This window comes from Perca flavescens, chromosome 7, assembly GCF_004354835.1.
Source record: "Perca flavescens isolate YP-PL-M2 chromosome 7, PFLA_1.0, whole genome shotgun sequence".
NCBI classification, from domain to species: Eukaryota; Metazoa; Chordata; class Actinopteri; order Perciformes; family Percidae; genus Perca; species Perca flavescens.
In genome coordinates, this window is record NC_041337.1 from 11,567,732 (window position 1) to 11,638,783 (window position 71,052).

Sequence of the window (71,052 nt, forward strand, 5' to 3'; positions counted from 1 at the left end):
TATATATATAGCTAAATAGCTAACAGCGACCATTTATCAGGATATATTAATTGAAGCAGACTTCAATTAATTAGTTGTTGTACTTTTGCACAGCACCAATAAACATTGGTAACCACATGATAGTCAGTGGTAATTAAATCTAAATATCTCATTTATGTTTGTATAATTCAAAGAGGTGCTTTAATGAACGTGACTCTTTTTTTATTTTATTTTTATAGCCGGGTTCATCTGCATTATGAAAATGAGAAAAAGGGGTGGCCTCTAGCTCACCCAGTAAGAGGGTTTGCCCCATGTTGGCTGAGTCCTGCAGCGCCGCAGGTTTGAATCCGACTTGCAGACTTTTGCTGCGTGTCAGCCCCCATCTGTCTCCCCATTTCCAGTCTATCCACTGTCGCTATATAATAAAGGGAAAAAGCCCCCCAAAAAATAATCTTGAAAATGAGGAACCACTCTTGTCCCTTGTGTCTGATCGTGAGCTTCTTGCTGTGGATTAGCATGCTCATTACAGCCCACGTCCATTCAGTTTTAAACCATTGTCGGAGTCTCATCAACCTTCATGTGAACCCAAGCGTCAAACACATGTAAACTGGTTCATGACACTGACATTAATTTGATTTGCCAATTATTTTTTGCAAATGAAAATTCTGCAGGGGAATCATTCTTTAAAGCTTGTGTTTGTGTGTGTGTGTGTGTGTGTGTGTGTGTGTGTGTGTGTGTGTGTGTGTGTGTGTGTGTGTGTGTGTGTGTGTGTGTGCGTGTGTTAAATCATTCCTATCTTTGATGTTGCAGTCATGAATGCTAAATATATTATGAGAAGTGATGATGTTCTCTTTAAGAGGGGTCAGAGTTGTAGATGCCATGCTTGGTATTGTCATAACATCTGTTTAACAGGGGAAAGTCCTTGTAAAAAAAGTGGTAAAAAATACAGTAGAGAGAACAAAAGAGAGACTCACTCTACACATCTACAGTATACAGTATACTGTTGTTTTCTGCTGTTGAGTTATGGCAACAGCACACAATAGATGATAGGACCATAGACTTATCAATAATGCATAAGATAGTAAGAGAAATGACAGGCACTCTGTTGGTAGGCTCTCTCCAGAAGCAAGCCATAAATTTGCAGGGCAATAATAATGACTCTTCTCAGGGAAATAAAGGCCACCCTCTGCTCCCCATAGTCATAAACCTGACTCACTCTTCCATTGGTTGGAAGAAAAATGCTTCGTCTCCCACCACACAGGAGTCATACACAGGAGGTACTTCAACCAGCCAACTTGATATGCAATCATCTCTCTTTACAAAGGAAAGAATACAATTTCAGTTTTTATATTAGCTATTTTCCTATTATTCCTGTGGAGGTGAGAAACAGTGAGCACAGTAATGGTGAAATGAAGTTCACATTAACAGCTCTGGAAAATTTTCCAAAAAAACTTCCAGTAAGTCTTTTACCATTTTCTAATCAGGTTCTGCAGCCTGCTTTGTAGTGGACTTTTCTATTTAACCATGTCGTTTTTTATTAATATTACAAATATAGGTAATTATTATTGTTATTCCTGTGCAAGAAAGCATTAAATTGTATTAACAGTAACATTAAGTCAGGATGTTTCTATTGTCTTTAGCAAAGTCAAATTAAAGAAATATCCCTAATTCACTTTCTTGTAGTAGATCGATACCACTCTCAGCTCTGTCTGGTAAATATAAAGCTTGAGCCAGGGGAGACTTAGCTTAGCTTAGCATAAAGACTGGAAGCAGGGGGAAACGGCCTGTCTAATTAACAACACATTGCATCATGTTTGTTTAATCTTTTTAATCATTTTTTGTTTAAACAAAAAAGTTTAAAAAGAACAAGTTGTGGTTTCAGACAGAGCTATGCTAGCTGTTTCCCCATTTCTAGTCTTTGTGCTACGCTTAGCTAACTGGAACCTCGCCATAGCTTCATATTTACCAGTGCTATCAATTTTCGTCTCATAACATTCACAAAATAAACTCGTTAACATCGTTACTGCATGACAGTCATCTTTTGTTGGCTAAACTTAACGGCAACGGCCGCTTAAACGACCGGGCCTTACAATGCTCTATCTGGCTCACAGCAACTTTTAATCGACCAAATTTAACTCTAACTGGCTGCTAAACTTCATGTGACCGGTTGTCACGTGGGCAGGCGCTCGCCATAGATCCATAGGCTACAATAAGGAATTGTTGTGCATTTGTTTTTTTACGATATCATACGAACCCGTTTGTGAGAATGCGTCGCAATTTTCTCTTCTAACTCTCGCTAAGAAAGCAAATAAGCAGTATGCAGGTTAATAAAAATAAAAAAGAAGGAAATGATTGTGCTATTTTGTGTCACTAAGACATTTTTTTATTTTTGCTATTTTATCGTTTTTTAAAACTAGTACTGTATTGAAGTCGTGACAACCAGTTATCAATTATAGAAAAGCTGACCTCTGCCTGTGAGGTTCCTCCAGCTGTTCAAGCCATATTCAGCCAGCAGTGGTCCAGAACAAGTACTCTACTGGGATGGAGAGCATCGAGGTGGAGCTCTCAACCCAAGTGAGCCGCCTTTAGAGTGCAAACAGCAGGTTTCAAGCCATTTGGGGTCCATTTGTTGTGCTGAGTGCTTTCCACAAAATGTTGCATGAGACACTCTGACCTTGTCACAGGGTTTAAACTGAGATTTCTGCTGAATCCCTTCAAGACTGCAAAAGAGAGCGGTGGAGATTTGACATGTCCCTCACTGATTTCATTCTGGTATGGATCTGTAACAGCCACCTGATTCGACAAAAAAAATGTTCTGTTCTTTTATGAATGTCAGATGTCGAAGGCCGGGCATCAACTTAAGCATAAGCACATACAACCCCTTTACAAGAATGATCTGGCGTGTGCATCCCTGACGTAGAACATACGGCTGTTGTTGCTAATGTAAACATCTGGAGGGCAAATGTGTTTTCATCTCAGGAGATGAATACAGGCATCACAGGAGGACTGGCAAGTTCAATTACATAAACATGTCATGTGATGTGATGAAGCCAACATGACTTCAATGCGCAATCTCAACCGTATGAGATGAGGATGACACGCCGAAGGCACTGACAATGATTGATTGTTTGACTTTAAGGAGAACAAGATTTCCCCCCTTTTCAAAATCAAGAAGCTGTAATCTCCCGGTTTAATGTTTTTATATCTAATTCTACATCTTAAAAGACACTCAAACGCACATCACACTTGCCATCTACATTTAATCTCAATTTTATTAACACAACCCTGCATGGGCCCTTAACCCAGAAAACCGCTGACAGTCAATGACATTTTTAAGGCAGGAGTGTGAGCCACCTATTGTATTTGTGTTTTTTCGTCACCTAGATGCCACGAGAGAGCGAGAGAGCAGGTTTTACAGATGCAAATCTAAGGAGGCACAGAGGCATTTACTGAAATGGAACGGTGAAGCCCAGACCCAGAAGGCAACAGCATCTGCTCTCTATGGAGACTGTCATCAGCAGTTTGGGCTAAAAGAATGGCTACTTATGTTGAAATGCTGGCTCTATATTTTCTGCCTGACACTGCAACACTGTAGCCCTCTTTCTTAATTTGAAAATGTTCATAATGTGCATGCAATTACATTTTTGTCCTAATGGTGGGATCAAATAGTGTAGCTCTCAGTAAATGTCAATACGACTCAGGAAATAATGGAGGAGCAAAGGCATTTCCAGTTTCAAATTATATGCTTGAAAAAAAAAATGAGGGAGAACTATGCATGCATTACATTGGCAAACTGTTAGCTTTTTATTCCGCTTCTTTTCACCTGAGTTTTCTCATATCAAACCTCAGGTGCAGAAAGGTTTGTGTCTGGGAAATTAATGAGTTGTTTGGCCTGAGAGATATATGCCTCTCTCTTATCCACGACAAAGATATAATGGAAAAGATTAATATCCTTAAAAGAATCTATTAAATGTTAAGATCAACTGATGTAAAGGTGAGACACTCAATTTCCATTAAACATGAGGAGCTCAGCGAATTGAAAAACATCCCGCTCAAGACTTCAGTTATTTTAATAGCAGCTTGGGCTGATTCTGCCCACTAAGACATTAATACTCTACTGAAAAAGATTCAAAGGCCAGATTCTCACACTGCCTTCTATAAAGATAATCTGATTTCTTACTTGACTGAACTTAAGAGTTGGCTCATGCAGATAAAGTAGACACCAACCGTTTCCATATTGACCTTTCCAGAAAGGAGCAGAGAATGCTTCAGAAAACAAAAACACTCAATGAAAATGCAAATGAATCACTTGAAAGGGATCCCTCACTGTTTCACTGTAAGTAATTTCCTGGCAGTGATTTATTGATCTCAGAGAAAAGATATTTGAGTTGTTAAACCAACAGCAAGATGATAGCTTCTTCTATTGTGGAATCTTTGAATCTGTTTTCACACCACTTGTCTTTTTTTAATGTCACAGCCTGCGTGAATAGAAGGTGCATGTGAGGATTTGTGTGAAATCATAGCAGGAATGCCTGTAGAAATATACAACTTTTATCTACAATAACTCCCCCCTCCTCCATTATTGTCCAAAAGGCATTGCGTGGTGATGCATGACGTGATATCTACAGTATGGCGTGTTCACGATGTCTAATAGAAATCGGCCTCCTGGGAATGGTGTTATTGCAATCAAGAGTAATATCATCTTAAAATGTCACATGTTTTTTAGGGCAGCTAAACCTTTAGTGATTCCTGTTATGACAAGAGTAGGCACAGCTAAGGGGGAAGCGAAATAGAAAACAGCTCCATAGTTTTTCCTGAGACATCTCCAGCTCTCCCACCCTGAGCAAAACATAACGATTTATTGACATTTTTACTCTGCTTAGCCACCCTTGGCAAAAAGTAACAACCAACACCTTATCTTGTGGGCATGCCATTTGGAAAAGAAATTTGACATGGAATCAGACAGGCGTTAAGAGTAGGCACATATTGCTGCCATTATTTGTAAAAAAAAAAACATGACTTTATGTTGCCTTTCTGCAGATGTAAGAAGAAGTATGATGCTTTGGAAATGTCCCTGACAATTTCATTACTGTAGGTATGTAACATTCAGGCCAAACGCCTGTGGGAGCTTATGGGCTGTATGCTTCCTGGCCACATCTGTACTGACCCTTTTAGATTTAGGAGACAACTCTTGTGAACATTCTTACAAAAAAAAAGTCAGGGTTACTTTTCAGAGAGCAGCCGTCAGAAGCTTTCAGGGAGGAGTCCATTGAATCAGCAGTGCATGAACCTTCTTCAGACAGAAACTGGTGTTGTGCAGGTCAGGAAAAAAGTCGGTTTGATTTGTCTGTTGCACTGTAAGAATGATAGATTTAGATTCAGGGACACTTGTGTTCTTTCAAAATTGGAATAATTTTAACAACAAAGTTTGGGTTTTGTTATGAGTAAAGTGATTGTGAGTCATTGAAACTAACATCTGTGAAAAGAATTATAAATTGATGACACGTTGTTAGATGTTAAAGGACCAGTGTGTAGGATTTAGGGGGCTCTACTAGCAGAAATGGAATATAATATTCATCATCACTATGTTTCTTCACCAGCCCAGGGTTGTGTCCGAAATTGCATACTCTGCACTACATACTTATTATATACACTACTTACTGCCTAGCTCTAGCCTAGCTTGATGTCCATAAACAATTAGATTTTCTTTATAGAGTTTAGCTAGATTGAACGACAAATGACGGACAGTATGTGTATATGTGATGACCCCACTTGTTCCTGGGGATTTGGCTAATTTCATGTTAGAGCCAGTAGTAAAACCTAAACTGTAATATAACTGAAAGAACACAAGGAACCGTATTGTTTATGTCAGTTTTTGCATCTCTGTTGTGTGTTGTTCATCAGAATTTAGTCTTCATTCTTTCATATAACATTAGTCTAAAAATGATGAATTCATATAAGTCATACAATTTCACCACTTTAATAAAAACAGATCTAGAAATGATATGCTTTCTATATTTGCTCCTTAAATAGCAGTTATTTTTTTAATTAATACAAAGCAAACTGAACAAAAAAAACAAGTATGTTGTTTTACTTTCTTATTTTCCAGTTGGGGCTGAAGGGCTCGACCACTGTTGAGCTGCTGCCTCATAGCAGCACAGTGTCTTATCACTAACCCATGGAAGCTAGAAGTCACCCTGCTGATCCAGATCTACCTACAGTATGGCTGACTACAGACTACAACCATCTGCTCCAGATCTACCTACTGTATGACTGGCTACAGACTACAACCATCTGATCCAGATCTACCTACTGTATGACTGACTACAGACTACAACCATCTGCTCCAGATCTACCTACGACTGGCTACAGACTACAACCATCTGCTCCAGATCTACCTACTGTATGACTGGCTACAGACTACAACCATCTGCTCCAGATCTACCTACAGTACGGCTGGCTACATACTACAACCATCTGCAACTTTTGTTTGTAGCGAACATCATCAACAGCTGCTCTTAAAGTCTCTTGGGGTCATATGGGACTCGGTTGTTCTCCACACACTATATTATGTTTCTATTTTGTTATATTAGTACAGACAACACTAAGTATCATTACGTAATCACAGTATATATTATTCTGGTGTACACTGTTGACTTGACTCACTAACTATTGATTATACGTCACATTAGCTTGCCACTACCTCATCACTTTGCCTTAATTGCTCTTGTATAGTTAATTTATCTTCTACTAGTTGTATATACCTCCTATTTAATTTAATTTAATTATTCTTAATGTGTGTTGCAATACCTGAATCATCCCTCTTGTGAACACTAGGCTTATCTTATCTATCTTTATTTTAGTTAATATCATAACCCTGCTCACAAACTCACCTGTACCTGGGTCATCTGTTTGCCAATATCAATGTTCCTGCTATAGTAAATCCTACAGGCAAAGTGTACTGCTTCACAGGAGCACCATACGCTTTTTAGTTTTTGTGTGAAATATTGTGCAGTTTGTTATGAATTACTCATTGTTTTGACAAGGTAAATCAAAGCCATTTACCAAGTGTCGGCTCTGGTAAATTTAATTGTACTATTTTTTTTTATAAATGTTGAAACATGAAAAACCAATTTGCCTTGATCAGGGTTTTAGTTTGTTGCAAATATGAACATGGTTTTAATAATCTCTATCTTATTGCTCTGAGAAACTACAATGATTTAAGAAATATCAGTGATATGTATCAACATGTATTCATTTATTGTATATGTGGGCAGACATTACTATTCATGTAAGCAGAGAACACAATAGTTTGTGCTCTCTTTATCACTTGGATTATGCAGGTGATGGTGCAGATCTCTGGCACCTTGAGGACAGACAGATCCAGCAACTCTCCACTGTTGTCTTTGTATAGTGTGCTCCTATTTAAGACAAATTCATAGACATGAACACATAATATAATAGGTGTACATAGCTTTCTTTAACATCATTACTATCTTACCTTACCTTCTCTGATTTTGGTTTTGTTGACACCACATTTTTTTTTACAATTACATTATTATCAGACTTGCCAACGTTCGTACGTTTGTGCCACTGCTGCCTGCCCTCTGCACACAGGTGAGTACAGGGGGAACCATTAGGATTTTGATTTGGGAGTAATGTTCTGACTGGAACAACACAGTAGTGTGGTTGTAAAACACACAGTTCAGCTGTGATGCAGCTCAACAGGGGTACTTCAGTCGCACATGGAAGAAGAGAAACTGAAACAAAATATTTGTTTTTTCTGTTCAGTTTGCTTTGTATTAATTAAAAAAATAACCACTATTTAAGGAGCAAATAAGAAAGCAGATCATTTCTAGATCTGTTTTTATTATAGTGGTGAAATTGTACTTAACGTTACAACTTTTTAAACAGACTTATATGAATTCATCTTTTTCAGACTAATGTTATATGAAGGAATGAAGACTAAATTCTGATGAACAACACACAACAGAGATGCAAAATCTGACATCCAGAAACAATCCAGTTTCTTGTGTACTTTCAGTTATATTACAGTTTAGGTTTTACTACTGGCTCTATGAAATAGAAATATATATATATATATATATATATATATATATATATATATATATATATATATATATATATATAGTTTTGAAAGATACACGTCTTCTGTAGGAACCAATGAGCTTGGGGCTGTGCTAACAGAGAGGGTAAGTTTCCCAATCCCAATAGATCACTAATTTAGGATGGAAATAATACCTACTGTATGACTGAATATAAGCTTTGGGAATTCTAGGATGATGTGGCCCACAACATGCATGATGTGAAAAAAATAAACAAGTAATGTTAAAAAAGCTTATTATTTTTGAACAAGCAGCAAAGAACCTCTTGACTGTGCTTCACTGGGTTCACTGGAGTGATTTAATTGTGCACAACATTATTACAGACCTTTACTATGTTTACCCAGGGATTTAGAGACCTTTTGTTAGCCATTTATAAAGGTTAACGGTTGTTGAAGTTTAGGGATGGGTTGGATTGATAATAAAAATCAATACTATCGATACTAAGTCTTGTCTTGAGTGTCAGCACTAGCTTTAATAGGATGGATGCCTCTGGATACACTCTTCTTTGATACATGCACTCTGCTTGAAAATGTTTTGAGGGGTAGATTATTAATGATAAATTTACCTCATAAATCATGACACACTTCTTTCCCAATAGTGAATTAGCCTCCCGCTTTAAATAATGAAAAGTATTGGTGTCAGTATCAATATCTGTTATTCTGGCCCTGGTGTTACTTCAGATCCAGATTTTGTGGTATAACCCACCCTATTCAACATATTTAAGTTTCACTTTTTGGACATTTCTTTTCTAAGTGTTCTGGATAATTGCCTGTGTGTTTCAGAGGAACAAAGATCAATTATAATATTGACTTAAGGGTTCTGTGTTTCGGATACACAACCTCCGGTGTACTCCAAGAATTCTACAAACTCCCTGTGAAACAAATGGCTTGTGTCAAAGCCCAGTGTCAAAATTGGAAAATCTCTATGAACAATTAATGACTGCCCCATCTTTGGAAACTATTGTTCTGCTCAGAACAACTCAGCAATTTATGATATTTGGCTTCTTCCTATATGTCCCAAATCCCCACTGCACAGAGTTGACTCTGCCAAAGCCTCAGACATTAATGCTGTGTTGTAGTATGCCGACATCTCAAGTAGTTTCATGCTGTTCCTCTCTCTCTCTGGGTATTCTTCACTCCTTCCTGAACTGGGAATGCACCCTGTCTTCATGAGCAAGCATCAAAATAAAATGTGTCTTTATGCTGTAGAGATGGTAGTGTGAGCTGCAGGCCTTGGGCATGTTCTGCATTCTAGTGATAAAAAAAATCCAGACACAATGCAAAAGTAGAGCTCACCATGTAGTGAAGGTGGTGAGGAATGGGGAGGATGGAGCTGTTTCCTACACATACAGATCGGTGCTGATTTACTCCAAATAACAGCACTCACCTCCCATTCTTTGCTATGATCACCATTAGGTCTACATCATATACTCAAGAACTCGCCCACAGTAGTTTAAGATTACCTCCAGCTGAATTGACATTCATCATCACTGTCTGCTTTCAATTTTCGTTTCTGCTCAGCTTGTTAAAATATATTCTTTCCAAAGTTTCTTTTTTGCACCTTCCTTTAACAAAACAATGGTAAGCTAAGGACGTCAGGGTTTATGTCTTTCTCTTCTCACATGCTCACATCGGGTAATATAATATCCTTTTCTTGTTAAGTTTCTTGGAATAACTTTAAAATCATTTAGAAAAGATTAAGAATGTACTTAGTTCTCTTTATGTAGGGCAGAGCAGAAACTGGCGACAAAAAAAAGGAAAAGAAATAAAAGGAAATGTTCCCTCAGGAGAAAAAGAAATCCATTCTAAATGTAAATAATTGTTAATCATGTGGTCACAGCAAAGTGAGTGGAGCCAGTTTCCCTGATTTGCATTTTTCAGAAGCATATGATCAGGTGGAGTCCCACTATGCCAATCTAATCCAGAGGCAGTCTGGCTTTAAGACATGTGATACAGTCTTTACAAACAGCCAGGCTGTACGGGAACATTTGTTTCTTAGTGCTCGCTGAAGGGGGGACTCAGAGAGAGCCGCTGCTCACAGGCTGCCTCTCACTGGAAGGATGCAGACGCTGAAAGAAGAGCTTCCACAACAGTTAATTAAGGAGCACTCTGCACGTGCCTATAAATGCGAAGGGGCAAATGAATTCAGTGTCAGTGGGAGCAGTTCCTCAAGGGGAAGCTGTGACATTTCAAAGGTGGAATTGAAAGAGCTGTAAATCTGTTTCCTGACGCCGGCTTGACGGTCATTTCTGAATCACTGGACTGTTGCTATCAAAGTGTGGAGCAGGGAGGCAGAGTCAGTGGAGTTCTCTCCGCGAGTAAAATTCAGTTATTGGATGGTATCAATATGAGCAGCATTATGGATGGATTTATGTCATTCTGTTGAGATATTTATACACTCTTTGTTGGATTGCTCAGGTAAGATTTTCTTCTTTCTACTCTAGGCAAAAAATAAATCATGTCATTGTCAGGAGGCTTTAGCTTTATTTACCATAACAATGTGTTTGTATTAAAGTGTGAAATTTGCACACATAATTGTATTTTATTGCACATTGTTGAGAAGAACAACATGCATTTTTCTTTCTTCTTATTCTATATGATTTAATATTGATTATATTGAGAATGGCAATTTTATTTAAGATGTTTATTCAGCTATTTTCTTCTAAGTTTTATTGCTACTTTGGATGCTTAAAAACCTAGTGAACATGTGAAAGGGCTGAAAAGTATTTCATTAAGTACAATCTGGAGAATGCACTTATTTTATGACGTTAATAGTACTAATTGATACAACACATCATTTTTCTTCCTAATGTTGATAAAAAAAGTTTTTAGGGACTTGAAAAAAATCATGTTCATAATATTCTGAATAATTGAATCCAAATGATCTCGTAATCTTATAAATATGCTATGATATTTAAAAAAAAAAGACAAAAAAAGGGTAAACAAGCTATTGCTTGTTGGCAGTTTGCTGCTGTGAATAAAACTGTTGTGAAGTGATTTCAAGGCTGAAATGTTTTGTATTTTCTCCTTCATAGATTTCCTTCATAGCCACCCTTCTGCTATGGCGAGGAGAATTGCTCGCTGTTGTTTTTTTCTTTTCTTTTTCTTATCCAAACAGCATGGTGAAACATTACAAGGCTTTTGATTCCTATTACTGCTGTGTCACTGTCACATTATTCTGACAGATACAGAAGAGCCTTGGCAGCCAGCTGCTTGCAAAATCTTATCTATCTTTAAATTTGATTTAGGTTTTGAGGCAGGAGCACAGCTCAGGAGTTGAAGGGAGTCAGCCTGTCAGGGGAAATCTCTGCTGCATGGAAAAAACTCCCCAGGGATCACTCCACATTTGCAGCATTGTGGCTCAGGGACAAGACAGGGCAAACTAGGAAGACGAAACAGTGAAGAAGTCATACTTATATAATCATGCTAATGATAAATTCCGATGACTAAAAGACTCCACTGAGGTGCATTAAGGGCAATTATAGACCGGAGTGCTTGTACAAAATCATGAAAAATTGAAAGAAATGTATTTGGTATTAATAATTGCAACATTTTTGCTCACAAATCTGGACGTGTGCGTGTGTGTGTGTGTGTGTGTGTGTGTGTGTGTGCTTGTTGCAGGGGGGGAGGCTTAAGGTCATAGGTTGAGAACATAATGTATTTTGTATTGACTCCACCTGTGCACCTGTCCTTAGCAGATGTGTCCTGTCATGTCCTGGCTGCTCTGCCTGTACCTCTGGGTCAGCGTGACTGCCATTCAGCTGTGTCAGGCCACTTTCTACGACACCATCCAACAGCATCATGGGACGAGGCCTGGACGAACCACCATCCACATGATTGGTGAGTCTCCAGAGCTTTTCCCTACACTATAGATTTCTTTAAAAAAAATAAAAATAATGAGAAGCAAATGTTTTCTGTTACTGTTGTTACTCTAGCATCCCGGGTGTGGTTGCTCATGTGTTTAATTAGATTGTCACATGCTTGGACAAAATAACTTGTTTGCTCTGGGTTTATATTTCCATCTGGATTTCATGAAGTCGGAACATTCATTGATATATTATCGGTTAACCTTGGACTAACAACCAATTATTTAGCAAGCACATTGTACAGTGACTGTTTAACGTTAACATTCGGCCTTGATAGCATGAATATGTCTGCACTGAAGATCACAAAGATATGAATGCCTTTGCACTTTCCGTCTTGAGCTATTATAGTTGATATTCATGCTACACTGCTCCTTCTCAATTTGATCTGTGCGACAGCGGTCGCTGTGAAATTGCACTGAATAGAATATGACCGAATCATTGCGGTCAAACTTTTGTTTTCATCAGGCGGATGCGTGCCATGGTTATGGTAAATAATTATGATCTCAGGATTCAACAGAGGAGAGGAAGCCGAATGCTGTCAGAACTTCAAAGGGAGAAGTAGCTGCATGAGCGTGCAGGTCCTTGGTGTCTGTTATTTCCTCTATGCACCAGTGCACCTCAAGCATATCAGCAAGGGGTCCTTTCAATACTCTCAATATTGTGAGTCAGAAGATTTCCTGTTCCTACACATTCATTTCATTACTCACATCTGCACATGTGTATTGGAGGAGAACCATTTTTTCAAAAAGAGAAAAATACACTCGCAAAATAAGATATCTTCTAGAAAGTGGTCTCATGTCACCAAAAGGGAAATGGAATTAATATTTCAAATGCGCATTCAGGTAGCTGTTTGGAGAAAACGAGTTGAAAGCGAACAATTCAAATCCTTCAGGACCCTCTGCCACTAAAAGTGTAAATACCCTGTCATTCCATTTACCATAGTATGGCTAGTCCTCACTCCTGGATAAATGAGATGCCAGTTTTATGAGAGGAGGATGGGAAGCCTGTCTGGATTGATTCTGACACTGGGACATTTGTTCTGTGCTATGTGTTGTGTGCCTGTTGGATTGGTGGGACGATTGGGGTTGACGGGTCATGAATTGGTGGCAAGAAGGCCATTGGTTGCAGACCATTGGGCCAATCATCAAAGGCAGCGAAATGCCACAAGTTCACGGTGACTGGTATTACCAGCGGAAATCGAGATTACAGAGGCCGAGAGATCAGTTGTGTCCTTGCCAATAGAAATTTAAATCTATTGGGGGGATGTTGTTTAGAAAACCAAGTCAATCACAAGTGACTTTGGGAACAGCTAAATTGTGACCTGATGTTCAGACCCTGTCAACACACACAAACTCTAGATAAATTACTAGTTGTGAATAAAACCACCTGTTGCGTGAAAAGGCATCAAGACAGGAAGATTACAGATTTATCAGCATTCTATTGTTCACTCCAAACATGTTCTCAGTGATAATTTCTTCTCACAGCTTATAAGGAAATGTTGCACTCGTGCAACAAGATATTGACAGCCTTGTTGCAAAGAATGTGTGTCCAGAAGTCCATTAGATGGATGACCCTTGAGTAGGTGCCTGTGTGTGCTCAGTGATTCGGACAAGGAAGCCATCTTTCCACCCTACAGCTCTACTTACAGATTGCTGCCTGCCACTCTCTTAGATATGCTTACGGCGGTTTTCTGCCTTCCTGGTACAGGCAGTGTTGCTATCTGCGGTATGATTCATCAGGTGCTGTATTTATTTGGTGCAAAGAGCGTGAACTGAGCACAAAAGAGAACAGATTGTGTTTGTCATGCATCTGTAAAGTGGCGGGCAGAGATGCTGCTTTTGGGGTCATGCGTTTCTCGACCCCTGAACATGTCCAGAGGAAACTGCAGAAGGAGAATGTTCCTCGTCTAAAACGTTGGATTGCTAGACAAAAAAATACACATTTCTTTCAGGAGTAACATCTCAGCTCTTGTATGATATTAGGTAAAGACTGAAATATGTGCTCCCTGCAGAGAGAACAAAGGTGCGTTGAATATGTTGAGCAGCAGTCAATTTCCTGTGGAGAAAATCATGCCATTGATCGTGCAGGTGATAGATAGAGAGTAGGACAAAGAGCAGATAGCGGCTGCCTGGGGTCAACCTGTTCATCACTGAAAGGTCATCAATTCTTAACATTGTGCGGATAATCTCTTACCTGGTGGTTGCTGTAAAAATGTGTAGCTGCGAGTGAACGATCATATTCAGCGATAAGATATTCAGAGCATGCAGAAGTAACTCACTTGTAAGTATCCACTGTATAATACAATGTATTCAGACTTAAGCCATAAATACTTTACTCGGAGTGATAGCCATTCCTCTGTCTTCCTCATGATAGTCCTCTATAGCAGCTATAGTTACCCTCCCTCCTCAGTGCTGTCAGTCCCTCTTAAAGATGTACCTTTTCAACAACATGTTATTTCAATGTTAAGCAACTTCAATATCAGCTATCTTCCAGAATATGGAGTGTTCCTATAGTTCCATTACTTTACAGAGTGAAAATACCATTTAAATCCCTCATGTCTCCCTTTCAGGAGCTTTAATGAGGAGTAGAGGATCAGAGCTTTTTTTTTTTTTTTTCAGTGCACTCCAACAAAAGAAACCACTCGCTGGCAAAGCTCACAATGAAACAAACATGAAAAATGGATTTTCGGCTGTCACAAACAAAGGTTGTATCCGCTATGCACTGTTTTAGACACTGACAATTTAATAGCCTTATATAATGCATCCTGGAGGCACATTATTTTGACATACATCTTCCTTCACCCCTCCCCGAGACCTCCTCTCAACCATGCTCTCACTATCTCACACTGTCATTGCTGCTCCACCGCAGTGCCAACAGGAAGTGGCGTGCAGCCTCAGCCCGAGGCCTCTTCACATCTGGAGCTCAGCGAACCCACATTGTTTTGATGTTGTTACAAACGCCACTGTGACGCCAAAGGGGCCCCTGACCACCCTGTAAAAACACCAGAAACTTCCCCTGACCACCCTGTAAAAACACCAGAAACTTCCTTTATAGCCTTCAAAGTTGAAAGGCAAAGATTGCCGGTGTTACTTTGCATATATGCATTATATCATATATTTTTACTAGAAGTTAACTATTTGTGTCATTTCATTCATGAAAGAAAAATATATTCTTAAGGAAATGAATCTAAGGACAATCAGTGCCCTAATTATTACTGTATGCTCACAGCTACAAATAGGTTTTACATATTTCAGTATTTCTCATTTATTCCCTTATCCAGGCTATGAATTATTCATAAGAGAGAGCTCCATAAGCTTGTGGATATTTGTTTAAACAGCATGTTTAATTGAAGTCTTTGAGCCAATTCTGTGCAGGGGCTATGGTTTGTGGTCACAACGCTTATATGCAAAATTCATTTCTGTGGCCCACAGCTTAATTAATTAGCCAGCTTTCTCTCTTAAGACTACACCAGCTGTTTCTTGCCTTAGCCAGAATCCCCAAGCATTAATAAAAGGGGTGTTAAGAGAAGAAAAAGTTCACAGCTCAATCTGTTTTGCAGTGTTGAGGTCACAGTTGTGTTTGGTACAGTGGAAAAAATAACATTTCTTTCCATTTTACATACAATAGTGTTGTGTTTTTCCAAATATTCCTACATATGTTGGGCCCATTACATATTTAACACAAACCAAAAAAATGTAGCTTGTAAATATTGCTCAGATATAAAATATTATAACAAGAATATGAGTCTTATGCGATGCTCTGTGCTTTGAGCTACATGCATCAGCAACATGTTGCAGCATTAGTTCAGTTGCAGCAAAATCCACAAATGCCAACCTCATGGTGGCGCTAGAGGAAAATTCAGGGGATCACCAAAGTATTTAGGCTTCATCGTCGAAACACAATGACTGTCTTTACAAAATAGCATGACAATCCATCCAATAGTTGTTGGACATTTCAGATATTTCAGTCTGGACCAAAGTGGTGGACCGACCAACCGACATGCGACATTGCTAACCATACAGCCTTGCTGCTAGCACGGCTACAAATAAGAATTTCCAACTATTTCAACATTCTGACCCAAGATAATTGTCAAAAACAAATAGTTTGAGAAACAGCCGGGACGTAAGGTCTCAAAGGAGATGAGGTGTGCTTTTAAAAGTTAAAACATGTCAACATTAAACAGCATCAGCTGGGCTAGTCAACCACTGACACACTTCCAAATTCTTGTGGATGGGATTCAGACTTTTGAGTAAATGTTCTGCAATTTGTAAGATGTAAACTGTAAGTAGGGTGTATTATTATAATAAGCTTGCAATTATTCGGATCACATAGAGGATTGAGTGAACAAAAACACTGTGTGTACTAAACCAAATGTCCTATTCTAAACAGCTAATGGGGAATATACTGTTACAACCCAAATTAAGAAGTGCATTTTTGTTAGAGCACTGCTACCATAAATTACAGCCCCTGGCCAAAAGAAATAATCATGACTGCACATAAAGGAGACTTGTAAGAGATGGTGGCTTTTTAATAACTGCAAAACACATATTGCCTCAGAATGGTATTATTAGTTGATCGTTTCAAACCACTTTGCTCTGTTGGATAAAAGAAGCAGAGCATCCTCTTGGGGTCATTAGAAAGATTTTAAGACCCTTGTTTTGTTTAGTGGTTAGCAGCAGTTTTCTAAATATGTTGTTGTGACAGCTGACATAGCTGAAGGATAGTTGACTCTTAAACCCTGAGTCCTGAAAAAAGCGTTCAGCTTGCTTTAATCCAGAAATAGTCCAAAGCAAAGCTTAGCTATTACATATACTGTTATTTTTGTTGTGTGCAAACGGCACAAAAAAAAAGAAGCTTTTGCTCATATTGAACAATGTTCTGGTAAGTAATTGAGCCTGCAGAACATTTAGAACTATCTGTAGCTGAAAGTAAATGAGTGGCTTCTTAACAGAGTTCATGTATTACATTCATTTTTCACATTGATAAATGTGTAATGATGATGATGTTAGGTGTAATTAGTGTAAATGTTTCATTACTGCGAATTGTGCCTCTGCATTAGACCAGCGGAAGGTTTAGAAACCTTTGAATGAGGGGAGAGGGGGTGTGGGGGGTACCTTTTACCTAAACCACCTCCTGCAGGACATGCTTTGTAGTCATTTTGCGTCACTTTGGGGTCTTTCGGGGCCTCTGTTTAGTCTTTTTTCTTCTCTCTTTAGTAGTTTTGTGTCTCTTTTTAGTTATTTCACATCTCTTTGTCTTTGTTGTGCTTTTCTTTTTTAGGGTTGTTTCATGTCTCTTTGGAGCGAGTTTGAGTGACTTTTCAATAAGAAATGTTAACAGTCACTTCATACTGAGGTTCTGGTCCAGGGGCCCTGAGCCTGTACCCCGTAGGCCCGTACAGTAATACATCCATTATACAAAAGCTTTGTTTATGCTTGCGCAATACACCATGGCAGGGGCTTCCACAGATGGAGTTATGAGTGCACACAGGCTTTCATGTTCGACGTGTTCTCTATTGCAGTATTCTGCAAACGCCAGGGGGCGTAAAACAAACAAACAAACAAAAAAAAATTTGTGCTGAAGCAAGAAGTCATTGTGTGTTACTTGAAGAACGTTCTGTCATGAAACAGTGATAGGAAAGTGAAAATCTCAAATCCAAAGCACTTAATAGCACCATACCTGGAATGTTTTCAGTCTTGGGTTACCCTAATTGCAGTCACACCCTTACACCCCCTGAGTTACAGGATAACAGTCTACAGTAGATGTTGTGCCCGACACAATGACACAATGTCAAATTTCTCTATTAATACCATAAACAAACAATCCAACCTCTTTCATTTTTTGTTCCCATGCCATAGAATCAAAACAAGCCCTGACAATGGAAAGGATCCAACCATCACCACACTTCACAGTAATTGCTGATGGCTGTGGTTGCACAAGCCTCTGCGGGTTCATGTGTGAGCTCTGCTCCTCTTTAATTCAACATTTTCCGCATGAAACAAAAACTACTGTTAAACTAATGATAGATTGTCCCCACTGTTTGTTAATATTATATCAGGGAGTTCAGACCTTCTTGTCTTTTGTGTACTGAGGATTGTTGAGGACTGAGGACAGCAAATACGCTCCCTGCCAAGGCGAAATGCTACCCTGCTGCCTACTTTTCCTGTTAACCCACATTATATGGAGAGATGGAACAAGTTTGTCACAGCGTGTTTTTGTCCCTCTCTGGCTTTTTTCATTGTGGAGGATTTTCAAGGTGTGGCAGTCCTCCGGCTCTCCCTGCTCTTTAGACGACGAACAGGGTTTTTGTCACTTCAGTGTTGGCCATTCGTGGTAAGATTAAGATGTGATTTTGAAGATTTGGTGACCCACTTGTGAGACACATTGTTTATTTAAATCTAGTTAAAACTGGGTCTGTAAATTCTGAGCAATTTCATGTGACTGATACCCTACTAACCCCAAATGGCATCAGTGTGAAGACAAACTATGTCTATTAATTCATCCCCTGTATTTGGAGCGGTGAAAATGGGACTTTATTTCCTCATTTCTGATTTACTCAATGAAATAAATACTTTTTGCAGAATGGGAATGATGCTTGAGAGATCATTTCATATGGCATTGCCTTTGTGATTGCACTAGGCAATTTTAAATGCTTGGCAGGAATATGAAATTCACTTTCACTACTTATACCTCATTAAACTGAAAAGAAGCATCTCAACTTACTAATTGTTTTCAAGGGGGAGGGGTGGTATGCGAAATAAGCAAAGTAATTAATATTGCAGACTGCAGATTTTAATTTTTTTCCTGTTCTAATATCTCCTTGGTGTGTCATAAGTCTTCTGGCATATTTACACCACAGATCCAATTACCTTTCCTGGAAAGACTGGAGCATGCATGTGTGAAAATGGGGGACAAAAGTGGGAAAATATATTTCATCAAATATGAAGAACATGATGGAAGGATTGACAAATACTTTCTGCCTCTCTAGATGAAATGAAATTACAATAAAAAAGCCTGATACCATTTAGAGGTTCCTATTATGATCCAATACTGTCTCGTGTAATTGAACACTATTTAATAAGGCAGTCAGTATAACCATATCTACCATTTAAACATGTTGTATAGGTGCCGAGTATATCACACCATACACCTACAAATGTTCTATACCTTTCTTAACTGCAGTAAAATGTGATTAAATTCTTGATTATGTGACATAATCTGCTCTGTTGCATCATACTGAATAAGTAAACAACCCTTGCCGCCAATTTCTTCCCATTATCAGCTTGCAGATGTTCCGTAGTCATCACCGTCGACCCCTCAGAGTACATCATACAGCACTAAAGGTCATTTGGCCTTTGCAGTATGTATTAATACGCGGCTTACATGTTGCAGGCACATTGGCACCCTGTGTAGATCGTCTGGCTGGCAGTGAGAAGGCCAGCAGTCACATCAGAGGCTAGCAGCTGTTCTCTAAAAACTCCCTGACTCGGCTCTGTCTCGGTTTCCTTTTCTTTCTTCTGAATGCAAGTCTTTCATCAGAGCAGGAGATCTAAAGAAATATGCTAGAAAAGGACCAGAACGAAAGACGGGAACAGCTCGACATTTACAAATGAATGACATCTCACTGACAGAAGACAAAAAAAGAAGAAGAGAAGAGAAAAACCTCAGAAGTGAATGTGTGTTAGGAGAGGATAGCGTAAACAGAGCGCCTTTGTTTCTATGTGTTTAATGGACATGAAAGCTGCTGTGTGATTGCGGTTGTACAGTATATCGCTGTCATGCTCAACAAGCCACACATCTCCACTATAAAAACTAAAGAGCCACGGGCGTTTTTCTTGTGCGGATCCAACTCGCTGCTCCCCCCGCGACCCGACACCGGATAAGCGGACGAAGATGGATGGATGGATGGATGGATCCAACTCGTTGAGAGTCTGAATAGTATTTAGGCATCCTGGGCTTGTTTTGTGTGTGACAACAGAGACGGCAGCCTTCGTGGCTCACATGCAAATGCGAAACCCGTTCCCTGTTCCATGCAGTTTTCATGGATCTTAAAACAACACCAGCTCTGCTCTGTTCTGTAAGTAGTCATTCTGCATTTCAATAAAGTATCACCCATCTTTGGCCCACTGCACAGGACCAATCTTACAGCCCCCTTGTGTGACACAATGTCAAAACTGTCAGCCATATTTCAAGACTTTTATGCTTTTATATGTCATGGACAGTGATTTTTTTTAAAGAATTGGTAGTTTTGTAAATTGATGCCTCTCTCCAGCAAGCACATGCACTTTCTCCTACAAACACACAATCACACCTTTGTTGAGTAAAACAAAAACTGTTTACAACAACTTTACTTCCTGAAGCTTTTGCCCAAATGCTGTTAATTCTCAAAAACGTTTTGAATTCTCAAGTTTACTCTAGCGTTGTGTTATCGTTTACACCAACACACAAGTCCTCTGCATTTTCTTCAGCTGGAAACAAATTTGCCTCGCAGTTTATCAAGCAATATGTCACTCACTTTCACACCACCATTTATGTCTAGAATAATAGCAGTACTACGGGGACTTTAGATGTTTTCACAGGAGGCAGGGAAGAAACAAGTCACTCAATTTGACACCATGCAGTCACATGTTTTGTGCCTCTCACTGTCTCCAATTTGCATTAATTTGACATTCTCTAATCTGGCAGTCCCATTTCCTGTCAGCAACAGAACTGCTATAGCCTGCTGGCTTGGATGTCTGCGGAGAGCATGCACAGAGAAAGTGGAGCCTATTATGGGTCACCTTGGATGCATTTCCCATTAAAAGGTGACAGGCATGCTGCTCTAAAACACGGACTGCTGTGGTTTGGAAGTCAGGGCCTGCTGTTGCTTGTTAATGAATTTTAGATATAAAATAATCACCTCAGGTTTTAAGGAATCTGAGTTTGCAGGGACGTACATGTGACGTGGACTCTGAGCCTTTAGGGAGCTACTGGTATTCAGATGTCACATAGTTATCAGTTATATTTCCACGTGGCACTTAAATGTGTGTGAGCATGCACACTCAGCACAGGGTGTACAAATAGTGCCACTGGCTGCCAATCACCGGAATCCAAAGCCCCAGAGAGACGGGTTACCTGCTAAATTGAGTCCCTTAGGCTTTCCATTTGGTTTTTATATTGAGTGTAACGATAACTTACCTCGCTGCTATTCTTTCAGTCATAGGCTATATTCGTTGAATTCACATATTTCACTTGATTATTAGATTTTACCCAAATGATGGATGTTCAGAATCCCTCTATAAATTGCGTAGAGTATTGTTTTCTGTACACACCGGTGTCAAATGCCTGGAACACATGGCAGAGGAGTGTTGCCATTCAGACGGTATACTTGCTTAGCGTCTCCAGAGACAACCCCACAGTCTGGGCTCATTACAGTAGACAGCGAGTCATTGCATACTTATTGCACACTGACATTTCTATTGAGATAGACTGACCACTTTTGCCTGCACAATGGCTGTTACATCACATTTGAAGAAGCATTTACAGGTCCCACATGAACTGTGCTCACATTCATTAGGCAGGCAGAACCGCAGATCCGTAGGAATTCAGAATTGGCGCTACGTGTTCATGTCATGCATGATTTGACAGCATTTGCCGTCATCCAAGCTTGCTGTCCATAACTCGTTGGATTCTGATGCAGCGTTGTTGGCTTCCAGCGTGACTCATTGTGCCAGAGACCATCGACTCGACAGCACTCGCTCCCCACCCAGCAGCTGAGACACTGCTGATGCCAGGTGTTGTCATTTGTGTAGATAATAGCATTACAGTTAAGTGCTCTGACAAATTTCCATTTGGTAGACTTGAACAAAGCAAATCCCTCTGTGAGAAGTTGTGCAGCATGCCAGAGGGTTTGTTAAGTTACAGCCATTTTACTCTCACTAGTCAATTTATTTTACAGTAACTGCCAACACACTGTAACATCTTGATTTGCAGAGATAAAACAAGCCACGTTGTGTTAGGCAAAGAATAGAGTAGAATAGAATAGAGTAGAAGAACCACCCAAACTGCAAAATAGGGTCCAGATGAGTCCAGCATTAATCCTAATTGAGCTTTTTTCCATATTTCTTTTGTTGTGATATTAAAGTTTGGGCTCAAATATAATAAACTTCACATCATTATACAAGAGACAAAATAATGTACACATTTTTGGATAACACAAGTAGACATACAACCCATGTTCCAATACAACAAGGCAATCAATCCTTTGATTTGAAGCTGATAATGTTGACTGATTCTGTTTTAACTTTGGAAAAGCTCCAGAGTTGGTACAGTAAGACAGGACAGTCGGACAGCTTGCTATAGTGTCACATGATGAGAACATTAGACAGTGATCCTCCAAAATATTTTGAAAGAAATCTCTGCACTGCACTCTGCAATGTGTGACAGTTGGTTGGTAGAAAGTGCAATCTTAAAAACAATGAGAAGAACTCCCGCACACTGTCTGGCTTAGCAGAAATATTTATTTGACTACAAGTTTGTCCAACCTTCATCGGGTATGTGGGTAGTTCTTTTTTTTTTTCAAAGTCATCAGACATGCCTGTTATTGAGGTAAGCTATTCATTCTTGGCCTTGGATTTTTTGTAATATTATATTTTTAAGGCTGAGTCCTCCTTCTAATTCTGCATTTACAATTCAAATGAATGTTTTTCTACAGGTTAAATATACAGCAGGGATGTAGTTATGAAATCAAGCTCACCAATACGCCCGTTTAGTAGCTGGAGTTCTAGAACTTTTAATCATATCGCATTATCTTTATCAGCAGATGAAGCGCCTGGCCAGCTGAATTGCACTCGTAGATGCTAAAATAAATGTAAAAATGATATGACCTAAAGCCTACATGGAAGAGAAGTCTTTAAAGTGCTTTGGACGTCCAGTGATGGAAGACATATAATGCACGTCACTGCACTTTGATTTCAGCAAATACTTGAAACAAATTGATTTGCACTGAAAGTAAAATTAAGGGGGCAAGTACTCAAATATAGACTAAAATGACTAGATAAGAAGCATAATTTTGCAGGGAACAAATGCAACATAATTTTAAAAGGTAATCATAAATTTGCTATTAAATATCTTAATTAACTAGTAAGTAGAGCTTTTAAATGAATGTAGTGGAGTACAAAATATAATATTTTCCTCTGAAATGTTGTGGAGTAAAAGCATCAAGTATCATGAAATGGAAAGTCTCAAGTAAAGTACCTCAAATTGTACTCAAGTTCTTGAATAAATATACTCGGTTCCATTCCACCACCAACATTAATATATGAATTGTAAATGCAGACTTGGAAGGAGCCCACCGCCTTAAGTAAAAGTAGAAGTATCACAAACAGACCTTGCGGTGAGATTGTCTCCAAGGCAAAGACGTACGTAAGAACGTATCTCAATAGCAGGCCTGTCTAATGATGTTCTCATCATTCAACACTATAGCAAGCTATCAGACTCTCCTGTCTTACTGTACCAACTCTGGAGCTTTTCCAAAGATAGAAAAACAGAATCATAGCGATAGTTTCACATCAAAGGATTGGTTGTCTTGTTAAAGGTCCCATGACATTGTGCTCTTTGGATGCTTTTATATAGGCCTTAGTGGTCCCCTAATACTGTATCTGAAGTCTCTTTCCCGAAATTCAGCATTGGTGCAGAATTACAGCCACTAGAATCAGTCCCACAATGAGCTTTCCTTACTGTACGTACACACCGCCGCCGACTTGAGCTTCTAAAGTTACCAGAAGTCATTCATTTTCACTGGAAGCTGGCTTCTCTCAGCTGCAAGGAGCGGAAAATCTGTTGGCGTTGCGTTTTGGACGTTTTGAGCGACCAGAGCGTCAATCCGAAAGTTGAAAGTATGTCAACTTTATGGTAATGAGCTATGACGCGGTTCAGCAGCAAGCAGCGGCAAACGCCAGCAACCAATCGGAATATAGACGTCCTTCGCGCTGGCTGATTCCGGAGAAAACATACGATGTAAACTTTCATTCCTACCAAAACATTAGTTCCGTGAAAATGGAGAAAAAGCTCATAATCGCCGTTGCTGGGTTCCCTATCATTTATGATATGACGTTGTTTGCGTATAGGGACCAGTTAACGTTACCTGCCGGTCACCTCGTCTCTAAACAGTCCGCTCGCAGTGAATTCCTGCACGGATCAACAGCTGGCGGCTGCTCGCTCTGCCTGCATTCTGCTGCAGTTCAGCGGCTAACAAGCGAGCTAACTGTTATCAGACACCGCTGCGACTGACAAACAATACAAATTCTGTCATTATATATGTAATTTATAAAAGGTTTCTAGTGTCAATGTATTGGCCGTGCAGTGGCTGCTTGTGTTTTTTCTTCAATCGTGTGTTGAACATGATCGAAGAATGCTGCCACGTCAGAGCGGCCAAAGCGTCAAAAAGCTCTCCCGTACTTTTTGACAAGTGTCCTTGACAGGGTGGCCAGAGTTTACACCTATCGCCATTTCTAGCCACTGGGGGACCATAGGCAGGCTGGGGGAACTCATATTAATGTTAAAAAAACTCATAAAGTGAAATTTTCATGCCATGGGACCTTGAAATAGGACCATGGGTTGTATGTCTACTTGTATTTCCCAAAAATGTGCATTTTATTTTGTCACTTGTATAATAACGTAAAGTATAACTTTTAAGCCTTAACTTTAATATCATACCAAAAAAAAATATGAAAAAAAAGCTCAATAAAGATTTATTATGGACTCATTTTGACCCAGTGTTTCAGTCTGTCTGGGTTTTCCATTCTATTTTATGCCTCTTACTAAGCGTTACCAGCTGGAGGTGTGGAGATTGAAATAAGCATTTAGGAGGCAGTGGTGGATCTAATGAAATATGCTATCAAATTGCATTATGGTAGGTGTAGGATCCAGTGTTTTGGGAGTTTGACCCATATTGGGGACAGTTTTTTTTTTATTTAAAACTAAATTATAGAAAACAAAATGAAAAAACAATGATGTAGTTTAGCATGTGCTTTTGTATATCTTGAATGAACATGAAATTGCAGAAAAGCGCTTTCCAAAGTACATGCAATTTAATTTGGCTAATTATTAAGAAGATTTTAATTCTTAAAAATGAAGATAAACATAAATAAACATTCTAACTCCATACTAATACTCCATACTTCTTTTTTATTCAGATGACGTTTTGGCCCTCAGGCCTTCTTCAAGATCAACAATCGATCAATCTTGAAGATGGCCTGAGGGCCAAAACATCATCTGAATGAAAGAGAAATGCAAATGGAGACAGAATTTGTGACACTTTTTTCCTACTTTCAAGTCTACCTTCAGTGATCAGCACCTCGCTACAACTCTGGTATGCGTTTAGTCCGACAAGCCAGACCCACATCAAGATGTTGGGTCTGGGAACTCACCATTGGCAGGCCTCAATCCGAGGGGCGGGATAAACGGTTGTCTTTCAAATTCCCTCTGCACGCAATAGGATAGTGCTACAACCAGGCAGAGCAACCAAGAAGGAAGAGAAGCTAGTAGGCAGATTAAACTTTAAACTGTCGGCAAAACTCTGAACACATCTTCCTTTTGTAAGAATGACTTCAGTGTCTTTCTTTGTTCTTTGTTAGCTTAACTCCAAGTCTTCCAGAAGACCGCTGTTCCCAGCAGCAGCAGCCATAAGCCCGCCCACCGACTCTATACACGATGTGATTGGCCTGACCAGAGTTTGGTTTTTCCAGCTCGCAAGTCAACGGAGAGTGCCTAGACCCCCCTGGCTGCAAATTAAATTTGCTGCCGCTAGGGGGCGTCTATATTTCTAGGCTAGTGTGCGTTACTTTGCTGTATTAATAATTTATAAAAATTGGACAAGACATCTGTAAGTGTATAATCCAAGAGGCCCATGGTCAGAGAACTTTAATTTCTTAGTCTTGGAAAAAAGTGACTAAGTCAAAACGAGTGCAGACAAGACCGAGAACGGAACATTTTCATTTCATTTATGTATTTACTTACAAGGACAACGCACATTAATCAATATTAATTGTCATAATTCATCATAGCCATTTTTATAAATATGCAGAGCAGCAATAAGCAATGAGACTTTGATTGACATAAAATACAACAATCATGATGGAGATCTTGATCACATATTAAAGATGCAGTACAAGTTAGTAAAATGGGGATATGGCATGATAGACATAAGCCATGCAGCACAGAGTTGTAAGACACAACTTTAGAAAGGCCAAATTGTTAAAGTACTAGTGACCATGGACTTGAAGACTAAATTCAGTGTGGGGGAGGAATTTTTTTCTCCAAAGCCAGAACAGACAAGCAAAAGAAGTCTCAGCAGAGGAAATAAATCAACATAAAACCAACACCAGGAACAAATCATCCCAGAAACCACGACAGAACCTTCCCCTCATACAGCACTAAGTTATGACTTTTTCAGCTCTTTCAGGCCGGAAAATGAGCTGTGCCCTGTTGGGAACAGATTGTAAGTGCTCACCTTGTTTCCTGACAGTCCCTCTTGTTTCTCGGCTCAGAGTAATAAAGAGGCAAGAGCACAGAGCATGGAAATAAAAAAAAAAGGTTAGGTCCAGTTGAGACCCTCTGCTTCTGTGACTTCTGACCCCACGAATGATCATTTTGTTTGACCCTGTTCCCTGTCAATCAAAATGCTGCTGGAGAGACAACACAATCACACACACACACACACACACACACACACACACACACACACACACACACACACACACACACACACACACACACACACACTGAAGCTGTCATTTGGGAGACTGACTTTGTCACTGATTATGGGGGGAAATGGAAATACAGAAAACAATTATACCCTTGCATGGCTCCAGATGAGAGCTTTCATCTCCAGCCATGTTATTCTCCATCTCCCTCTGAAACATTTATAATGCAAAGACGGGGTCTTGGAGCATGCAGCGTGTTGTACTTGCAGGCTGAAACCATGAGTGAACTTGAAACGTTGCATTGCTTTTGTTTAAAAAAAAAAGACACCCAGTACACCTGCGAGCTAGCAATACCACACTGATTTGCATTTTTATTTGATTTTAATGTTTTCTTCGGAGGTGATGATTTCCAAATATAGGAGGATCTCGATTCTTTGCTAGCAACAAGAAATGCCAGTTAATTCTGTTGCGTAGTGTGTTTTTAATAGATCAAAGAGAAAATCTAGGGCTGTCTTACGCAATTAAGGAGATGCATTAAGAAGAACAAACCCCTGTGGGCTGTTGTTTCCAAATGATGCCCCACTGCTTCCACTGGTACATCAAGATTAACATTGTGCAGACATGCCCTTTTGTTGAGTGCATCAGGCAGCAGGCAACATTCTCCCAGTCCACATACAAGATCTGGATATTTTTCAGTTAGACCAAAGGCTGTTGATGTTTTCTGAAACACAGTGCCAGAGGTCATGATAACCCTAAGAAACTCAAGAGTCTTGGCAAGAAGCGGGGAAAAGACATGCTTTCTTAATTTGTTTCCTTCTCTTGTATTGAAATTTGGCTATTCATTTTGTTACTTAAAACCGTTTTATCCAATCAACACCTTGACACTAGTGCACATATCCACTCCTGAGTAACACTGAATCCCAAATGAACTGCCACTAAGTTTATCATGATCGGATTCTGACTAGTACTCTTGAAGTTTTATGGACATACCAGAAGATTATTTTTTTTTGTTTTTTATAACGCAATGTGGTGGAACCAATCTGATCTCACAGAATTCCGTGAAATGAACACGGCCTCTTAAGTTAAGGAAAAGGTCGTGGTGGGACAATGGGACGGTTGGGTTTAGGAAAACATCAATGGATGGGTGAGTTTAGGAAAACAACACCGGGACACGGGACAACAATGCAATGGTTGAGTTTAGTAAAAGAGGAAAGCAGTTCAGGAAATGTAATACGCGGGACACGATCCCCGGTCTCCTGGGTGTAAGTCCTGTGTTTGACCCATCCACCACCCCAACCAACCTCCTTACGCGGATTTTCGGGCTTTCATACTACTCTCTACCGTAGTCGCTCTTAATGCTACATCATCTTCTCATTGACTTTACATTGGTATTGTTTTCCGTGGTGGCCACACAGAATTTTCACACATTCCGTGCCACCACCACGTAATGCGCTGTTAACAGTTTGTGCTCATTTCACGGAATTCTGTGAGACCAGGCTGGGTAGAACTAAGAGAATAAAGTGTGAGATGAGCCCACTGATCTACTTCTCTCCAACAGGTCAGGTAGGGCCCTCTTGGTCAATCCCCACAGGAGCTCACATGATGGTTCAATTATATCCAAAAACTGACACGCCACTCTGTCTCTCTCTCTTTTAATTTAAGCTACTTTATGGCTTAGTTTTGCTGTTTTAAAATTGTGGGCGGAACACATTTTCTATGTAAAGCAACAATCTCCACAATGGCAAGCATTTTTTCCCCCGCAAATCCAAAAATGATGCGTCCACACTATTGTAATCCTAAATGTTGAGATTTGGGATTACAAAATTAATAACACTTCATTTTAGCCCCCATTTAGCATTTATAAGCATTAAATAAACACTGAATATATACATATACTTCTTTTTTTTTTAATAGCGTACAAGATGACATCTTGTACTCTATTGTATTCTTGTACTCATTCAGCTCACCTATAGAGCATGTGCCCATATATAGAGCTTTACTCCTCGACGCAGCGGCCACGGGTTTGACTCCGATCTGCAGTCCTTCGCTGCATGTCATTCCCCCTCTCTCTCCCCTTTCATGTCTTCATCTGTCCCATAAAAATAAAGACCTAAAAAATGTCTTGTTTTATCAGATCAACAACCACCACATGGTAACACTTTACATTAACATCCCTTATTAAGCATTAAAAAGCAGTATATAAACATTTATTAACTGTTTTACAATGCATCGTATTGTAGTTGTACGCAAGTGTTCATTTATGTACAGTATTTGTCAACAATTATAACTTCTCCCACTTATGTGCCCATGTTATTTGTTGGCAAAGACATTGATATATTGTGCATAGACCAATTTTTTTGTATTGCTTAAAGATACTAAATTAGAAGGGGGTTAAAGTAAAGTGTTACTCAAATTCCAAATATATTTAATTTAGAGTTATAAAACACAGAAAACCCCCAAATCCTCACATTTAAGAAGCTGGAAAAAGAAAATATTTGGTATTATTAAACAATTGAAATGATTGAGTATCAATTGCTGCAGATTCATTTTCAACTCATCAATTAATCAACCACTTCTTTTAGTTTACATATATTATATAGGATTACAACTATGTTATATTGTGTCAAGCAGTAATTATCCATTTATATATCAGCAATTGATGCTTCATGGTATACAAGCTATAAAAGGAGGCGTTATAGTAATTGCCATAAAAGAAATAGTCTAACAGCAATGTTATAGTGTTTTATTAATGTGTATATGCTGCTTCTAAATGCTTATAGGGAATGTTGAAGAAAGGGCTAATAATGTCACCACTTGGCTTTTTTATATTGACTGAAATATGATTGACTGAGCTGCAGTGATTCGATGCTGTGCACTGTTCTAACTTCTCCTAAGATTCTGCATTCCTGCTTCTAAGAAACTGCTCAGCATCAGGAGGACCTCACAAACCCAAATATTTAAATGTAGTAAAGTGATACTGTATACAGTACAGGCTAAAAGTTTGGACACACCTTCTCATTCAATGTGTTTCTTTATTTTCATGACTATTTACATTGTAGATTCTCACTGAAGGCATCAAAACTATGAATGAACACATATGGAATTATGTACTTAAGAAAAAAGTGTGAAATAACTGAAAACATGTCTTATATTTTAGATTCTTCAAAGTAGCCACCCTTTGCTTTTTTTGATAACTCTGTAAACCCTTGGTGTTCTCTCAATGAGCTTCATGAGGTAGTCACCTGAAATGGTTTTCACTTCACAGGTGTGCCTTGTCAGGGTTAATTAGTGGAATATTTTCCCTTATTAATAAAAAAGCAAAGGGTGGCTACTTTGAAGAATCTAAAATATAAGACATGTTTTCAGTTATTTCATACTTTTTTGTTAAGTACATAATTCCATAAGTGTTCATTCATAGTTTTGATGCCTTCAGTGAGAATCTACAATGTAAATAGTCATGAAAATAAAAAGGAAACGCATTGAATGAGAAGGTGTGTCCAAACTTTTGGCCTGTACTGTATGCAAATCTAGCCATGTTCATGTGTTCATGTGAACAGTTCACAAACCCACAGTTCATTGTCAAACATTACTTCAAATCACTTTTGCAAAATACTAGCTACTTTTCCCCCTCTCTCTGCTCGTCCTCTCTACAACATCCTTGATCTTTTGTCATACTGACGGGTGTAATTGTCAGATGGTCCTTTGCTGCACAACTCTTATGTAGAGAATCTGAGTGCTGCTGGAGGGTCGGTGGGGGGGCAGCGGTTGAGGTGGGTCGAGTCCATTCGGTCCAGTCCTCTTAGCCTTCAGGGTAAAGCCAGAGGCTTGGTGATAATTGCACGGTGGAGCCAGTGTTCATATTCATGATAAGCCTGAAGCTGGCCTCTCCTGCGAATAGAGTATTTTTCTCTGCCTGCTCTCACCCATCTCTTCATCAACATTCAACAAGCTGCAGGGGTCTCGTTTGCTCAAAGATTGTAAAGCACAATTAATCTTGCTTACGGGAAAACGTGTAATGTTTTACAGTTATTTTTCCGCAATAAATAAACCTATGAATATAAAGAGTTCCTGACATTGCAGGAGATACTGAAAATGGCAGTAAGATATTTTAAAAAAGTATTCAAAATTATAAGCAGAAACATGGATATGATAGTCAAAGTTGGAAGATGTATTCAGATATTTGAAAAACTTACACTTAAATGTCTTTCATTGAAAATATAAGTAAAAGTAAAGGAGAAAATCTAATTCTTTGGACGTTTCTATGCCTTTTTTTAAATATTGGAAAATATGAAGAGGTATTTAAATTAAACTAGAGAAATTTAGAGGGGAAATCTGAAACAGGACAAGGGGCCACAACCACTGCTTTATAATGAAGGGGTTTCAAGCCAAAAAAGTTGGAAACAACTAGTTTGATCTTTAACAATGCATTTTAAAAAGGTTATCGTATGTTATTTCTTAATCTCAAAAGTAATTATTAACAGTAACAGTTGCCGGATTCATTTAATGTAGGCCTGCAAGTAGTCTATATCCGTGATGTTCCACTTCCAGGATTGCTCCATTGCCGCCCGAAATTCCGCCGGATGTCTCTACTTTCGGCCGGTTGTCCGTCACCTTTTGCTTTCTTTGTGTTGGAATTTTATTGGATTTATGAGGACTATGGTTGGCTGCTCCTCAGATCTCTGCAGGGTAAATCAAGACAGCTAGCTAAACTATCTGTCCAATCTGAGTTTTCTGTTGCACGACACCCAAAATGCTGGGTGGACTAGCCAGAACCTCCTCCCCAGAGCTGTGGAGGAAGGTCTGGCAAAGCGAGACTAGTCTGCAATTAACAATTACTCTGTCAGTTATTTTTTCAATTAATTGTTTGGTTTAGAAAATATCTCAAAAACCAATATGACATCTTCAAATGTGTCTTTTCTGTCCGACCAGCAGTCCAATCATATAGAACAGAAGAAAGCAGAAAATCCTCGCGATTGCAATTAATTTTCTCGCAATTAATATAGATTGTTGTCTTGTTTTTTTCTTTTTCTTTTTATCATCAGAGGGGGGCACATGTGAAGTAGTTGCTGCTCACCGATGCTGTAATAAGAATCGGATTGAGGAGCGGTCACAGACGGTCAAGTGTTCTTGTCTGCCGGGGAAGGTGGCTGGAACCACCAGAAACAGACCTTCATGTGTCGACGGTGAGTATTTTAGCAGCTAAAGAAAAAATGATTAGGTTTTACTAAAACGCTGTCTAAAGGTTGCATGAGGGGGTTTTGAATGCAAGCTACATTCATACATTTTTATTTTTAGATTTTTAGATATAATTCAACTAAACACGCACGGTATTACACAAAACAAAACTCTTGACAGATAAAACTGCTATATGTTTTGAAAAGATACAGAGATTTGTTCCTAATGAAAGCCTAAGTCACTCATGCAATGCCTTGTCCCAGATAAGATTAACATTAACTGGGATAATGTCACATCCAAATTCTGTTGCTGTCAGACGGCAGAAGGTATCTGCAGGAGTAAGCTTTACGCCAACAGTCAAACAGCTGAATGTAGCACACCTCAGGGAAGAGAAAAAAAATAAAGACTAGCAAAATGCAAAGAGATGCAGAGGAGAGAGGATCTTGATTACATATGTAGGTACCTTGTAGATATTTCAGGATGGTTTTAGACATGCTTTGACAAATGTCTGCTACACAGACTCTATCCCTTGCAAGAAATGGATTGGCGCTCAGGTCTGACACAACTAAAACACATAATGGCTTGAAGAAAACCTCTCACCTGCAGCTTTTATCTTAAATCCTTTTGCAAATATTACTGAAATCTCTGAGCAAACTGAGGGAATATGAGGTTGCTCAATGTCAGCTCTGACAGATTTCTTTCCTCTGTCACACATTACAAACCATTTACTGTCTACTTACCCTGTATTTAAGGCAATTTTCTCTCCTGACGGCATGCAATAAAGTCACGTCAAGTCACAGTCACACCTACCGATCCACTCACGCAATAAAAAGCCTCAGTTCCACCCACAGCATTCATGTATAACCATCTAATAAAGAAACTGTATTGTAATAGCCAACAGTTTTGCACTGTAAAAGGATATCTGAAGCATATACATGCGACACATACAGCCAACTTACTTACTGCCTCCTTTGACATGACACATTTGATGATAAGGATTAGACACCCCAGCCTAATTGCCATTTATCTGCAAAGTGCGTGGCTGTGCTATCTGGTTTTGCACTCTGTTAGGGTGAAAGGCACCTGCATCACCATTTCTCTTGTCTTTGTTGCCTGTAGCATCCATAGTAATTGGGAAGTGGTGGTGTGAGATGGAGCCTTGCCTGGAGGGGGAGGAATGCAAGACGCTCCCTGACAACTCAGGCTGGATGTGTTACGCCGGCAACAAGATCAAAACCACAAGGGTAAGATAACCTCTCTTGACCGCGGGAAAGAAGACATTTTAGCAGAAGAGTGGGAGAGAAATGTACAGCGCACTGACACTCGCTGTGGCATCAACAAAACAGCCTCGTTATCAGGATTTAATTCCACTGCAAATTGACTTGTTAACAGCACGGTCTAACCCCTCCATTTCCTTCTTCTTTTTCTTGACAGAACACTCAGCCATACACAACATCTACATATTAACACTTTGCTCAAAGGATGCAAGGAACGCCGCTGGTGGAAAAGGTTAATCTGCAGGTTAGCCTCATTTATACTGGGACACCGCCGTATGCTAATTAATTTCTCTCAACTGTCATATTTGCTAAGCTTTGTCAGCACAGGAGGAAACACTCCATTCATATCCGTTTCTGTGATGTTCACATCTTAAATATGTCTTTCCTTCTCGTTTCAGACTGTCACAGGACCAATTATCACAAAGACAATGAACCTATTGTTGCTTTATGAAATGTGAACACTTCTCAGATTAAAGTGTAAAAACATGTAGAATACATAAACCACATCCTGCTCAAGGCTACTGAAAATACTGACACTTCAAGAAGCCCGCGGGGAACTTCATCATAACCTTGTAATGAATATATTTTCCATCTTTTCTTTCCGACTTTGAGATGGAACGTGAATGTCTGTGCATTTGGATTAATCTGGAGAGCGTCTGACGTCCTTGCTGATACATCGTGAGACAAATGTTCAATACAAAGCGCCAAAAAGGAGAGAAATACAACAAAGGACATGGGATGAGCAAGTACAGTAGTTGACAGCCCTCAGGTTTTTTTTTGTTTTTGTTTTTTAATATTGCAAGAAGAAAAGAAATATTGTACATACATTGTTTGTCCTTCCTTGTGTACATGGACTTTATCTATGGTGGTGGTGAAAAATGATCATTCGAGTCCCTGAATGCAGTCTTGATCTTCCCTCTTGTTACCCTTAAAACCCAACACAGCCAAAGTTTGATAATGTAATGTAAAGATAAAACAGATGCATTGTGAGGGAGATGTTTTTACAAAATACAGCTTATGTGTCTCAATACTGTACATTTTACCATTTTGTTTGTTTGGTACTTGGGAGCCTATGATCACCTCTTCAATGGCTTTACCTGTCAAACTTGGTAACGTGTCAGCTACCCTGAAACCGATTGATTCACCAAAAATGTGATACCGGTAGGTTGTTTTCAATACTTGAAATGCCTTATTTGTGTCAAATCATTCAAATGATGATATTGTACAGATGAAGCCATCTATTGATATGTGCTGAAATTTCATTAAAGTCATTCTTCCTGTAACTAATGTCAGCGCATCCTTGCCACTGAACCTCACAGGTATCAGTTACAAGCACTCAAAGTAATCTGAATACACCTGCTGCTGAAGTAGCCAAACCACTGCTTTCAAACCGGAGAGTCTGACGTTCTGGGAAATAACTTTTCCCAAAGAGAGCTACACAACTGTCCTGTTAATACCATGCATCCTGGTACTCATATTTTATAATGCTGCCCAGAGAGGGGATAAAAATTAGCTTTTAGCTACTGTATATCTCTGTATAATGCATCACATTTCAAAAATTGAACTTCACGTTTATTATACGTGGTCCCTGTTAAATAAACTTAAAAATTAAAAAATAATCGGTCAGACTATAGAGAGCGTTCTTTTCCCCAACAGTACGTCATGTACAGTAGTTAAGATAAGGATAAAATAATATACAATATCGTTGTTTATTAAATATTTCTATTTTTGGAATTACTTGACAAATGTTTCCCAGAATCAGGCTGGTAAATTTCCACAGGTCATGTGGTTTTTCTATGTTCACAAAGTTATTGCGATTGTAGTTTAATCACGTAGGTTGCAATTTCTAATCGCATGCTGTGTAGTGGATAATATGACTACAGTTTTATATTCAATAGACAGAAAATAGAGTGGTATCAATCTTCTCATCTAACTATCGGCAAGAAAGCGAATAAGCGTAAAATGTCAAACCATTCCTTTAATTATAATCATCTCAACTGAAAACATCTCTAACTCCCCCTTCAGACTTGCATCTTTAAGCCAGACACCCCGGTTATCAACTCGACTTACTCTTGCTCTTTGTACACACAGGTATATATATATATAATCTAACAACGATTACACACATAGATGAATGGGTAACAGGACTCACTTCTGTATTTACAACACTTTGATGCAGTATCACAGCGGGATGCCGGCCATTGCTTTCACAGCCTCTGCCCCTCTGGAAATATTTCAGGAGGAACTCTGGGTGACTGCTTGTGCTGTGTGTCATCCATCTTCTGGAAAAATGAAAGTTTTTCCTGGACCTTGCACATTATTTTCCACTATCCACTTACACTCAGCTATAATTGTCCATTCAAATGCACCACTTATCCCATCCAAGAGACAATATAAATGCTTGATTTTTGTTTGCTTTTAAACTTAGAAAAATAAATGTGCCTCAGCACCTGACCAATGATCTGCCAACATCAATGTTTGGAATAAGAATAGAGAGCCTCTGTTTCACTCCCCTTTTGCACAGTTTATTTATTTTTTTTGCATTTTAGAAGTTTCTTTTATCAGTTTTTCTGATATGATGTGATACAGGGTATCTACAGTACCATTGTACCTGTGAGTGACATTTAATCATCTTGCCATTTTTAGATAAAACAGTGATTATTTTGGTGTCGTTCATGACAGCTTCCATGAGTCTCTCAAAACCCTGGTTCTATATTTGGAACTGTGATTCAGTTAGACAGCATTACCTGTGCAAACCGTTGGGGGAAAGTCAAAAGGTTATTTTTTTTTAACCAGGTTATCCAGAAGCCGGCTGCATCTTCAAACGCATGGCCCTGATCTCACAGATGTACGCTTCCTTCCCGGAGAGATAAAATGGTCACCCGTGGCAAAATTATTGTTTTAATCCAATATCTTCACAGACTGTGTTGTTGTGCTCTTTGATAGAACATGTTTATGTTAAAGGTGCTCTAAGCGATGCTGGGTGACAGCACTTCTTGTTGACATTCAAAGTATTTTCAAACAAAACAAGGTTAGCTCGCCCCTCCCTCCTCCTCATCCCGTCCCCTCTCCCTCCCTTCCATGCTTCCGCGCACTAACCCCCACAACCCCCACCCCCAAATCCGTCTTGTCGGTTATTGGCTGCAACGCTGGAAGACTGTTATGTTGTGTGGTGCAGGTTGGCACAGTTTATTTTTGTAGCCTAAAAAACGTGTGACATCGCTTAGAGCACCTTTAAGTCAATCGCACAGGCCGGTGATGGCAGTCTATGGAAATATAGGATTTAAACGTTGGTCTTACCCCAAGGCAAACGCCACATACATACTAAATGAAGTTAATGGCTTACACAATACAGTAAAGTGAGGTATTTAAATTAGCTGGATACATGGTTAAACGTAATTTGCTCTTACCAGTGTATTGCCGTGTATAGCCTACTTCGTCCATAGCAATCCTCTCCAGTTTCATTCAAACAAATCAGTCCCCGAAAGAACCAGGCAGGCCTGCCACGATCCAAATTTTCTTCAAAACTTGCCATTTCAGCGTGTACTTTGCTAGCTCAAAGTTTGTTGTTGTTTTCCAAAGACAATTGAGTTTGAGAACAGCAACAAACAGAGCGGAAGGTGAGGGACAGTCAGGCATTTATCCTGGAAATGTACTTCTGCTGATCCAGACTAGTATGTGAGCGATGTATTAAAAAGGAGAATTCCGGTTGATTTCAACACATAGCTCTGTTGTTTTTAAATTTTGAGTGCTGTCAGTAGCGAGAAAAACAATTGGTGTTGCCTACACCGCGTTATGCTCCTGCTAGCGTTAGCACCCAGGAGGGGGTGAAACCGGGCAAGTTTTAAACGTGCTTTTAGCCTCTTAACATGTTCAAAATGTCATTACTAGTGCCTACCCATGTGAAGTGATTCCTTCCAAGTGAACACAGTGAATCTGACTGCAGTAGATGTGAAAGAAATGCATAAAAGTTGTGCTAATTCAGCTCTGTTTAGTTCCGGTGTTGAGATGGCAAGATGAGTGCTTAGGGACCGTCTAAAAACTACAACACCAAAAAGAGATAAGAAATATTTTCAAAAATAGGCATATGCTTATTTTTTTAAAGTAAGTACTGTAATACAACTAAGAGACAAGTTATAATTGAGGTAAGTTTGGAGACACTACCTTATTTAATTAAATTAATAAATATTTTTGTGTCTCTTTTCGGAGTTGTACTTTGTAGACGGTCCCCTAAGCACTCGTCTTGCCGTCTCAACACCGGAACTAAACAGAACAAGCATAACTTTTATGCATTTCTTTCACATTTACTGCAGTCAGATTCACTGGGTTCACTCGTAAGGAATCACTTCACATGGGTAGGCACTTGTAATAACATTTTGAACAGGTTAAGAGGCTAAAAGCACATTTAAAACTTGCCCGGTTTCAATCTCCTGGGTGCTAACGCTAGCAGGAGGATAACACAGTGTAGGCAACACCGATTGTTTTCGTTTTTCTCGCTGCTGACAGCACTCCAAAACAGAGCTACGTGTTGAAATCGACCGGAATTCTCCTTTAGGAAAAGAAAAGAAAACCCAAAACCAACAAAATTTCAGATTTTCTAGAAAGACTTATGGAAGAAACCTAATGTGCAAAAATACAGTACAAAACAAGTGGCTTTCAATGAAAACGCCCCCTATTCATTACCATACAGATTGTGAATTTGACTCAATTAGAAACTTTAATAATGAGGACAATGGACTGTAACTCCAGGTGTGGTTGGATTAGCGATCAAAAGTGAATTAATAGGCATCTGAATAGCATGTATTCGGTGTTTCCCTGTTGTGTTTTTGCCTTTGCCCAATGTTGTCTGTTGGCACCAAATGTGCTGTGGATGGTGCAGTATAAACACAGATGCCAAATTACAGCACACTGTCCTTCATCAATTGTACTGAAATTACAGCATTTGTCCGAGGCAGCAGTGACATGGCGAAACATTAAAAATAAAATGCTGTTTAGTCTGTGCTTTATTTGCTTCAGGCTATTACAATTCAAATGATAGCCTTTGAAATAATGTTCCCTGTCCAACAAGGGATTGCTAAATGGGCATAATATGTGCAAGATGGCAGCAAGCAGCATCTCTATTTCTGTCAGTCTCCGGCCCGGCTCTCTGGGCTGCCGCTGTAGGCTCTGATGTCTCACATCAAGCTGCAGAACAGTGAGAAATAAGACACAAGTGATGGTGATGTGCCCTGACTTCTTTTTATGATGCACCAGGGACATCCTGGGAATTGAGGCTCCCGTGGGTTTTTTCTGAAGACACTTTTCATTCAAAACACTCCGACAGTCTAGTCATCCTCCGTTCTCTGCACTTGGAAGTCACTGCTCTGTTTCCATGAATATCAAGGTGCAACTTAAAGCAACAGGATATGATGATAAGGTGTTAAATGTGAAATTACTACTATCGAGACAAAATCCCCACACACCGATAATGATCTGCTCGAGAGAAGATCAATGCTGAAATTGCTTTTTTATTAGTAGTGTATACAATGAACTGGATGACTGTTGTGAACATAAGATCTGCACTGAATACACGTACAAGAAACTGCAAGGCACAAAGCATTTAAAAAAGGTAAAAGCCATTAACTCTTCTCTGCAGTTGTTTTCTGTGGCATCAAGCAGTTGCCAAGATTAGTCAGTCTAATCACATTCTGTAACAGAGAACTGTCTCCACTGCCCCTGCAGGATTCTCAGATTTTAAAGTCAAGGTAACACAGACCAAACTGGATTCTAATTAAAGTTGACATCAGGTGCCTCATGCTCCTTCTCCCCCTCCTCTTCAGGCTTTCATCTAAATGTTTCATGCAGAGAACACCAGGCCTTTCATGCCGTTAGCTCCTCACAAAGGAATAACAACTTGATCACACAAAGCAAACATAGACAGATTTACATTGACATCGGCACAGTGTCTGTTGCACCGACTTATATCAAGTGATGTCAGATCGATGCTGGGGCACTCGGCTGACATTTGTGTTTTTTGCAGGGACATTTTTAACAGATATTCATGCTGAATATGTGAGAGAGTAAATTAAATCAAATGGCTCAAAATGGTTTTCTAATGCATTCACACTGCACCATGAAGACACAATACAACAAAATGTTAATCCTGGTGTGTTAATTCCAATAGGGTGTGACCCGCTGTGAACCCAAAGTGATTGTGTGAAAATAAATGTGACAAGTGGTGTCGGCCATACGATGTGGGCTGGAAGGATGGCATTGTGGAATAGGATCAGTTTAAGCAACTCAGTGTCACTGTGGGTAAGAGCATCAGCTTGATGCCTGAACAGAAACACAAAATTGAATCCTTCTCTGAAATTGCAGACAATGCAGGTAGGCTAAATAATTGCCGAATAGAAAAATGAATACTTGGAAGGTAATTTTCTTCTTCTTATAAGTAGGAAGAGGGTTTATCTCTGTGTGAGAAAAACTGCCTTGAATTAAAGATGAGCACCCCCCTGCCTTTTGTCAAGCTATTGTGAACAAAACAGCATACAGTACAGAATAACTACAGGGATGCAAAAATAGGTTTGGAATAAAAGTTCAGCTTTGTGGAGAAGCTGAACAGACTTACCATGACATGGAACTGCCTCCAGCCTGAGTAAGAGGGCTGTGTGCGGTTATTATTGGCATATTGAAATTGCAGACTGAAAATCTTGTCTCTGAAAAACCTAAAAATAATTTGAAGTTGCGCTGCTAATGAATAGTAACAACTTTACCCAGACTGGTAGTTTGGTTTCTAATGTATCAGCCTTGAAAATAAAAAAGGTAGATAAGGATACCATTGTTTTTCTCACCATAAAACTCTGATATTTGAATTTGTTTGTTTGTTTCATGGCAGACAATGACCTAATGTGAGCGTCATCTTTTGAGGCGAAGGACGTGAAATGAGCAGTGACCGTCTTGTGTCCAATCCTTCTCCCCGACTGGGGTGTCTTGCTGTGGGTTATTTTCTTCCTCACCACTCTGGCCTCACCCTTACACTTGACTTTAATGGAGACTGACAGTAAATCACAATTACCCATACAAGACACTTTAGAAATGGTTTAAGAAATTAGGCTGCCTTAATCTGAAGGTTGAACACATGGCCCACAACACACTGCACAGAATTCTGAGGACACATCATAGGAAAGTTCAGAGGACACGCATTTACACCTTTTGTCCTTTGTCCCTAAAATATAGGAAACATTCTGCAAAAGGGAAGAGTGAGTTTTCCACGCGAAAGAAAACATGTTGTTCATCAAAATGACGGCTTATAAAGTATGCTATTGTATCAATTACTGCACACACACTTGCACAGAAATTATAGCTTATATTTTCTATTTACACCTAAAAGAAACACCAGACAAATTTTGAAGCGGCAGACGTACTTTAGCAGGTCAGGGATGTGTTACAATGTCTACAGAGTTAACCTGGGATGCATGCAATGAAAGTACTTAGTTTTTCACATCACAATAAACTAATACACCAGGGGTCTCATTTTTAAAACTATGTGTAGGATCCTTAATAAAAGTGTACCAGAAGCCAAAAATAGCGTACGCCAAAAATAATTCAGATTTATAAAACCGTTCGTACGCACATCTGTAAGCAGTGTTCCCTTTATAAATCAGCGATTACCCACAAGTGTGCGTACGTGAATCAGTGTCTTATCCCGCCCTCTACACGTCCATTTTTATCCATAAAAAGTCAATGCAAAGCACCTCATGAATGCTGATCAGTATGTTAATGACCCTGGCAGTTGTTCTTTACGCTGAATCATGACGACTGGCGGGCGGGGAAAAGGCAAAAAAACTTCTCAAATCCTCGGGAATTGAAATAATAATTTTGGCCTGTTCTCGCACAGTGTATGGAAACCTGATATATAGACTACCTATACAGTATTAATAATACCGTCCACAACGGCAGGCATTATGGCACTCGGGGACAGCTTCGATATACCAGACCTAGATTTAACAAGCCTTAGTGATAAAGGTGAAGATTATATATAATATTTATATAAAAAAAAAAACACGTTTCTGTCTGACATTTCCCGTTAGAAACAGCCGGTGGCCCCCAGAGTGGCGAGGACCTGTATTTGGGATGGACCGGGATGGACTGGGATGGCACGGTTTTCGCGCGTTGCCCTCTCTAATGGACCCAATTCAGTACATAGATCCAAGAGCACAGCTTTAGGGAATCTAAATCAGCATATTAGCCAGTCATCGTTATGGTCCCTGAAGTTTCTTTCTCTCCTGATTCTTCCATTGGCGTAGTCCTCCTGCAGGGCCAGCAGTGCCATCATGCAGCGTTACGCACGGGGGTCATGCAGTATTTACATGTTACAACAATTTGTGATTGTTAACACCTTGCCACAATCACAGCATCAACTAGTGGTATTCCCCACACAGAGATACAATTTAAAGACAAAAGTGTAATAGGAAAACACACTTGTCTTCATGCAGGTTTTGTCACGAACAGTATTAAAGTTTGGACCGATAACGATATTTAGTTTTTTACACTGTGTTCTGCCGTTATCTAATGCTAGGGTATTTGATGCTATCCTGTATTCCATGCCGTCGGGCCATCTCCTTCTCCTGCGCTCCGTAGCAGAAAATGGGACGGTGAGACAGCGCCGATTATATCGGATTTTACAAGGTGTTGCAAACACAGATACTGAAAATGTTATATAATGTGAATATGAATAGAAATGTAGTACTATTTCTATGGAAAGAGTATGGAAAGGGTACTAGAATATCATAATCATGTAAAGTTGTAAAAAAAAAAACGTTATGTGAGTTAAAATGTATTTAAGGCAACAAAAACACATTTTATGATATATATATATATATATATATATATATAGCACAAAACACACGCACGCGCGCGCACACACACACACACACACACACACACACACACACACACACACACACACACACACAGTTACCAGGCAAAGCTCTAATCTGTACAATGAGTAACATCAATGAATGAATTTGTTATTGTACTCACCTGTCTGAACAGCTTTATGTGTGTCTAACACCAAGATGTCTTTCACAAAGTGCTCCAGCCAGGTTCAACTTCTCTGCTTGTTCATCCTCAAAGCATCATATAGCCAGTCCACTAAAACCACTGTGTCCCAGTGTAACCAGTCCACTCAGACTCTGTACCGCTGCACACCCTAAAGTTTCAAACATTTTGAGCTGAATAAGGCTCTGCAGTGCAGTCACATCAGGGATTAACAACCACAAACAGCACACCTCACTGAAGCTAGAAATCACCTGGAGGATCCGCCATGAGCATTTTAGCATGTTGCATGCTAGGTGGGTGTGGCTAAATGCTAAAATGCACACAACCTGTTGGTGATGCAAAATAATGGGTGTGTTTGATTTGTGTCACTTATCATGCATGGAATCACTGCTTAATTAAGGTAGATGAAACCTTTTTAGCTATAACAAGATATCATATTGTCAACCATAACCTACAATGTACATTACTTAAATTAAAAGTACTGAACAAAGACAAAAAAAAGTACAAGTAGGCCTACACACGTGTTTTACTCTGAGAGTAAATGTAATTTGTTACGTCTACCACTGATGAAGGTAGCTAATCGAAAACTCTAAAGTAAAGTAAAGTAAAGGGTACATCCATCTGAATATTTTTTTATAATAACATATTTTATTGATGCTTCCCTGTCCTAACATTTTGACATTTTTAGGAAACACGATTTGCTTTCTTGCTGAGTTAGATAAGAAGAATGATACCATATGGAAGAATGAAGCTAGAGTTAGTTGATGGCTATCTTAGCTTAGCATAAAAACTGGAAACAGGCAGATACAGCTAGCCTGGCTCTGTCCAACACAATCTGCCTACCAGCATCCCTAAAGCTCAGTAAATATGTTATATTGTAATTGTTAAATTTGCTTAATCCACTGTTCTGATCTACATTTGCAAAAACCTTGCTCTTCACAAGCCTCACAGTTTCACCTCCTGCCTGCCATTACATTTTTTTAAAAACAAAATTAGAATGACTTCTTTCCTCAAGATATCACCAGTTTTATTTACATAGAAACCAGATAAACCTTTTTATCACTTGGGTGAGGAAAGTAATTACAATGTGAGATCCGTTACACTTTTTTCACCCTATTTCAGAAATAAAATAAAAAACGTTTACACAATACATGTATAAAATCAACATATATATAGAATGATTATCAATGCAGTTTTGCTAATGTCTCTCTCCTCCCTGCAGGGCTACATAACACTGTGTTATTAGTGTAACATGCAACCATGAGGTATGAATGCATATGAATACATCCACGCAGCTGATGACATGTCCAATTCATGTTTGTTCATTAAAGTGTAATTCTTCAGCTCTCTGTTAGATAGTATCTATTCATAATGACAAACCAAATAGATTAAACCTCTCTAAGCCCTGACCAGTCTACTTTCAGTCTATTGCTCTGAGTTGCCTATGTAGTTGCCTGCAGTAAAAGCATTACACACACACACACACACACACACACACACACACACACACACATATATATATATATATATATACAAAGAGACCAGGAGAATTGTGTATACATCTTCATTACAAGCGTCAACTCCATATGGAGGAAAAAGTTGTTAAAGAGGAAAAGAACAGCGTTTCCATTATGTTTTTTATGTGCCCCAGGACAGTTTATTTTCTATTAGTGAACATGAACTACTGTCCCCAATAGACAGTCACAAGAGAGGGAAGGTTCTCTACCACATATCACCTGCAAACTGATATAAAAAAAGCTGGCAGAAATGTATTATTTGTGACTCAGGTTTGAAATAGGAGACTCAAATATATAGAATTGTTCAGACCTTTGTAAATAACATCTCTAAATTGAGGTTATTCTATCTCATTTTGTGGATGAAATGGAAAGAATTGTAAACTTATTTAATTTTGTTTTGTGTCTGTTGTTGTCTGTAAAGCATTTTTCCTGTGTGCAGCATGCATGTCCACATTAAGAGTATCCCATGTAACTCTTACCTTGATTACCTTATTTTGGCTGCTTTAATTTAGAATTTTGGAAATAATTTTTGTTTTTAAAGCCATGTACTGTATTATGACAGGTGCTCAGAGCGTATCGACTCAATTTCTCCAGACTAACAGAGATAAAGCTCTTTTGACTGGCTATAGGGTTATTTTAAGGATAAAAGGTAAGCAAGCGGCGTGGAAAGATTTCTTAAACTTTTTGTAAGAACCTGCATGAGTGTGTATGAATCACAGAGTTTATCTAAGACACATCTGAAAGTCACCTAATGAATGTCACACCTGCTCCTTTGAAAGTGAATCAGAAAGAGAAAGATGTGGGTGCTGCTGGTATTTTAGGAATATGGGCACAAATTTAAGGGTGCGTTCTGTCATCGTTGACATAAACCCCACTGGGGTTTAAAGATTTTTACCTCATTTCAAACGTTGATTCCAAAAAGGAAGTTCTTGTTGAGAATTTGAAAAACAAAATAAATCTATTATTTAAAAAAAATATGACCATAAAGGTTACACACAATATACAAACATGACAGTACAATACATACCATGTACAGTATACAGGAATAAAAAAATGTAAGTCTCAATATGTTTGTGAAAAAGTAAAACACTGAAAAGAGTGTATGGATGGTAATAAAGTCACACGTCAACTTATTCAGTTCAATTCCCAGTGGGTTCATCTTTTCTGCAGCTTCTGAGTCGGTGAGGAAATGTAGCTCCATGAGTTCCTGATCTTTCCAAAGCTTTCTTGTCCAGAACTACTTCGATTTTAGAATAGTCAGGGAATCTTGGGACCTTTAACTTCAATGAGCTCTGCATTTCTGTACAATATGAATACATAAATACAAGATGGGGAATGGTTCAATGAACAGGAATAAGAGATAAGACTATTGTTGGACTTCTACAGAAGCCCAACCAGCTCCTGATTTTAACGTGCAGTAATAAAACAATTCTAACTCCTCTGTGTAAACTTCATTTTCAAGCCTGATAAAATGAAAGCAGTCACTGAAAAGTACGAAAAATATACCAATCTCAAACTATTTGCATATAGAGGAATACTTTGTAATATGTTTGTATTTATTGGTTTATTCTCAGGGTTGGTGTTTACATCATTAATATGATTTTGCCCTGCATTTAAGAGAAGCTTCAGTTGCCAAAACTGAACAAAATCAAAAGTGACAAATTATGAAAACAACAAACGATATCAATTCATCTGTCGTGATTCTTTGTGATTAATCGTTCCGACTAAATATTGTCAGAAAATGAAATTGCCTATCACGATTTCATTAAGCCCAGGTTGATGTCTTTAGTGTGCTTATTTTGCCTGATTTAAGTTCCAAAACCTAAAGATATTAAATTAACCATCAAATGAGACAAAGAAAAGCAACTGAGATGCTGGAACCATGATGACCATTTTATTTTTTTGCTTGAAAAATGGTTTGAACAGTTAAAAGGGGGAGTTATATGTTGAGTAATGTATCTAGTCCAAATGTTCTGAAATAATACTGAATAATTGCGGTTTAAGCGCAGGTCATTGTAACACTCCTTTAAATCCTAAACAGGGTACAATACAAAACAACAGTTGTATCATGAGCCAGAGAGGTGATGGTAATTTGTATGCCATACAGTCATTTATGGCATGGATGGAGAGGCTTGTATTATATTGTAAGGAGTATTGCATCCCCCTATTTTGCAGTCAGCTCTCAAATGAAATACACCCATGGTCTTTTGTAAACAATATGTTGAACCGCCATCTTACTACTTTATGTGGCTGATCTTGTCAGACCCTGCTTATAATACTGTTGTCAGCAGCTGCATCACAAGCTTCTAATGGGTTTATAAGAGTAGCTACAATATGACACACAGTTATGTTGGCGACCTTGCTGCTGTTTACGATGCCCATGAACAGAATCACTATTTGTTATATGATAAGCATTCAGTGAATCTACAAAAGCATTGCCATTCAATACCAAAGGCAGATTATCATTGATTTAGAGGAGGGGGTTTTCCAGAATATTCGACACATTCAATACCGTTCATTTTATGAATCTTAAAATGATGTGGTTTTGATGTTTTCGCAGCACTTCTAACATGAAATAATAATCAAAAGTTACAAAGTTACAAAGCAAAGCCATGCATAAAGTGCCTTGGACTGCGTGACCGCTCAGTGAAGAATCTTGTCAGTACCATGACAACCATACAGCATGATTGCATTAAGTAAATGTTGAGCAAAGTGCTTAGAATTCAACTAGCACAGTCTGATGCCTCGGATAGGATGATTTTCAGTTGCTCTATTAGTGTTATTATAAAATGTCTCTTTATTGGAAAGGTAAAATGCAAAAAGTGTCTGATTGAACTAAAGAGATAAAAGAGGGGTAGTCCAGAAGGAATAGGATATTATTCATATGAAGAGGACAACTGATATAATGCAATAACGGTAAATATTCTGTTCTGTTGGTGGCTACAATTTGCTTCAAGGCAGAGAATTTCCAATGTTGCTATCATTACTATGAACGGAGTTCACTCCACAGGAGTATTCAGTTTAGAGAGACAAACAAAAGCATGATGTAAATACTCTCAGCAGTGAAGAAGCTCCTCTTCTCTTCTCTCTCTCCCTTTTCTGCCCATGATTAGCATTTCAAACAGTCCTTGTTTTGCATCAGCGCTTCATGCTTGTGTGCATGCCATCACAGCCTTGCAGGTGGTGGCCTGTCCAAGCAGTGGAGATGAAAAGCAGTGTGTGTGTGTGTGTGTGTGTGTGTGTGTGTGTGTGTGTGTGTGTGTGTGCAGGCGTGTTTGGGAGGGTGCCTCTTTGTGGTAAGGAGTTGTCCAAAGGGATCGGACCTCTTTACAATGCTCAGAGTAAGTCTACAGGACAGCATTGCTTACAAATGCTACACAATCATAAATTTCTCAGTATTTGTGGTCCTCTGCTTTGATCGGCGGAGAAAGTCACAAGCAACTGACTGGATTCACATTCTGCTGCCGGAAAATCCACAAAATCTCTTTTTAAGTGTCTGCCAGCAGGCCCCGTCCAAACTTTGATTGAGTGCATCACATAGTGCCCAGCATATCAAGCACGGAAATAGCGATACAGTCCTTTGCAGTCGCTGCCTGTTTGGACTGCTTAAGGGTGCTGCTTCATTTTATCTTTAGTCAGTTGCTATTAGATTGTCCACTGCATGGGATTAACACTAACCAAAATTGTGTTCAAACAAAAAGGAAATTAAAATAATGTGTTCCTGCAGTTTAAAGCTTAGCCAGGAGATATCTAATTAAATCTATATTGTTCTTTGCTCTATCTGATGGGGCGTTCACTGTCTTCAGAGTCCAGTGTTACTTACAGGCTTGTACTGATTAGATGGAGCTCCTGTCTTGCTACCGCGCCACCTAAAAACATTTGAAAGAACAAAATGTCACACAACTCTGGTTTTGTTCATTTCCATCACAATTATTTCAATATATTGTAAACAAGATAAAGCTGAGGGATGTGATGTAATTTTATTGTATCAAGTATACAGGGGTGTAGTGCAGCCGGAGCACACCGGAACAACACTCCACCACTTTGTTTCTCCAAGTGAGAAAATAGAAGAATATTCTCAGTTCGCATAATCTGAATGAAATGAAATGAAAGTTGTCATTATTCAGATTTAAGGTGTGTTGACTGATTCACAACATCAACTCATGCATTGAGTAACATGGAAGAAAACATTCCACCTTAAAGGTTGCCAACTGTTAACTAGCAAAGATGAGCAAAACATCCTTACATTTTATGGTTATAGTTGACTAATGTATGGAAACTTGCCACTGTAGGAACAGGTTACATAGCCTTTGAGCCCCAAATCCGGTACCTAAAAAAATAGCACTACTACCCTGCAAGTATATAAATTAATTTGCCCCACCTTTACCAGCTGCAACATTAAAGTGATGTTTACATCAATGCATCAATTATTATAATTCAATAATATATATTATTCTGCAATGGGCCATTTTGCATAATAACTGCATAACTTTTTCTCTTGGTATTTTAAGTATATCTTGATGCTAATACTTTTGCACTATCACTTAAGTGAAGTTTTGATTGTGGGACTTTTACTAGTGTTTTTTTACATTGTGGTATTATTACCTTTACTTATGTAACAGCTCTGAGTACTTCTACCACTGCTCTCTTCTCTGATCAAGTTGTTTTTTTAGCCCAATATCACAAATCACAATTTGCCTCAGGGGGCTTTAAAATCTGTACAACACAGAACACCCTCTGTTCTTTTTTACCCTCTTCTGTTTTATTCTATTGTTTAATAGTATAATCTGATGGACCAAATGACTACTGGGTATCTTTTGATCACTGGCTGCATGCTGCCAGTGCTAACTTGCCCCTGTGTCACTGTAAAATGTTTCCCCCAAGAATTGTACACATACAACAGTTCAACAAAAAGGCAGCTTTTGAGAAAATGCCTTTCTAAACGCAATGGGGTTTCCTTTGGACGTCAGATTTAATTACATGGGTTTTACTGTTCAGTATTAGTTTTCATCTTATTTTATGTTTGTCCTCTTGGCCCCATCATTCACCAGATTATGGAATTAGGTTTTCTGAGCCAACTGTGCCTGGCGGAGAGCAAGAGGGTTGATATAGCCAATGGGAGCAGTGATTATGCTTGATTGTGGAATCTCTCAGCATCAGAGGAGAGCTTACTAAAATTAAAATTTATGATGAGTATTCACAAGTCTGTCGGCCCGTTTAGCGAGTAAGATTTACCGTACGACAGCATTTAAGCGTCTATAAATATCATGCCTACTAAAGCCATTTTGTGTTATTTCTTTAGTGACTCAAACTAGTGCAGGCCTTACCTTTGTGGTCTTTACTTTATTTCCAGAGATGCATGACCAACCAGTGAGGTCAGGGAGAACTCGGCACTCTTCCCCTTCCAGACACGGCTCCATTTTACACCACCACTTGTGACGAACAATAGAGGCTGGAGAAAAACACACCACAGCCGAAGGTCACTTTTTAGACAGAAGGACGTCATAAAAGGTTGTTTGGAAAAATGAGATGCCACATTCTCTGGTCCTTGACCGCCTCAGTATCAGTGGACTCTGGTGAAACTGACTAACCTGACTCCACTTTTATAAATAATATATTCATGTCATGTCAGAATATTTCTGGTTAAGAGAGGTAGAAGAGGGTCCCTGTAATAATACCTTCCACACAAGAGGGCAGAGCCCTCGTTGTCCCCGCCACCTGTCCTGGGAAGCAGGAGCACTTGACAGTTTGAGAGCGTTCCTCAATCTTGTTCTTATTGCAGCAACGATGAGCAGCAACCACTTCACAAGTCCCTGTCCTCTCCTGCGATGACCCTGAGGAAGAGAATTTAGAGGAAAAGATGACCCTTTTTATATACTATGTTTTGCATGTAAGTAGAGGCAGTTTGAATGACTTCAGCATTACAGATGGTAGCATTATAATCAAATTGCAATGCTTTACTGGCTGTATTAGATGTTAAAATTAAATAAATGTGGTAGTCTTTTTGTGACATTCATTCAGATGACCAAATAAGCACCATCATACAACATAAACCCTCATTTTGATGTTTCTAAAGCTACAGCACCACCAAGTGGAGAAAGAGCATCAGCAGTCATGCCACAGTCAAGTAAAAACACATTAAAATGTCAAAACACATTAGCAGCAATCTGCACTGTCAGATACCTAATTTTCCAATTGCGTGAATTTAGAGAAGCGAGCTGCATAAACATCATGAAGAGAAATATCTGACCCACACCTGCTTCTGCATCATTTCACCAAGAAAAAAATAAAAGGAATTGAACTTTGCTTTTGGTGATTATCACACCGCTGATGATTCATGCTGATACACTTAAACTGATTTTTTCAGTTGAAGGGGTGCAACCAGGCAGAATTAAAAACATAAAGAGGAAAAACTCATGCATGCATATTGCTAATTTAGAACTGAGGCGTCTGTGCGGCTGCTGCATGACCAACAACACCTGCACTGGAAGGTTAATTTATAATCAAAGCAGGGTTTGAAATCGGACTACAATCAAAGCAGAGATCAAAAAATGAAACACATAGGCTAATTATAAAAATCAAAGAGAAATCTCAGCTTTCATTTTTGGAGTTATCCATGCGTGGCACGGGTGGAAAGTAACTAAATACATATACTCAAGTGCTGTAGTACAATTTAGAGGTACTTGTTTCCAAGTAATGCCACTTTACTTTACGCATCTACATTTCAGTTGGAAACATCTAAAATCTAAATTCATAATAACAATCTTATGTAATATATATTAAGGTATCCATCACAGGTTTTTTTTTTTTTTTTTTACAACCAGTACTTTTACTTTTTCAATTTCCATGATGCTACTTGGGTATTTTTTAAATCAATGGCTTTAACTCATAATAGAGTACTTTAACATTATTTTATTGGTGCTTTTATTTAAGGAAATGATCTCAATACTTCTTCCACCCCTGCTGTAATAAAAGAATCTGTCTCTCGTGTGATATAGAGGTAAAATGTTCCGTATGTCATATACAGTAACATTATGTTATGGCAACAAAGTGCCTGGCCACTCATCACTCTGGGGTGGCAGTAGCTCAGTCAGTAGGGAGTTGGGAACCAGAGGGCTGCTGGTTCAAGTCCCCATACGGATCAAAGTATGGTGGTGGACTGGTAGCTGGAGAGGTGCCAGTTCACCTCCTGGGCACTGCCATGGTGCTCTTGAGCAAAGCACCGAACCCCTGCTTGGGGGCGCCTTTCCATTGGCAGCTCCCTCACTCTGACATCTCTCCATTAGTGCATGTATAGGTACTGATAGGGCTGATATGGAGAAAATCAAATATCACAATATTTTTGACCAAATACCTCGATATTGCTTTCACAAAATATTTACACAATGAGATTTTTGATAAATAATCATCAGTAATGTGGATATAATGACTAAGTGTATAAAGGCAAATAATAGAACAGTTACAACAGCCTGGTAAGTTCAGAAATTGACATAACTTTACTGACAGCCTTTAAAACCAGGAAAAGACAACACTTATGTCATATTACGATATTACCATATCCAAAATCTAATACGATATCTTGTCTCGTATCACGATATCGATATATAATAGATAAATTGCCCAGCTCTAGGTACTGAGCATGTGTGTAATAACAACAGAGTGAAAACATTGTAATTTCCCCTTGCAGGATTAATAAAGTATACATTATATTAATCCCTTTTAGACCATCTTAACCTTAATATTCCCATCTGTGGATTTCCTGTTTTACTACCAGGTTCTGAGTAAAAATGCAAAACTATATTTAGATGACAGTTAGAAGCACAGTGAGTTTCAGGTTATTGTTGCTTAAACTGAACTCCAGGCGACCGGGCTGGTGACCAGGAGTCATAATGAGTCCCTCGGGGGGGGGGGACTGGTCTGGTTGGGTCTGAAACCTACCTGTCTGTCCTCGGGAGCTTTGGTTGCCAGTGGACACAAGCTGGCTGCAGAAGCCTACTATACAAAGAAGCAGGAGGCTCCAGTGTAATGGTCGGGCCAACATGTTCAGCATCATCTTACCTGCACAAACAAAGAGGTGATGCAACCTTAGGAATTACATAGGCCAGTACTTACTTACTTAGTACTTAGTGTGTGACCATAAACTTAATTATTTTGAGTTCTGATATCTCCTGACCTCTGATATGTGGTTCATAAAATCATTGCATCTATTTGCTCAATGATGACTCTCACATCTCTGAGCTAAGCCAAGGCAAATCAAAGAAATGCCAATAAAAGCCCGATCAGAGGCCCAACTTTGGAGCCAGATCTGAGTGGGTCCTTGCACTCATTTCTGACTCACATTATCCCTTCAGCTGTAAACATCTCTGCAATCAAAGCTAAATTCTCCATCCAAAATAAGTTGTTTTCCACATGAGTCATACAAAAACTGGGACGTGGACTTTTATATATCTTTTTTAATATCTAATGCAGGACAAAGATGACATAAAGTGAAAAATCACTGCTTAATGTTTGCTTGAGGCGCTTTCATTCACCGCTTACCCCTTACTTATAAAGTATATGGCTGCAACTAATGATTATTTTAATTAATGATTAAACATTTAGTCAATAAAATATGTCCTTTTACAATTTCCCAGAGCCCAAGCTTCAAATTGCTTGTTTTGACTCCAACACTTAAAGATGGTCAACTTAAAGCTCATGTTAAAATAAAAATTAAAAATTAAAAAAAGAGAGAGAGAAAAGGGAGAAAATACTTAAATCTAAAAAACTGGAACCAGCAAGTTTGCCTTACAATTAATCGATTATCAATATAGTAGGCAATTTCCTTATTTTCTGTTGATTGACAATGAATCGATTCTTTTAATTCGGATTTTAACACATACTGAACATTCATATTCAGTGACAAAGCTATCATTTCTCATTAATCAACAGCTAATAATCCATGAACAAAACACTATACATGTTTTATATAGGCTAATACAATATACTGTATATCAATCAATAATCATCATCATCATCATCATAAAAGTGAGTCTGCCTGTCTTTTACCATTACAGAATAAACATAATAGATCTAAATAAAAGACATATTAACTTTGAACTGATTGCAATGGCAACTTTAAATATTGAACCACTTTACCTCTGCTCAGGTTATTGATATGCATGATAAGCCGCTGCAGAAGCCTCCAGTGTCTGGGTTTACATCATGCATACTGTGATCGTTTCAGCCAGGATGCAAAAGTTTGGAGTTGATATGATCCACCAGTTTCAGAAGTGTACAAACGAGAGAGACAAAAAAAACAGTCGCGAGACTCCCGTCTGCTGCTAAATAACTCCCAGCTGAGAGAGCAGTCAGCTCGGTGAAAACCTGCACTTTCACACTTGAGCTCCTCTACCTGGACTACAGGCGACCTTTTTTAGGGCAGAATGAGATGCAAGAGATACGTTAGTCTGTCTGTGAACACAGCAGGGTCCCTCCGACGAGCAAAGCCTGCCAGTTTTTCCCCCTCAGGAAAATTAAAACTTAATCAAGATAGAAACCATCTGTCCCCCCGGACAATATGCGGCCACTTTCATTAGCGCCCTATAAGAAGCTTAAAGAGAGTATCGACATCCTGTCACGCGGACAGAGGATATATAAACTGCATCTGAAGGCCAAGTCCGGTTCTCACGAAATATTTTGTCTTTTCTAGCCTTTTTATTTACGCTGTCACATTCTCTAACAGCAAATGTCAGATTTCCCCACTTGTTTGTTTGCTTCACAGGTTCCTAGAATACAATTTTGTATTTGCAACCCACTAATGAAGCAGATCACACCACTCGAAGCAAAATGTAAAACTGAGCTATACATATTCAATTAGGCCTCAACCTACAAGTATAATAAGTCCCCAAAATAATAAAATATTTTTGTGATTGGTATTAAAGAAATAGTTTCGTCATTTTAGGAAATTCCATGTCATTTTAATCTTAACCCTCATTTTGTCCTCAGGTCAAATTTTACCTGTTTTTTATATCAGAAATGTTGGATTTCTTTTACCAATCTGTCAAAAAATATGCATGTACTTTGTATGGAAGCCATACAACATTCTTCGTAGGTAAAAGTAATGATTACTTCCATAGAGTTTTGGGCGTTTTATTCAATGTTATAGCATTTAAAAAAAAAAAATGTAAATGGTCTCCTACTCAACATCTTCTGATCTTAACTATATACTTTTTTTAAACTCAAAAATGTGATATAATGTAATGTAAATTAGGATTATTGACCATGAATAAAAAGTGTTGAAAAAAGTGACCAAAATGCCAGAAAAAGTTAGTTTTTGTGTGTGCCAATAAGTCCATAGTCAACGGGAAGACAACTACGTTTTAAATAACGTATGTGTTGTGGGTGTAACCCAGTTGCAGCAAATACACTTATATTTCTTAAAAAAGATAAACGGTAAAGCTGAAAGAAAATCTGGTGAAAGAGGCTTCCTCTACAACCATGATAATACAACTTTATTAGAGTATACAGTGCACATCATTATTCTCCTTTGATTGACAGGGAAATAGCTACAATATAATAAGTCAAAACAGGACAAATACATCAAGAAGTAAACAACATACTAATAGAAAAAACAATGCTTAATGAGAAATGAGTCCATCTTAATATGACAACCAAACCAATCCCACAAGTGAGACCTCACTCGTATTATTTACATCAGCAGTTGTGCTACTGCATTGGGATGCAGTCCATCTGTCGCCAGTGTTGAGTGCTGTAGGGATCGTTCTGTTGAGTGCTGTAGGGATCGTTCTGCTGAGTGCTGTAGGGATCGTTCAGGTGGTGAAATTGAGCTTGAAGAGAACCGTCTGAGGCGTGGTGACGTCAGCCACAGCCAGTTCCTGTCCATCTGACAAGCCCAGCTCTGCATCACAGATAAAAACACATGCGTAATGTTATGTGATCATGAAAGTGCACTACTTTACTTTGGAGGGACTGGGAATGATTGAATTACCGCTTTGTCTTACCTTTCAGTGTTTTACAGAGGTTTGGCCTGGTTCGTTCCTCGATGGACTTTACCGACTGCAACAAAAAAGGAATCGTAGTTTATCATTAAATGTAGGAAGAGTGCGTAACATAGCTCTAGCAGGGCACTCGTGGTTCGACTGGTCGTGACTGTTTTCCCAAGATGGCGCCTGCCTGTATACCCAAAGGTAATGTCTTTATAAACTGTCTGTACACTTAAAAAGCTATCAATGCTTCGGTTTACATGCAGGGACCATCATTATGCTGCCGTGGAAGTGTGGTGCTATTTTGAGCCTTGTTAGTGGTTCAGAAATAGTGATTTATTTTTACTCTACAAGTCCCCCGAAAGCCTAGTGTTAAGCTAATCGGCGGTTCACGCTAGCTTGTTTCAAGCTAGAGACGCATTAGATTAGCATCAAAACATATCCCAGAGAACAGTCGACTCGGTACACATGTCATTAACCCCTAGGTTCATTTTGTGCCGGAATTGTCCTTTAAATCCCCCTTGCAATACCATGATATAGTGCCACTCGGCCAGGCATGCCAAAACACGTATTTATGAACTTCAATATTCCATGGAAAGTGACTCAACATGAAATAGCACAAAGTAGCGTCAACATAAAACACAGCACTTTTAAGCCGGAGAGCAGAGTTCACTTTGCAGCGAAAACAAAAAACTTTCACCCAGGAAACGTTTGTTCGTTCCTCGGGAGTGTTTTGATCCAAACCACGATCTTTTTCCTCAACTTAACTAGAGGTTTTGGTGCCTAATTGCCGCATGATGCTAACCTTTTCTGGCTTAACTCCACTAGCCCGGCCCCTGAAGGACCGTCATCTGGCGGTGCCTGTACCCGCCTCACAGTCACCTACTAAACCGCTGGTAGCCGGCATCCCGGAGCTCTGTATCGGCTAAAGACAACCAGCAACTTCCGCTCGGATTTTATCGTTCTATCGCACTATAGACGGTTCACGTTACAGCGCTTTACTAAGTTTGAAAAACTTCTATTTTAGGTATATATACATGTATACATGGTCTATTGGTGAAGTAGCATTGACCACTTTGAGAGGGGGGATACAAAATAATTCAGCAGAGGCAGGGCTATGTAGGCCAGACGGGGAAATCCCACGCACCCCTCCTGGCAAATTGCACCCTTAATGTAGGTGACCAAACACCATGCAACATTCTCAAATGGATACTGTATATTACCTGCAAATACAGTGTCTTATTCTTCCCTTCCAGAGTTGTGGTTATAGCCGGGGATTTCATTTGTCTGGAAAACATTTAGACACCATTTTGACCTAATCCTTGTTATTTTTTCCAAAAGAAGCATCACAAAATGTATTTTTTTTCTGAATACTTACAGTGAGGCGTTCTCTGTAAGGTACTCCAAAACCTCCTGTAATTTGGCAGAAGGAGAGAACTGAAGATCCTGAGGCACCTGGCTGCATGCTGAACAATTTTCCTGCCGATCAAAGATGATGCGATGAATAAACTGGTTATTCTCTGTACGGAGGAATGCACGTCACGCTGCCGAGAAGACGGTTTCTGGTGGTTACAGTTACGAACAATCACTGCAGCGTGGGGCACAACAAACCTTTCGTTCAGCTTCAAAAGTGTAGGTGTACAGTCCATCCACGTCATTGAAGACCATGTAATTGTTTAAAGGAATATACGCACTGCAAAAGAAAATCGGATGTTAAAGTAATATTCATTTGACAAATCAGCAGATAACTGGTGTGGCAGATTAAGAATTGTTTGCTGCTCCTGACCTTGTAGCAATCTTAAAAACCTCCGTGGCACAGGCAGCTATGGAGAACAGAGACAAAATTAATTTAGCATTTGCTAAACCCCCCCCTACATGCCGGTAGTAGGGCAGTTTTTTTTGTTGCCTTTCCAAAGCCAAAATAGCCAACTTGCTCTGACATCTCACCTTTACATGTGTGTGTATTTCGGACTTCTTTGTGTGTGTGTGTGTGTGTGTGTGTGTGTGTGTGTGTGTGTGTGTGTGTGTGTGTGTGTGTGTGTGTGTGTGTGTGTGTGTATATATAATAACAAAGGGGATTAATAATGTATGTCTTCTTCTTCTAGGAACAAGATTTTAGTCTGCTTTTGTTTACGTCTGCGTGAAATCAAAGAGCTTGACAGGAATAGCAATAGTAACTACAGGGGGCTTAGCCAGACGTCTTTTTCTTTTGACATCCCAGATATGACAATATTTTTTGTAATATGTTCTGTCTGAACAACAGCTACTGCCTCAAAAACATCCGAGTGTCATACCAGCAATAACAGCATTAGTTGATGCCACAGCAGGAATGATCCTCTTCACAACTCCTGTGGCACAAAAAAACAGGTTTTTATTATGTCTTTTTATTTTTATATAATTATAATGAGAAGGTTCACAGAAACAACACTGACGTACTACATTAATGATAAATAAATGACTGTCTTAATTCACCTTGAGTGAGTCTGTATGTCACTCCTGTAATGTTAAACTCTGCAGCTCTTTCTTGGGCTCTTTCAAACACCCACTGGATGTGCTCTGGGTTGTCTCCATCTAAGCTGGTATCTAGTTGAAAAAAAGATACTGTAGTTAGCCCTAACGTAATAATGTACACAAACAGAAGGCCAAGTTATGTGATTAGATGGGTGTGTGTGAGGGGGTGAATATTACCTCCAAATGGCTTTTCTTTGGGCCACTGTAAGATTCTGGCATATTCAATGCAATGTTCTGGTAGCCTAGGCATTGACGCAATGGTGCACATGGGGAAATTAATCTGTGGATAGTAAAATTAAGGTCAAGCATAAATGCAATTAAAGGAGCACTAGAAACCCTTTTTTCAGTTTTACACCATGAAATCAGACAGCTAGAATAATAAATGTGATAAAACTATAAAACAGCTGATTGAAGCTGTCCATGAAAAAGTTAAATCATCCCATTCTTACTTAATTGATCTTTTTTGTGTGTTTCGGCGAAATCTGTGATGCAAAATAGTCACTGCTGTGCTGGTTTTACGCTTTATCTGCCCGTGACTCGTTTTTCTGTCAATATTTATTTTTCTGTTCGGCCTGGTTGCTATCACTGCTTATGTTAATGTACCAAATCGTTTTTCTTCTTCAAGCGAACACCTGTTGGTGCAGATGGAAATGTGAAACATCACCTCCTGTGCACCACAGATGTTTTCTCCAACACAGAACACAAGCTGAACAGCAGATGTGAAAGCGTTTGTAAAACAGGCTGAGTAACTATTCTGTCATGTCATTCGCCCATTAATAAGAAAAGAACAGTTTATTCTACTGGATTTACATGAATCTAGTGAAACTAGTAGATCAATTGCTGCTGAATATTGACCTGTGGTGGGTACAGCTCCAATGTGCAGTCGATGCATGCAGTCATGCCGGGCAGAATGACACGAGCGTTTCCTTTTAAGCCCTCCGTTCCTCCATCAATGAGAGGAATGATGGAGCTGGGGTCGAGGACGCCGTCTTCATAGCTTAGGAGGGATATCTAGAGAAGGCAACATCCATCATAACTCACCACAGACTACACACTACGCCCCTTATATGCAAAGGTATATCAAGCAAACACAACACTCAGATCCCTCTTTCATACCAGCATCCCGTTCATCCAGCGTCTGGCAATGATGGAGTCCAGTCCACAGACGATGATGTGGAACTCTGCAATGAGACGAGCGTTTTTAAACCTCTGAGGTGCTTACTTGGTAAGCTCTGCTAAAGCACACTGTAGGTCTTGTAAGAAAAACACTCACGCCTGTAGAAAGAGTCATCAAAGTCTTGGATCTTCTTAAAGTGACTGCATGTTATTAATAAGGAATCAAAATCATGGTCAAGATATTTCACACACTGTAACCTAAACCCGAGTTGATTCTCAACTGTAACATCTGTTGCTGCAAAGGATACGGGACCACTTTACATCCAGGGATACGACTGTTGATGAAGTCGGCAGCAACTTCTGCCTTTGGTCGTCCAACATCTTTGGATCTAAATACATGCATATAACAGTTAATAGTTATAGGACATATGAGATGCCGAATGTAATCAGATTTTATCACACTGGAATTGTTACAGTACTACAGTCACTGAGAGGAATGTTCAAGTAACTCGGTCGTAGGTACAGATGACACAGTATCTCTCATTTCTTTTTAACTGTAACTATAAAATATAAGTGATTGTGCAGATTAAACACCAGATTTTGTTGAAATCAAGAATTTTATATTCATATTTGAATATTTTAATTCAAGCATATTCCTTGAAAACGTAACGGTTAAAATTAAGCCTTTGTGGGCGCCCGGATGGCTCAGTTGGTAGAGCGGGCGCCCATATTGTATAGAGGTTTACTTCTCGAAATAAAATAATTAAGGCTTTGTACGAACCCTGACTATTATACCATACTATCTTTCTGCATTATGTAAATAGAGGAAATATAAAAACATAAATGAGTATCTCACAGTAGTGTAAATATTAAACTACTGTTCAAACTACGTATCATGATGATCAAGAACAAAGATGATGCCTACCGGAAAAGAAACTGCCTGTTGAGGTTGGACACGTCAATCGTGTCCATGTCAACCACATGAATAAGGCGAAATCCAGACAGGGCCTAAAACAAAACAACACTAATTATTATTAACTTATCTAAAGATGCAAGCAGTGAGAATAGTTTGTGTGTTTGCTCAGCTTACACTTCAACAGTACACTCATTTAACATAGATTAAAGCTATTTCCTACCAGGTTTTTGAGGAGCTCACATCCAAGTCCTCCAGCACCTATTACCAGAATCTTGCATGTCTCCAACAAGAACTGTAGAGACTGAGATGAAAAGGAAAAAAAAAAACTTTATTTAAAGAAGAAGAACGTATAGTGATTTGAAATATCACTACCACTCGACAGCGTGAAGCTACAAACTTTATCACACGCGTTAAAAGAGGTTTCCATGAAAGTATTTCTATGTCACCTCAGTGCTTGGCTCAAAGTCAGGATGGGTGAACGGGCCAGGTCTCTCCAAAAACTTCCTCACATGATTCCACCGGCCGTCCCAGTCGCAACCACCGTCCCTATGTCCACCATCTACAGCCATTCTGGACACACAACACACCATATACTGAACTTACAGTACAAGTATCAGCACTTAAATGAGCACATTTCTCCCTACTCATCCCTCTAATAATTAGAATCCAAGAACTCAATATACTTATACTATTTCATACTAACAGGAAAGTATATAATACCACATCAGACATCAACTGTAAATTTGGATTGCCACTGTCAACTGAACTTTCTTTCTTTTCTTACCACTATTGTTTTTACACACCCTTTACCAATTCTAAGGTTTCTACTTGTAATTGCGTGCATTGCATTGTGGGATATAAGTACACATCACACTCACAAGTGAAGTATTTATAAGAATGCATTTCTGAGTTGTTTGAGTGTACACACTAAATACTCAACACCTGCTTAGGATTCGTATGAAATGGTACACAGCTACTGGCTACGTGCATTTGGGATTTGTCATGAAAGGAGGATGCAGGATTGGTGCAGCAAGGGTCTCTGCGATATGTTTGATACTGTGAATGGATACATTGTGTGAACGAATTGTACAAGCAGCTAACTGGGTTATTAATGTCCCTAGCTAAAATGTTTATGTTCATGTCTCCTGGCCAGGCAGCCGCTGCTCACAGCGCAACGCAAACCTGCTGCCAGTCAGAGACCTTTATTTTGCATTCGTCACTAACTTCTCAGTCAGGTCCTCTATTCGCCTTCTTTTCTTCTCCCTGGAAGAAGAGAGTAAAAGCGGGTTTAAGCAAGCCGGGATAACGACAACAGGCGCGAGTTTATCTACGATAAAATCATAATTTTCGTTCATTTAAACTTACGGCTCCTCGGCATCCGCCATACTTTCACGGTCCCATGTCCCCGATTGTGTATGCTGTGTTCCCGAGTATCAAAGCTGCACACAGCAGCAGAAATTGCCCATACAGGGAGAACGTATTTTTCTCCTGCTTGCCTTAACGTGTGTCTGAATAAAAAAACAAGGTGGTGGTTTCTTTTATTGCCTACATTGTTTAAACAACTGCCATGAGAAATTCGTTTCTTTTAGATGGTGTTTTATATGGTGCTGCTGCGCATTCTAGAACGCAAGTCTAGAACTCCAAACACTTCTTCGATAATCCGACTCTCGTGAGATCTGGAGCGAGAGTACGGCATGTTGTTTGACTCCCCTCCTCCACGCTCAGACGGTGATCAGCTGGCCTGTCAAATATTACGCAGCGCGTGTGGGTTTTGTTTTTGTTCTTGTGTCGTTTCACTAGCTACACGTTGAAGACATGGCAGCCAAGATGGAGCTTGCACCTCTCAGACCTTGGGATGATTTCTTCCCCGGAACGGACCGGTTCGCCAAACCTGAATTTAGAGATTTAACAAAGTGGAACAACAGAGTGATCAGTAATTTACTGTACTATCAAACGAATTATTTCGCCGTGGCACTGGTGGTTTTCCTCATTGTAGGGTGAGTCCTGGCAGCTTGCGAACGGAGGCAAGCTAGCATCTCTGGTTTTGTGTTTATTTAGCCTGCATACTGAACTATCCACACCCATTATGGCCACACAGGCTATTTCTGTACTTATTGTTGAGCCCTTAAAGCTCTATTGTAGCCTGTGCCTTTTAGATATGTAGCTGCCTTTCTTAGCCTATAGCAGTTAAGCTACACAGCAGCAACTAAGAATGTGTGCTTCATATTATCAACGGAAACGGTCAACAACAGATCCTCTTTACTTAAAAATTAATTTACCAGGGTTGTTTCTGAGAACCTACATTGACTGAGCTTCATTGGATCTGGATCCAATCTATCACTGCTGCTAGTAGGTCGTGGTTTTGCATATATCGAGCTGGTTTGGTAGTTTTCTTTGACTAGAGCCTGCTATAGCCATGAGTATAGGCCTTACTGCAGGCATCTGTCCTAAGCTGGCCAGGATGTTAGCTATTGTTGTTGTTGGTACCACCAGGTTTTGCTATTGAAAGCAAAATGCCTACACCCACTGGAGCACATACTACAACATGTCACTTTCATGTTCCAATACTCAGGTTCCTGAACCCATTTGGCATGTTTCTGGGAGGAGCTGTGGTGACTCTGGTCTTCGTGGGTTCAGTGTGGGCAGGAGAGAACCAGGCCATAGTTAAGAACTTTAAAAAGAAGAATCCCACTCTGTTTGTCATCGTGGTCATGGTCACCAGCTACTTTCTGCTGTCGCTGTGTGGTGGCGTCATGGTCTTCATCTTCGGAATCACCTTCCCTTTGCTGTGTAAGTCACAAGGTTTTCTGTTTGCTTTCAAAAAGTGAATGGACAATTTAGTTATACAATTATATTCAGGCTGTGCCAGAAATCTCCCCCCTGTATGCCAAATAGTGCACTATAGTAACTTATAGTCCCCTAAAACAATTTCCACTGTGGAATGAAAAAAAAGTTGAGTCCATGGCATGTGGAAACTGGAGTTTGTTCAGTTGTCATACAAGTTTGACTTTCTTCTCTTTAAAAAAAAAAAAAGTTATAAGAGGAATCACACACGTACCCCTTTCTCTCTTTCTGTATCTCATGCAACACTGTAATTTTTTTTTTTTTACTCAAAAATGCTAAACATCTGCTAGTTTTGAGGAAAATAAGCCTTGTTAACACCAGTTATTTTACCTGCATTTAGCTTCACAACACTTAACATTTAAGTTATGTGACAAAGATACTTATTCTCTTAAAGGTCCTATGGCATGAAAATGTCACTTTATGAGTTTTTTTTAACATTAATATGAGTTCCCCCTGCCTGCCTATGGTCCCCCAGTGGCTAGAAATGGCGATAGGTGTAAACCGAGCCCTGGGTATCCTGCTCTGCCTTTGAGAAAATGAAAGCTCAGATGAGCAGATCTGGAATCTCCTCCTTATGAGGTCATAAGGAGCGAGGTTACCTCCCCTTTCTCTGCTTTGCCCGCCCAGAGAATTTGGCCTGCCCATTAAAAAGCGAGACATCATGGCTTTCAAATGAACAAAGTGGCAGTTGGTCAAGGCCACACCCCCAACATCCACCTTGCCCCTGTGAGTCACACAGGGATGCAGGGATGAGGTTTTTCTGTGGGTGAACACATTTTTCCAAGCGCTCTCATTCTGACTCACTGTAGGGATTGAACAGCGTGTACAGTATTGCTGACATGAATTCACCCATGACACAGATTGCAAAATGAAGTCAGCATTACAGACTGAGCTGTATACTGTAGTTCAGAGGTATAGTTTTGGATTTGCTACAGCTCTCTAAATACATTTTGAGTCAGGCAGTCAGCAGAGTGGTTTTAGATAATTGATGGGTTGGATCGTTAGAGCAAATGTAGCAGTTCTAACATAATGGCGGATAGATGAGGCTGTTTGATCGCTTCCCAGGAGGCCTGCCCACTCCTGCCTGTGTTGACGGGTTGCTATGGGTTGTTGATTTGGACAGAACTACATTTACTGGCTGATGTCATGCATTCAGTATCTGCCTGCCACGGGAATAAAAGATACGCCGATCCTTACACCTGCTGTAAAGTCTGAGTTGCAACAGTTTGCAGTTTCCCAAGATGTATTCCAGAGAAAATCATCTACTAAGTTTGAGACACTGAAATGTATGTTTTTATTGTCACATTATAATAGCCTGTTGTTTTTCCTGCAGTAATTCTGATTCATGCCTCCCTAAGACTGCGCAACATGAAGAACAGACTGGAGAACAAGATTGAGGGAGTTGGGCTAAAGAAAACTCCCATGGGCATCATCATGGACCTCCTGGATCAGCAGGAGGAGAAAATGAACAAGATTCAGGATTTCATTGAAAGCAAACTGAAGGAATAATGCTCTAGCCAAACGTTCCAAAATGTCCATAGTATAGTCCCATTTGTTGAGTTTGTATCCCCTCTATACATGTAAAGTTACTAATGTTTGCATTCCCATTCTTTTTATGCATTTCGTTTTACTTTATTCTCTTTTGTGTGACTGAAATCACAGATGGATAGTAACATTTTAGAGCACGATTTGCACAATCACAGCGTGGATTGGATGTTGAGAGGCACCAAAGGCTACCAAAGGGCATCCCTGTGTCAAAAATGTTCCAAAAACAACTAATTTCCCTTGTCGACAACACACTTTATTCCACATGATGACTGAGTTTTTCAGCAAAATGAAGCAGAATGTCTGAACACAATATCTAATGCTGTTAATAGATATCAATTTGTTTGTTCTAAAGAAGAAATCAGATACTTTCAGTTTGCTACCTCAAAACAAGCATGTTTAGATTACCCAACACCCACTCAACTGTTAACTGCTTATTAAACAGCAATAACACCCATCTTGTCACTCCAAGAGCTGTATCAATACTGATCTGAGACCAGTTTGCTTCTTGTGTAGACATGGTTATATGGCCTGACTAATAATCCTGGAGTTGAAATATTCCTATTCTCAAAAGATGTGTGCACACAGTTCCTGACCATACAGTCTGGCCTGAGTGTATCTATTCTGATCACAGCTATGCAATGTTGAAAAATGAATGGCAAGTGCCGCTTTATTGTTTAAATATTATGTCATGGTATGTACATGTTTGTTGTTATTTCTGATGTGTCTTTATTTTTTTAATATAGCATGCAGAAATGTATAAAATGGCTACAGGATACAAAGTACATACTTTTGGGAATGAGACAAAATGAGTGATTCAATTAATGAACTTCCCATGCTATTTTCCCCATTCCCTGTTAAAAATACAATCTAAATTAAATCTGTCATCTGTAATGTTAGGTGTTCTTTTTCAATGCTGTTAATCCTGCTAGTAAGAGCAGTTGTTTCCTGTTTGCTTTTCCACATGTGCACATTAACTGCAGTTTGTGCATGCTGCCTTCACAAATGGCAGTTCAGAAAGACTGTTATATGGATGCTATCTTATATATTCTCTATGTTTTTATGTGACTTTTTCATTTTTGCAAAGTGATGAGAAGTGTGATTAAATCACAGAACTGGAAGTAAAACATGGCTGTCCTCTAAAAATAAAGATAACCGGATTTACGTTGCAGTCTTTTTTTCCAAATGAGTCTCTTCATGAATATATAGACATATTTATGTATCACAAAATTAAGTTCTTATTTCGGTTAAATGTTTCTGTGAAACAAAGTAGTGAATTGTTGTCTATTCCTGAAATAAATAAAAAGCTTGTTTATAACACTACTGAATAGCAAACTAATGAATATCCCCTCCAAGTGTGTACATACTGTCATTCAATTCAGTTTGAATAATTATCCACATGGATCAGATTTTCAGGATTCTGACTCATCTCTCTGAGTAATTTGTTCTTTTTTTCACATCTACACCTTTAACAATCAGAAGGAAAATAACTGGGAGTGACTGCAATGATTCACCGGGGATCCATTTAGTTTGGCACTGAGTGCTATTCCATTTAAATGAAAAAGGAAAAAGGATCCCCAGGCAAAAGGTGGAAGATTTCTTTATAGCAAATGCAAATCTAACATTCAATCTAACACAACTACTCTAAAAATCTATTTTATTTGCACAATAAGAAATATATGAACAATGGCAATAGCAAATGATGATACAGTTATCTACTTTGACTTAAATTGAATAGGGTGTTAGTAATTTGTACCTTTATTGTTACGACTTCCTAAAGACAGCATCTAGTGTGATAACAACACAAGACTGAAACAACAACCAGCCAATATGTTTTATGTGTTAGGAAAGTATGGTTCACTCTTATTTTGCACAGTGCATTTGAGAATACATGTAAAATAAAGAAAACTATATGGTGAAGAAAACAAACGGCTGAAGTTGCAGCCTCAGAGGAGACTCGTTTCACTTGATTCCAGAACTTTAGGGAGCGGCACCTGCAAGCAGCGACAAAGGTAAGAATAAAAAGATGACTTGGATTTCTATACTACCCTACTCAACACCTCACAAGCTGTAAAACAAGTTAGATAATAGGCTACATTCACGTGGAAAAAATGCTCTTCTGTTTTGAGAGCTTTAACACTATCAACAGTAATGTTAAGAAACCTAACTTGTCAAATGTTATAAGTACTTCCAAACACAGGATCCCATCTTGATAGATCTCACAGTAATAATTCTTGGATACTCACAGCTTTGAGATAGGCCACGTTGCTCTTTTTGATTGCATCTAGGAGCTGGTCGCGGGGTGTGACATCAACCTTAGGTGGCAGTCGTCTGCGAGGGATGGGCTTCAAAGTCTTAATCACGTCAGTCAGGTTTTCTCTTTCATCTGCCACCTCTCCACTGCCTGCATCCTTCTCTCTGGGAGTCTTCCTCAGTTTGAAACTTGCATTCTCTGGTCTCCTGTTATCCCTCGGGTCCAGGTCCAGAAAAGGGTCACGTTTCTTGGGAGTCCTCTTCAACTGGACGTCCCTCAATGCTTTTGCTGGTTCGGCACTGGGTTGTTTGGGAGTGCTCTTGTGTTTGAATTGCTTCTGAGGCTCCGGCTGTCCCGTCTGGTGGTGGGTTTGAGGTACAGTGCTCAGTTCAAACGAGGGTGGGACAAGCCCATGCTCCTGCAGGACTTCTAGAGGCGGTATGTAGCCGAGCATCTCAAGTAAACCAGGCGGTAGGTTTAGGCTGTTCTCATACATCTGCATCAGCTCCCTCTGCTCCTTCACTTGCTGCTGCTTTTGCTCCTCATTCCTCAGCTGCCTCTGGCGGTCCAGATTCCTGGTTAGAAGGTTGGTCACCACCATCCTGGGCCCCGGCTGCTCAAAGTGGTAGCCCATCTTCAGGAGGGTGTTGTTGGCCTTGAGCAGGCGTGAGATCTCCATCTCTGCGTGGTGACCCAACATGTGCCTCTGGTTGTGAAAACGCAGCTCTGTGAGAGTCTCGTTGAACTGGAGGCAGCGGATGATGGCGACGATGCCCTTCCCGGTCACAAAGTTGGACTCGATATTCAAAGTGGTGATGCCGCGATTCTCTCGTAACATGTTGGCCAGGTTGAAAGCTATGTTTTCATCAACACCAGTGTTGGCAATACTGAAGGTTTTCACATGTTTGTTCTTCTTCAAAGCGTTGACATAATCCAAGAGCATCTCTTTGGGAATGTTTTCTATGTTGTTGAGGTTTACCTCAGTGATAGACGGGTTGTTGTTGCGGATTTTGTCGAGTGTCGACTCCAAGTTTGTCTCATTTCCTGAGGGTCTTGATGTCATTTTTATATTGTTGAATGCCAGCTTTGGAAGTTGTAATTTGTTAATTTTTCTTTCTTCTTTCGGCAGGGGCTCATCATTGGTTTTGCTTATTTTGGGCTCCTCTGGAGCCTCTTTGGGAAGCAAAGAGTCTGTAGTTTGAATTTCGTCTTTCTCTTCAACTTGTGATGTGCTGTGTATTGGGGCTACGCTCTCACTCTTCTCCTTTGTGTCTGGAAAAGGCTGATTGTCATCTGCATTGTTTTTTGACACCTTTTCTCTGTTAGCGTCTGGAGGATCTACATGTTTGTCTATATTTTCACGTTTGCCATTGTTCACAAGTGACTTCACCTCTTCCTCATCTTCCTCATCCAACCCTTTGTCCTTTTCATCGTTTTCATCCCTCTCGTCAAGCTCTTCAACAATTTCCTCAATGATCTCTATAATTTCCTCTCCATCTGTATCATCTACAGCTTCTTCCTCAATGACTTCCTCTATTACTTCATATTCCACATCTTCTTCCTCGTCTTTCTTTTCAGTTTCCTCCCTCAAAGCTTTCTGATGAAAACAACATCAGACCAAGGTTTGTTATTCCAAACACTTTTTTTTTATTTATTCTGCCTGTAACATTTAAATCTAAATTGATCTGTACCTAAACATTCAAGGGTTTGACTTCTTACCTCACTGGGCAGCAGAGTAGCAGGCACTCTTTCTTCCTCAAGCATACGGTTGGACTCTTTCTCCCAGTAGAGGTAACCAACCAGGGATCTGTGGTCGAACGTCCCTGTTGGAGGCTTCTCCGTCTGGTCCTTTTGCCTCTGCCCCACCGGTACCCTCTCATCTGGGGCAATAATAACATCCATCTCACTCTGGAGCTCCTTAAGCTCCTCGGGTGAAAGCATTGCAAGGAGTTCATCCTCGTCCATATCCTCTTCATTGAGATCCTCAAAGTCTTTCCTACTGTTTGACATATTTGCGTAAACTTCTTTCTTCCGCTGATATCAAAAGGAAGGACAACTTCTGTCCAATCTATGACTCAGGACAGAGCAAACTGAGAAGGCTCTGACTTTGACTTCAGCTAGGAACCATTTGCTCCTACCGCATGTGGAGTCTAAAATTAAATCCTGTGAACTGCATGGAAGATATTTAAGGTACAAGCAGGGAGCCATGCTAAAATTCTTCTTTCAGCCCCTGCTCCCAGCTGGCCTGGCCATCAGGATCTTTTGGGATGACAGTTGCTTCAGGCAAAGGAACGTGTAGGATTGACAGCAGCAGGTGGATCATATTCACTGGGCTGATAGTGGTCTGTCTTCTAAACACAGAGCTCCTCCCAGCCGCCCAGAGCTCATAACCTCTAAAGTGCTGCACAACAAACACATGATATTGAGCCCGAAGAGGTAATGAAGAAGTCATTTCTCAATAGGGGAATGGATACTAACAGTTAAGACTGTTCTTCTGTCTCAGTATTTTTTTAGATCATTACTCATAGCACAGTTTTAACCATAGTTAGCAGGAATTTCTTGGCTGAAAATTCAGATTTTGAATATTCAGATTTTGAAAAATATGTTTACCTTTGGACAGAGCCAGACTAGTGTCCCCCCTCTTTATGCTAAGCTAAAGTGAATACCCAAAAGTTGAACTATTCCTACTTACATACTCAATAACAGAACCCAAAGCGTTTTTTTACCAGCCACACAAGCCTCTCAAAGAAAGTGACAACAGCCGTCTATGTGTCACACATGTATTTATTCACATCCTGGTTCCCAGTGGAAAATATTTTATGACAACATCAAACAACATATAACGTCACATCACTGTACAGATGTGTGAGAAAACAAACAATGAGACTTGAATATGTGTTTTTTACGGCAGTGGTCTTCTGTTAATATAAAAAGAAGTTATCAAAAAAAAATTATATTCTTACCATGCAATTTAAAACACATTACGCCACCGACAAATACAAATGGTTCTATAAACAATATTGACAGAACATATTCTGATTAAAAGTTTAACCAAAGGAAGAAATGGATAGTCATCGAATACACAGTCTGCTCTAATGATTGATCGGTTCAGTTCTTGTACTTTCACATTGTGAACATGTTCAAGCTTTGTTTTCAATTTGGATGTTATATATTTACTGGGATGAAAGTGGTGAAAAACATTTTTATTCTATAACCTACTGTTTTGTATAAGGCAGTAGCTAGTTCCTGCTAAAATACACAGAGTTGGATTTCAGTAAAAACACCTCCTTTTGCCTCTTTTTTCATCTTTAAAACACAATAGGGTTTGAATCCAGTGTGGTTGTGCAACATCTTAAAGTTCCTTGACACATTCTCATCTGCCTGTACAATTCTTCCAATCCAAGGCACATGGGAAAGTCATTCAAGAGTGTCATCACTGTGTTCAGAGGTTACTTTAACATGAGGACAGCGTACACATAGACTTTGCCAAAAAAAAAAAACTAACAGACAGAATATCTCCCAAGACAGGGTTATGGCAGCAACAAATGTTTGTGTACAGCCTATGTGTGTTTTAACTTCACCCCAGTCATGTGCTGCTGGCCATGGCTTTGTTTGTGCCAATGTTTTGGTTTGGTCCTTTTCAGCGGATGCTCATGTAGCTTCCATCCAGGTAAAATCTGTACAGACAGTGAGACAAGAATATGTCAAATCGACTGTAGTTCAACTGTTTGAGAACAAGGAGCAAACGACTGAATCTAAAAAACTGAGGAATGGAAATGGAATTGCAATACACCAAAAAGTCCACATTACTTTGTGAAGGCATGCAACATGATTTTGGCCTCATGGAGTTACTGAAACCATTTATTAGCCTACTTTTTAGGCTATGTATTGCAATGTTAGTTGGTCGGCCCACCACTTTGGTCCAGACTGAAATGGCTCAGTTATAGGATGGATTGCCATGAAATTTGATTCAAACATTAATTTTCCCTGGCAGATGAAACCCTCTGACTTTGGTGATCCCCTGACCTTTCCATTAGTGTCCCCATTAGGTTGACAACTATAGATGGATTGCCAAGAATTTGGACATTCGTGGTGTTCCCTTCAGGTTGAATTGTTATGACTTTGGTGAGCCATGACTTTTAATCTGGCGCCAACATCAGGTCAAAAAGTTTATTTGTTCAATATTTAGAAAGAATTACATTCAGTTGTATTTTTTGTTTAGCTAATTAGCAAATTTTAGCATGTTAATATGCTAAGCTAAAATGATGACCATGGTAAACAGTTTAACCGCTAAACATCAGCAGGTTAACATGTTTGCATGTTGATGTTAGCATTTAGCTCAAAGCACTGCTCTGCTCTCTTATTTTACAAAAATAGTTCACCGAAACGCGTTTCGGAAAACATCTTATGCGATAAATAGGCTATACTATGCAGTTGCTGCATTTCAGATCGATAACGGTCAGTTTAAAAGATTTTCGTCAGTTTATGCTCATTTGCATAAAGTTGCCGGGATTCAACATTATGTGAATGAGGAGCGGGTGACTCAACGACCCATTCTCCAAAGTCCCCGCGACGCTACCAAAATGTATTGCATTTGCATTTCAAAAAAAAAAAAATACAAAATTAATGGGAAGCGTGAAAATTACACTGACAATGGACACGTACCAGTAGTCTTTTTTACTTTCTGAATGTGTAATAAACAACTTTAAGGCATGTCCTCTCAGGTGCAAGATCATCAAGATAATGAGTGGAATATTTTTGTACAAATACAAAATTGATGCTGTGTGCATGAAGAAACCAGCTGACCACAATATGAAAATGTGGATGATTTCATTAAATAAGCTATACAGAAGTGACACACAGATGAAGATGGGATGTCAAAAGTGGAGATGGCAACTGGCAACACGACACAAAGCAGCCCGCTGTGTTTGGTCTCACCCTTAAGTGCTAGAGTGGTTGTCTGATGGTTCATCTGTACTAGTGGCCTCAGAGCCAACCACCTCAACTGACTCAGATTTTTTAGGCATTGTGTCGGACACTTTGTTTTCTGGAGGAAATCTGTACACATGGGCAATAATCATAAGTCAAGAAAGTCAGGAGGAAAGGTAGGAAGAAAAAGAAAAGGTCCTCGTGGTTAGATTTGTTAGTAGTGAAATAGCTTCAGGTCAGACAAGCAAACCTCTCTCTTACAAATGCAGAGAAATACAAAGTGATGATTTATC

The 71,052-nt window shown here is 39.4% G+C and overlaps 6 protein-coding genes across 7 annotated transcripts in view; 2 read left to right on the forward strand and 4 right to left on the reverse strand.

The window, feature by feature from the left end:
- Positions 1-11,814: 11,814 nt before the first annotated feature.
- LOC114558501 (protein FAM19A1) lies at positions 11,815-33,296 on the forward strand. Its single transcript, XM_028582561.1, has 4 exons — positions 11,815-11,944; positions 31,697-31,837; positions 32,949-33,073; positions 33,264-33,296. The coding sequence occupies exons 1-4, from the start codon at positions 11,815-11,817 to the stop codon at positions 33,294-33,296; spliced, it is 429 nt and encodes a 142-aa protein (XP_028438362.1).
- Positions 33,297-46,485: 13,189 nt separating this feature from the next.
- Positions 46,486-50,379, reverse strand: LOC114558502 (protein FAM19A2). Its single transcript, XM_028582562.1, has 4 exons — positions 50,376-50,379; positions 49,341-49,496; positions 48,990-49,114; positions 46,486-47,531 (listed from the first exon to the last, which is right to left on the reverse strand). The coding sequence occupies exons 1-4, from the start codon at positions 50,377-50,379 to the stop codon at positions 47,520-47,522; spliced, it is 297 nt and encodes a 98-aa protein (XP_028438363.1). The 3' UTR covers positions 46,486-47,519.
- Positions 50,380-54,125: 3,746 nt separating this feature from the next.
- On the reverse strand, positions 54,126-60,876 carry LOC114558205 (NEDD8-activating enzyme E1 catalytic subunit). Of its 2 annotated transcripts, none has more exons than XM_028582014.1 (18): positions 60,553-60,876; positions 60,412-60,450; positions 59,634-59,757; positions 59,408-59,488; positions 59,197-59,279; positions 58,580-58,660; positions 58,429-58,472; positions 58,272-58,336; positions 58,011-58,166; positions 57,333-57,435; positions 57,117-57,227; positions 56,939-56,992; positions 56,431-56,467; positions 56,256-56,337; positions 56,023-56,123; positions 55,868-55,931; positions 54,663-54,717; positions 54,126-54,559 (listed from the first exon to the last, which is right to left on the reverse strand). In XM_028582014.1, exons 1-18 carry the CDS (start codon positions 60,570-60,572, stop codon positions 54,471-54,473), a joined length of 1,389 nt encoding a protein of 462 aa, XP_028437815.1. In that variant the 5' UTR covers positions 60,573-60,876; the 3' UTR covers positions 54,126-54,470. The 2 variants fall into 2 exon arrangements, with proteins under 2 accessions (XP_028437815.1, XP_028437817.1); XM_028582016.1 differs by having other exon boundaries at positions 60,388-60,450; positions 60,553-60,578.
- On the forward strand, positions 60,874-64,741 carry LOC114558206 (PRA1 family protein 3). Its single transcript, XM_028582017.1, has 3 exons — positions 60,874-61,184; positions 61,760-61,977; positions 63,365-64,741. The coding sequence occupies exons 1-3, from the start codon at positions 61,003-61,005 to the stop codon at positions 63,538-63,540; spliced, it is 576 nt and encodes a 191-aa protein (XP_028437818.1). The 5' UTR covers positions 60,874-61,002; the 3' UTR covers positions 63,541-64,741.
- Positions 63,811-68,107, reverse strand: lmod3 (leiomodin 3 (fetal)). The gene is made up of 3 exons (XM_028582013.1): positions 67,550-68,107; positions 65,823-67,427; positions 63,811-65,570 (listed from the first exon to the last, which is right to left on the reverse strand). Exons 1-3 carry the CDS (start codon positions 67,838-67,840, stop codon positions 65,523-65,525), a joined length of 1,944 nt encoding a protein of 647 aa, XP_028437814.1. The 5' UTR covers positions 67,841-68,107; the 3' UTR covers positions 63,811-65,522.
- Positions 68,108-68,594: 487 nt separating this feature from the next.
- frmd4bb (FERM domain containing 4Bb) overlaps positions 68,595-71,052 on the reverse strand; it is a 24,862-nt gene continuing 22,404 nt past the window's right edge. Inside the window, exon 23 of the mRNA XM_028584020.1 lies at positions 68,595-69,507. Coding sequence (XP_028439821.1) covers positions 69,471-69,507 — 37 coding nt within the window. The 3' untranslated portion in view covers positions 68,595-69,470. The remainder of the gene's footprint in view (positions 69,508-71,052) is intronic.

What these genes read in the sequence shown, in the direction of transcription:
- LOC114558206 (XM_028582017.1), top strand. Translation starts at nt 61,003, where the DNA reads ATGGCAGCCAAGATGGAGCTTGCACCTCTCAGACCTTGGGATGATTTC. An exon ending in GTGGTTTTCCTCATTGTAGG is followed by an intron (nt 61,185 to 61,759) that starts GTGAGTCCTGGC and finishes TCCAATACTCAG; the next exon opens with GTTCCTGAACCCATTTGGCA. An exon ending in AATCACCTTCCCTTTGCTGT is followed by an intron (nt 61,978 to 63,364) that starts GTAAGTCACAAG and finishes TTTTTCCTGCAG; the next exon opens with TAATTCTGATTCATGCCTCC.
- LOC114558205 (XM_028582014.1), bottom strand. Translation starts at nt 60,572, where the DNA reads ATGGCGGATGCCGAGGAGCC. An exon ending in AACAGGCAGTTTCTTTTCCG is followed by an intron (nt 58,661 to 59,196) that starts GTAGGCATCATC and finishes GCATGTATTTAG; the next exon opens with ATCCAAAGATGTTGGACGAC. An exon ending in GCTGGATGAACGGGATGCTG is followed by an intron (nt 58,167 to 58,271) that starts GTATGAAAGAGG and finishes TGCCTTCTCTAG; the next exon opens with ATATCCCTCCTAAGCTATGA.
- lmod3 (XM_028582013.1), bottom strand. Translation starts at nt 67,840, where the DNA reads ATGTCAAACAGTAGGAAAGACTTTGAGGATCTCAATGAAGAGGATATG. An exon ending in CTACTCTGCTGCCCAGTGAG is followed by an intron (nt 67,428 to 67,549) that starts GTAAGAAGTCAA and finishes TGTTTTCATCAG; the next exon opens with AAAGCTTTGAGGGAGGAAAC. An exon ending in ACGTGGCCTATCTCAAAGCT is followed by an intron (nt 65,571 to 65,822) that starts GTGAGTATCCAA and finishes CGCTGCTTGCAG; the next exon opens with GTGCCGCTCCCTAAAGTTCT.
- LOC114558502 (XM_028582562.1), bottom strand. An exon ending in TCTGCCCTCTTGTGTGGAAG is followed by an intron (nt 49,115 to 49,340) that starts GTATTATTACAG and finishes GTTTTTCTCCAG; the next exon opens with CCTCTATTGTTCGTCACAAG.
- LOC114558501 (XM_028582561.1), top strand. Translation starts at nt 11,815, where the DNA reads ATGTCCTGGCTGCTCTGCCTGTACCTCTGGGTCAGCGTGACTGCCATT. An exon ending in AACCACCATCCACATGATTG is followed by an intron (nt 11,945 to 31,696) that starts GTGAGTCTCCAG and finishes TTTTATCATCAG; the next exon opens with AGGGGGGCACATGTGAAGTA. An exon ending in ACAAGATCAAAACCACAAGG is followed by an intron (nt 33,074 to 33,263) that starts GTAAGATAACCT and finishes TTTTCTTGACAG; the next exon opens with AACACTCAGCCATACACAAC.